The sequence below is a fragment of the Galendromus occidentalis genome, unplaced genomic scaffold (genome assembly GCF_000255335.2).
Source record: "Galendromus occidentalis unplaced genomic scaffold, Mocc_1.1 scf7180000076500, whole genome shotgun sequence".
NCBI lineage: Eukaryota > Metazoa > Arthropoda > Arachnida > Mesostigmata > Phytoseiidae > Galendromus > Galendromus occidentalis.
The window spans coordinates 149,518-215,268 of NW_003804489.1; the positions used below are offsets into that span (position 1 = coordinate 149,518).

At 51.1% G+C, this 65,751-nt stretch overlaps 12 protein-coding genes across 12 annotated transcripts; 7 read left to right on the plus strand and 5 right to left on the minus strand.

The window, feature by feature from the left end:
- Positions 1–85: 85 nt before the first annotated feature.
- On the minus strand, positions 86–855 carry LOC100899114 (T-cell acute lymphocytic leukemia protein 1). Its single transcript, XM_003739347.1, has 2 exons — positions 658–855; positions 86–566 (listed from the first exon to the last, which is right to left on the minus strand). Exons 1-2 carry the CDS (start codon positions 795–797, stop codon positions 86–88), a joined length of 621 nt encoding a protein of 206 aa, XP_003739395.1. The 5' UTR covers positions 798–855.
- Positions 856–4,888: 4,033 nt separating this feature from the next.
- On the plus strand, positions 4,889–6,614 carry PIG-Q (phosphatidylinositol glycan anchor biosynthesis class Q). The gene is made up of 2 exons (XM_003739348.2): positions 4,889–5,115; positions 5,328–6,614. Exons 1-2 carry the CDS (start codon positions 5,113–5,115, stop codon positions 6,612–6,614), a joined length of 1,290 nt encoding a protein of 429 aa, XP_003739396.2. The 5' UTR covers positions 4,889–5,112.
- Positions 6,615–7,073: 459 nt separating this feature from the next.
- Cdc45 (cell division cycle protein 45) lies at positions 7,074–9,087 on the minus strand. Its single transcript, XM_018642069.1, has 2 exons — positions 7,852–9,087; positions 7,074–7,743 (listed from the first exon to the last, which is right to left on the minus strand). The coding sequence occupies exons 1-2, from the start codon at positions 8,972–8,974 to the stop codon at positions 7,211–7,213; spliced, it is 1,656 nt and encodes a 551-aa protein (XP_018497585.1). The 5' UTR covers positions 8,975–9,087; the 3' UTR covers positions 7,074–7,210.
- Positions 9,088–9,518: 431 nt separating this feature from the next.
- Nup107 (nuclear pore complex protein Nup107) lies at positions 9,519–14,297 on the plus strand. The gene is made up of 14 exons (XM_003739349.2): positions 9,519–9,598; positions 10,028–10,152; positions 10,301–10,387; positions 10,539–10,756; positions 10,871–11,055; positions 11,248–11,525; positions 11,673–11,979; positions 12,101–12,342; positions 12,435–12,743; positions 12,841–13,052; positions 13,156–13,269; positions 13,367–13,477; positions 13,577–13,822; positions 13,937–14,297. The coding sequence occupies exons 1-14, from the start codon at positions 9,588–9,590 to the stop codon at positions 14,147–14,149; spliced, it is 2,658 nt and encodes an 885-aa protein (XP_003739397.1). The 5' UTR covers positions 9,519–9,587; the 3' UTR covers positions 14,150–14,297.
- A 3,648-nt stretch (positions 14,298–17,945) lies between these two features.
- On the plus strand, positions 17,946–19,249 carry LOC100906538 (uncharacterized). The gene is made up of 6 exons (XM_003739316.2): positions 17,946–17,976; positions 18,096–18,234; positions 18,354–18,417; positions 18,517–18,695; positions 18,782–18,960; positions 19,047–19,249. Exons 2-6 carry the CDS (start codon positions 18,115–18,117, stop codon positions 19,162–19,164), a joined length of 660 nt encoding a protein of 219 aa, XP_003739364.1. The 5' UTR covers positions 17,946–17,976; positions 18,096–18,114; the 3' UTR covers positions 19,165–19,249.
- Positions 19,250–23,734: 4,485 nt separating this feature from the next.
- On the minus strand, positions 23,735–25,952 carry LOC100906683 (carboxypeptidase B). Its single transcript, XM_003739317.1, has 9 exons — positions 25,833–25,952; positions 25,670–25,745; positions 25,411–25,550; positions 25,115–25,319; positions 24,830–25,033; positions 24,580–24,676; positions 24,339–24,479; positions 24,043–24,189; positions 23,735–23,934 (listed from the first exon to the last, which is right to left on the minus strand). Exons 1-9 carry the CDS (start codon positions 25,931–25,933, stop codon positions 23,747–23,749), a joined length of 1,299 nt encoding a protein of 432 aa, XP_003739365.1. The 5' UTR covers positions 25,934–25,952; the 3' UTR covers positions 23,735–23,746.
- Positions 25,953–29,648: 3,696 nt separating this feature from the next.
- Positions 29,649–36,078, plus strand: LOC100899540 (uncharacterized). Its single transcript, XM_029113262.1, has 22 exons — positions 29,649–29,737; positions 29,847–29,947; positions 30,079–30,206; positions 30,430–30,554; positions 30,638–30,787; positions 30,894–31,017; positions 31,159–31,301; positions 31,396–31,578; positions 31,685–31,847; positions 31,936–32,037; positions 32,742–32,837; positions 33,329–33,515; positions 33,612–33,669; positions 33,776–33,876; positions 33,981–34,111; positions 34,203–34,327; positions 34,416–34,565; positions 34,649–34,772; positions 34,888–35,034; positions 35,105–35,280; positions 35,403–35,565; positions 35,679–36,078. Exons 1-22 carry the CDS (start codon positions 29,686–29,688, stop codon positions 35,779–35,781), a joined length of 2,832 nt encoding a protein of 943 aa, XP_028969095.1. The 5' UTR covers positions 29,649–29,685; the 3' UTR covers positions 35,782–36,078.
- Positions 36,079–36,191: 113 nt separating this feature from the next.
- On the plus strand, positions 36,192–37,317 carry LOC100907122 (uncharacterized). Its single transcript, XM_003739320.2, has 2 exons — positions 36,192–36,772; positions 36,889–37,317. The coding sequence occupies exons 1-2, from the start codon at positions 36,464–36,466 to the stop codon at positions 37,156–37,158; spliced, it is 579 nt and encodes a 192-aa protein (XP_003739368.1). The 5' UTR covers positions 36,192–36,463; the 3' UTR covers positions 37,159–37,317.
- A 2,069-nt stretch (positions 37,318–39,386) lies between these two features.
- On the plus strand, positions 39,387–40,864 carry LOC100907265 (histone H3.v1). The gene is made up of 2 exons (XM_003739321.2): positions 39,387–39,795; positions 39,900–40,864. Exons 1-2 carry the CDS (start codon positions 39,571–39,573, stop codon positions 40,566–40,568), a joined length of 894 nt encoding a protein of 297 aa, XP_003739369.1. The 5' UTR covers positions 39,387–39,570; the 3' UTR covers positions 40,569–40,864.
- Positions 40,865–40,958: 94 nt separating this feature from the next.
- On the minus strand, positions 40,959–43,108 carry sgl (UDP-glucose 6-dehydrogenase sgl). The gene is made up of 7 exons (XM_003739351.1): positions 43,071–43,108; positions 42,689–42,995; positions 42,425–42,575; positions 42,098–42,335; positions 41,731–41,947; positions 41,379–41,640; positions 40,959–41,300 (listed from the first exon to the last, which is right to left on the minus strand). The coding sequence occupies exons 1-7, from the start codon at positions 43,106–43,108 to the stop codon at positions 41,041–41,043; spliced, it is 1,473 nt and encodes a 490-aa protein (XP_003739399.1). The 3' UTR covers positions 40,959–41,040.
- Positions 43,109–45,498: 2,390 nt separating this feature from the next.
- Positions 45,499–46,811, minus strand: LOC100907551 (uncharacterized). The gene is made up of 3 exons (XM_018642047.1): positions 46,630–46,811; positions 46,383–46,497; positions 45,499–46,254 (listed from the first exon to the last, which is right to left on the minus strand). Exons 1-3 carry the CDS (start codon positions 46,809–46,811, stop codon positions 45,814–45,816), a joined length of 738 nt encoding a protein of 245 aa, XP_018497563.1. The 3' UTR covers positions 45,499–45,813.
- A 598-nt stretch (positions 46,812–47,409) lies between these two features.
- On the plus strand, positions 47,410–50,017 carry Snap29 (Synaptosomal-associated protein 29kDa). Its single transcript, XM_003739322.1, has 4 exons — positions 47,410–47,662; positions 48,721–48,852; positions 48,974–49,222; positions 49,373–50,017. The coding sequence occupies exons 1-4, from the start codon at positions 47,567–47,569 to the stop codon at positions 49,721–49,723; spliced, it is 828 nt and encodes a 275-aa protein (XP_003739370.1). The 5' UTR covers positions 47,410–47,566; the 3' UTR covers positions 49,724–50,017.
- Positions 50,018–65,751: the final 15,734 nt, after the last annotated feature.

A 65,751-nucleotide genomic window follows, 5' to 3' on the forward strand; every position in this document is an offset into this window, starting at 1 on the left:
AGCTCCCGGCGTAGTAGCCGTGGAAGCTGCCTCCGAGCTCCGCGGAGCTCGTTCGCTGAAATAGGGCTGTACTCAGGGCGGGTCTTCAAGGCTTCTGTACGTTGACGCCGAAACTCTTCGACTTTTCAAGTATTTCCGAGAATCTAGGGATTTCGAGAGAGGGAAAAAAGACCCGGATCCACTTCCGGCAGAGAAACTGAACGCGCATGGAAAGCACCGATACCTTCTTCAGCGAGTCACTGCTGGGTAGATCCACGGCTTGCTGGTAATCCAGGATGCTCATCAGTAATCGTATGTAGCGAATGGCGAGTCGCAGTATCTCATTCTTGGAGAGCTTCTTGTCCGCAGGGTGCGTTGGAACCAATCGACGCAGCTCTGCGAAGGCTCCATTCACGTTTTGCTGACGCCATCGCTCGCGGTTGTTGGTGAACATCCGTTTGGGCGCCGAGGATTTCCGGGTGTGGACTCCGACAGGGGGTCCTGACAGAATTCGGGGCGGTGTCCTGGCTCTGGAGCTCAGAGTTCTCCCGGGCAGAGCGTATCCCGACGGTGTCTGAGTAGAATTCCTGAAAGCCGTATAGATTCACAGTAGAACGCGCTACACTGTACGTCGGAGAGTAAATCACGGCGATCGTAACGCTCGTGAGTTCTACGGACCTTATAGGAGTGGTGTCGCTCGCCTGATCGGTGACGCTGGAGGTGTGGGTGGAGGTTTCGTCGCCACTGAGACAGTAATTAGAGCTGGACTCGGAGAAGTTCTTCTCCGACTCAGAGTCGGAAACTTCTCCTTTCGACATTGCACTGTTGAATTCCGCCCGAGCGTTGAACGAAAGTTTCCTGGAGAATCGAAATTCGTCCACCTTCACAAAGCTTTCGCCCTGAACATACGAGCCGCACCACCTGAGTCGAATAGGCCCGGAATGTCATCAACTTTTAACATGAGGAAAACAGGAGACTGGTAAGAATGAACGTCCGAGAGTGTGGTGAACTGATCCGAACGCTCGGGCTCCGAGAGAGGACCCGCCTCCTGCATTCCCTCCCGCTCTTCCTCTGGGAGGCAGGCTCCTCCCAGACTCTTATCTCGAACGAACACTCGTCCGCAATAGAGCCGCGTCAACATTCCTCCGCTTAGCCAAGGCTCGACGAAGTGTGTAATTCATCGTTCGCAGCATCATGAGCGACGAATTGAAAACAGACCGAGAAAACGGAGGGATGGGTTTATCCTTCAGGCAAAACCACTGGCTTACCCAGGAAAGAAACTCTGTGAAGATTTGACACTGCCCCCACCCCTTCGGAAGAGGGGCCACCATTGACCTATTGAGCATAGGAGGGACTCTTCGCGCTGCGGGCTCGCTTCAGATGATCGCGAATTCGATCGATTCGATTTCTCTCAAAAAGTGCTGATCGAGTCCAACGAAGGCTCGCGGCCCGAATCTGATCGGAATCAGGAAGACTCCGGAGGAAATGTGGAGTCGCCAAGCAGAGCCTTGCTGAAAATTTCGCGGATTATTTTAGGGACCTGGACATTGACGGGATCTCCTCCGGAGAGCTCAATGCTGAGTGAAGAGAGAAAATAGAGTGTGCAGGGACCGGATTCTCTTCGGAAAGCTTAAGCAGGGCTGGAGAAGACAGTCTCGGGGCTCGATCACAGCAACGAAGCTCCATGGGCGATGAACCTCTCTCATGAAGCCAAGAAAGCACCTTGAGGATTTTCGCGAGTCACGAAATCTTCGCGTCTCAAGATCTCTTCGGTCGTCGGAGACGAAACCGTTTATCGTCGAGAAGAGAAGCCTGCTTCGATGGAAAAATGTTTTGATACGAATCAAAGAGTGGATTTGAATTCATAACACCCTCCATAGAGAGGCTGCTCCTGTGGCACGTGTCAAAATCAATTGACAATTCCCCTAGCTGAAGTTTGCTCTCCGTCTGTCGACAGCCTCATCCGACTGCTCGAGCTGGCCCCGCTTCTCTCGAACTGCTATCACATTGCACGCTCGAAATGATGAGATCCACATTATTTGTTCACAGATCCCCCGTATCGCTCACTTTCGCGCCCCAACACCTTCCTCCTCCCCCTGCGTCCCCCGCCGCCTCACACCCATCCTAACTGGCGCGACATCGTTTCCCGAAGCACTGCGAATAAATGTGGCGTATATGATCTCACACACGCCCATTTTTATTGGCTAACAAGCGATAAACCATTGTGGGTAGGCGAGGAGAGATTCTCACACGTTTCACATATGTATAGAACCTTCTAAAGTCGTCCGAGCGATATGACGCCATGCCAGTCAGACCCGAAAGAAATCTCTGATCGGCAAGTCCGGGCACTATGACGGAGCCTTTCCGAGACGGCATCGTCTGGTCCGCTGTCGCCCTCCCGCCTTCGAGAGTCGATATGGGTTTACATGACGATTGGACGTCGTCGTCGAAGAGACTGGACTCGAGATAAGCGAACATTGAAGAGAAAGAAATCCGCGATCCGACGTTTATGAAAATTCTTTTGGATAACCGAAAAAAACGAGATCTGGGAACACCTCATTTTTCTTGATTATCGACTGGGATGGACGCCGGTCTGCTAGTTCGGCCTTAACTGAATGAGATACTCTCGATTCTGATTTACTGCGTGGAGACATTGGAGATGTTTTTCTTTGAGGAGCGGGCTCAGCGCGAGCGCGGAGTTCAGGCGGGAGTCCCGAAACTCGATTTCGAGACGGACTCCTCGTACGACTCGACGCCAAGGCGAGATTCATCCTGCGTCGATCCTCTGCGGAACACGATCTCCCATGCGGACTTACTTATTTCCGAATCATAACAACCTTCCAATGAATGCGAAATTATCTTCCTTTACCACATGATGCATTTGCGCAACGATATTGTAGGATGGAAGTCCCGAGAAGTCTTATCGTTCTTTTCTTCGCTCCGAAAGCCGTAGTTCGAGATTATTGACTGGAGCGCTGTAAGAAAAATCCGTATGATTCCATTGAGTTTCCCCCAGGCCAACGATCACGCGTGTCGATTCATAAGGGTGTAAACGAGCGCAGAGATTATTTCTTAGCGACACTCCGCTCTGTCGGTGCACTCTCCCGTGAAATTCGCTCTCGCTGACTCCGTTCTCGGTCGAACGATGCGGCTCATTTGGGCCCGGAATGATAGCGATTATTTATTTTAGAAGTCTCGCCGTCTAGTTTATTGGATTTGTTGATTGTCGATGGATGAAGAACATGAGCAACGATAATTCTACGAAGTTGTCGGGAAACCCTCTTGGTTTGCGATGGATGATGACCTTCGGAGGGGCATGAGAGAAAAACCTAGGAATCGCCAATCTTTCAAAAAATGAAACACTGATCAAACGTACCGCTTCCGAAAAATGCCATCGAGAGCTCTTCTGCTCGTCGCGGCGAATGGTTCTTTGTGAATTTTCTCACCGTCACGAGTCGTACGACGAATCAGACTATCAAGACTGGATGAGGACTGCAGGATAGTCCCAGGTAATCGGCTTATAGATCCAACGAGGTTTTGGAGATAGAGAGGAGAGCGCCACCGGACGAGGTGGTGGCGCCTGCGAAGGATATCACCGCGCGAAAAAAGTTATTTAACTTGCTCTGTGAGCCGCTCTCGAATAGAAGACTTTGTTTGCTCATGTTCCATCTCTGCAGTCAAGTTGGCTTGGGGAGTAGAAGGACGTACGTGGGAAATGCTCTCTCACATGGATTTTCTCTCGATAAACAAGCGAACTCGCATTGTACTGGAAGCTACGATTGACAGGGACGTGGGAGCCGATTGATAACAAATGTGGATGTCTAACCTGATAGGCTTCCGCCGATCTTGTGCGGCAATCGTTGCGCACGATAGTTAGTTGGATGGAAGGCCTTACGAAGGATTGGATCCGGCCTCAATCCGGATCAGGACAGCTCACGGGCTCTTGTGGCGCTCGTTTTGAGCATTCGTCCCGTATGCGGTCGTTCGACAGGGGATCAGAAGCCTTTCCTCGAGCTTCTCTGAGTTGGTAGCATTCATTATTTGAGATCGTCGGAAGCTGAAAGAACTACGCTTTCGAGAAGCGAACGACTTCTAAACAGACAATGCCCGGGAGCTCTGGAGACCACCGAATTCCCCCCGACGATTGGGCTTGCATCTTTATTCCTCGAGTCCAGCGATGAAGTCCGAGTGTAATGGACAGCTACATCTCTTTTCCGCGAGTTCTGGGCATTTCTCACGGAGCTGACGACCGGCTGTTCCCATATGGTCGGATATGCGGTCCACAACACAGCGGCTCCTCCTCTCGGACGGGGGCGCTATATACGCTCCCGAAAGATTTCACAAACTTCGTCAGGATCACGCCTTGAGACTTCCGGCCTTCCGAAAAGTTCCCGTAGAAGGAAGCATACCCCGATTTGAACACAGAACCCTCGTCTGCCGGAGAAGGGCGACAAGCGGCTCACCTCACACCTCACAGTCAGTCGAGGTCGCGCGGGCTCGACAACCCATTGTGCGTTGCTCGATATTGCCTGTCTCAATAATGTCTCAAAAGACATCGATAGGTGTGGTATCTTGCATCTTCCCTGCGTTCGGGGATTTCCGCTGTTCGCTTCGCTCTCCCTTTTTCGGGCGTATTCAAATATCGGCGCGCGCGACTCAGTGAGGCAATGTCTCATTACGCGGTTCCTTCGAATCCAACGCGATCCAAGCGGCGCAGAAGCTCGCCGATATGAAGCTCTTGGATCAAAGTTTCTGAAATCGAGTCCAATCGAAGGATTCTCTCCAGGCGTAATTTTCCCGACGCGACGATGTCGTTGGGCCGCTGACGCTATTGCTGCTACAGCTCTTGCGGAACGGAAACAATCAGCTGATCGACCACTGGCAAATATAAACAAACCTGACAAACCGCTATCCGGCTTCATGCAGTCTGGAAACAAGTGTTCCTCGCCCAAGCGTTGAACGCTTGCATCATGCTGCGTGGCGTCTACAGCGAAAAAAAACGAGTGCCCGGTCTCTACGGATAATTTTCGGCCTACGATGAGCTCTCGGACTCGTGAGCTCGGGCCACTCTGGATATTCTGTTCCACACGCTTCATGGTCTCGGCATATTCGTTCGCCATACGCTGAATCGAAATGGTGAGTATTCTCAGGAAGAGAGGAGCTGTCCCCAACCTTAGCGATGTTCCGGGATTTGTTCCCAATGTTTGGTCCGCGGGAGTTTCCCCGCGAAAATCTTGGTGCATTTTGCGCATCATCTGACTCTAAGAGTCAGCTGGAACTTCCAACGGTCATTGGGTCTTTTCCCCTGATTATCTCCATCTTTCAACGACGAGTACTTTTCCCTGCAGCTCTTGATGATCTCCCGCGACGTTCTGGATATCATCGGATCCCCGGACTGTGAGGCTTTCCTCCTGGCGAAACCGACGTACGACGGTCGGAATCTCTCCGTGGACACTATAGACAAGAAGCCCAGACAGAAGGACCCGTCTTCGTTCGTGGGTGTCGAAAGCTACAGAGCAGAACGATACAAATCCTACGACTTCACGATCGATTCGCGCACTCTCGAAGTGAGGAAGTTCTCGAGGTCGTTCCCTTGCGATCAGCTGTTCATCGTCGAGGACGGCACTCTTTTCGAGCAGCTTGTCGGCCAACCGGAACCCCCGTCTGGCACCCAAGGCTTTCCCGAGCCGGAACCGGGGCCCGTAGGCAGAGGAACCGCTACATACTTGGAACATCATTCAGCTCTAGTGAAATTATCTTTGATTTTGAAAAGACTGACGTTCACGAAGAGTTTATTGCTGGTTCTCCTACTGGACACATTGTTGGGGGCGTGTTTCGGTCATAACGTTTGCGAATGGTGGCCGACAGCCGTTGAAGAAGCGGTTCCAAAAGCACGCACAATTGTCGAATGGCTTCGCAAAGGGACGCCGTTGGGTCTGAAATTGAATCCACAAGTGAACCACGCTCTGGCGAATTTCTTCACTATCCACGTAAATATGTGGGACGTCTACGTCGAGGTGATGTTGCCGTCTTTGCGCACGCTGACGAACGCTGTCACACGAGTCGGCTTCGTTCCGCTGACGGTCCAATGTGCGCTGGTCTGCGACATCATAACGCTATCGACGGTTCACGTCTACTGTTTCTACGGTTACATGTGTAAAATTTACGCGCTGTGGTTGAGCGCTCTATTCGCACTCCTGAGAATTTTCCGCGGTCTGAAATTCAATCCCCTGCGGCAGAGGGTCGATACTCTGACAGACTCTGATCCTGTGATTTTGGGACCGATCATCCTGACGATCGTTGTTTTCCTTCTACCCACCCTATTTATTTATTACGTCATGTTCTCCCTTATGAGGTGCTGCGTGCTCCTGGTCAACTTCACTCTGGGTACGCTGATGCACGATCTTTTCGTGACGACTTTCAACGTTGTCACGACTCTATCACTCGAGCGGGACCTGGATATTCGCCGTACGGAAATAACGAGGGTGAACGAGTTCGCCTTGAAAGCCAGACCCAGTTACTCCCGAGGAACCCGCAAAGCCTTAGCCCGCGGCGTCACGAGGGTCTTCCGATTTAGAGAGCTTCTATCTTTCCTACGGGATCTGTGCGCGGGAAGAATAGTATATCCACTTTGAGACCGTCCCAGAGCGTGAGAAGTTACATTAGTACATTTATCGTGCTAGTTCCTTCGTGGATCTCACTCTTGATCTGTATCCGACCGGGAGGGGGCTGGAATCCAGTTTGTATGAGGCTAGGAATCAAAAATGGCGACCCACTCCTAAACTTTACCATAACGAAAAATGTCCTGGGGGGGGTAGAGCCCCATACACCCCGAGGTGGATACGCTACCTGACCGGATTGATATGAATGAAAATATCCTAGAGTCCTGCGTTTGAGGAACCTGCCAACGAAGGAGCTTTCCCCTTAGAGTCTATGAGAGGCAGGTTTCCCCAGTCTCATGGAGTCTGTGGAATGCGGGGGGTTCCTCATACACGGGACTGGTACGGACCATGAGCAAACGTCACAAAGACTCAGTACAAGATTTTCGTGGACTACAATCTATCACTTCCCCGCAAATAAATGATTTTATTTACATGTTGATGCACGAAGATTCGATGACGTACCAGTCTGCGATAAAAAGGACCGAGACTCCGCGGTTTGGGACAAATATGCCGGCCAGGAGACCTACTAATGAGCTCTGATTTAATTTGTTTCTATCATCTCGTTTCCTTCAATCACGACCATCTACCGAGCATAGCAGATCGTAAATAGCTTCGAAGAACTGTCTCGAATGTTCAGATTGGACCAATATCAAATTTTCTTGTAGGTACGCGTCTTTCTGGATGGCACTGCTACAGTGTACCGCGGCCTGATTGAAGACTTGAGCGAAGAGATTGCGCGACGATGTCTCGGCTTGAGGTGGTATGCCGATCACGAGACTGTAGCCCGGGAAGGTGACCGACGGTGCCGCGACGACCATCGGGAAGAGCGGGGAATCTCTCGACTTGCGAGCAACGTACGCAGCTTGGAGGAAATGAGCAAGGTCTTCGAGAGCCCCAGGTTTTCCGAAGAGTTTCGAGTTCGGAGTGCTCTCTTGGAGAACTGCGTAAAGATAACGACCCGTTGAAGCGATCTGCCGCGTTTCGAGGAAGGTTTGGACTTGTTGGAAAATTGAGATCAATTTCGTCTTCGATGCCTCGATACCCTTTTCGAGGATCTCGATTCGCGACCACGAAAGTGCATCCAGAGCCTTGAAGAAGTCACCTAACGGATCGAAAATATATCTCTTGTCTAAGAATGTTGAAGAAATCCGACATCGAGATGCGCGGAAAAATCGATTTGATCAAGTGCGGTGTTATCTAAGTCACAAACCTTGATCCAAGATGGTGTTCACGGCTGTGGCAACGTCCAATGCATTGAATTTGTGTTTGTAGCCCAAATTCGCCGAGAAACAAAACGCTCCGATTTCGTCCAATGAGTACTTATCGGCCAATTTGAAAATCCATTCTTTGATTGAACTCCTGAAAGTGATGTCCATCGATGCGAATATTTGCTTGCACTGACTCAATGGAACGCCGAGCTCCGCGAGGAACTCATAAATTTTCTTCTGCCCTCTGACGGTCCACATCTTGAAACGACAGGCGAAGTGTTGAGTGTGTCGCATGCTCTCTAGGAGAGTCCAGTGTTTGAGGAAGATGAGATTCAATTCCTTGTCGAAAGATAACTTGAGTGAGTTCACATTCGACTCTGAGGAGTTCTGGTCGTATAGTTGATCATGTCGCGTCATGTGTCCCTGGAGGAGACCGCATTCGGTCACGTATTTATCCGACTCGATGCGCCGATGTACGAGCTGATCACTGAGACCAATGATCGCATACCAGAGGATTACTGTCGAGTCGCGGGACATTTTCCAGCAGAGCTCGAACATTGTCAAGGAGGTCGCCTTGCCGAAGTAGTTGAACTGCGTATAATCGAAGAGCAGTCGGTTCCTGTTTTCGATCCAAGCGCGTTTCTGTCGTTTTCGTTCGAGAATTTCATCGAGGTCCCTTCCTTCTTCCTCCTCTTCTTCTGCGTCGGAGTCCATGTCGTCGCGGAAAACATCCTCAAATCCCGGGATGTTCTCGTTCTCAGTCGGGCTCAGAATTCTCACTTGGGAGTTGTTATAGACATTGTACACGTTGAAAGGTCGATGCGCATCGGCAATGAAGAACACCAAGTTTTCGTTCTCGGGTTTGCAGTCCTCGAGTATGTCGAATGTCCCTCCGCAGTTGAGCAGAACGACATAGCGTCCGGTCTCACCGTGCTTCTCGAGAGCTTCGGTTATGTCCTGCTTCCGAGTGACAGGAACCAAAGTGTAGAGGATATTATCGCATTGGAAAAGATATTGCAGGATTTTACATGAAACCAAAGCGTCGACATCTGCACCACACAAAACTAAGACTCGCTGATTCACTAGGACATCGTAGAACTCTGTCTTCAGATCCTGGACGAACATGATGGTATCAGCTGTTCATGCTCCCAACGAAATGCGTTGCTTGCGAGTCGCAGTTTTCTATAAACGCTCGAGTTCTGCGAATTGCTGTCGTCCCGCTCAGGTGGTTGTCGTCGCGGGTCGCGGAGCAGTTTGGCGCCATCAACAAACCGTCAAAACAGAGACGACAAGACGACGACAGTTCCCACACCCGATCGATCGACGACCCTTCCTCGACGAACTCCGCGGCTACCCGTCGATCTGCCGTGCGGTTCGTAGGAGCGTAATGGACACTTATCCAATCCGTGAGGTTGAGTCGAGGAAGCCTCGCCAAGATTAATAGATACGAATCTGCAAGTCCTCCGGAGCGCTACCTCGACGTTTTGGGATCACTTCATCATCGCTTGTTTATTATCGTGGGTTTTTTGAACAGAACCTCGAGATGGCAGTAGAACCGCCGGCTGCTGCAAGGAGCGCGGAATGTTGATACTTCTGCTGCTGACATAGAATCGAAGTTTCCATTCTTCTGCCGGCGCCCAAGTATCGGTCATTTCTTCGCGGCATCCAGCTCATTGGAGCGGTGTCGGCCTGTCTCGTTTGTCATCAGATCTCACAGAGAGATCTCACATCGACGAGGATGATTTCTTCGTAAGTTTCAGGACCTAATGATCGCTACTAACAATCGAAAACTTCGAGAAACCGTGGTCCCAGAAATTCCAAGAGGACATTCATTCCTCTGTATCGGGAACACTGTATTTTCGAGTGCGTCTTCCCTGCTCCTGAGTGCCTGAGGACTGTGGTTCTGAGATGATAGAGCCGGTATGGCCAGGAGGGAGCCGCCTGGAACTAGCCCGGCAACTCTCAACGAGTCGACCTCGAGCGACTTGAAGCTTCCGAATAGAGATTTCCGCGGAATTCGTGGAAGGGAAGGCGGCCCCCTCCGTTCATCGACCTCGTGGAATTGAGGGAATCTCCGAGCGTGAGGGCTCTGTTCCTATCAATTGGACTCAACAGGTAGCAAGGGATCTTGCTCGCTCAATGTCAGAGCTCATTCAGAATCTTGGGTCTCGATTCCAGAACACCGCGGCAGAATAGACGCGCCCAGACACCCGATCATGAAAGGTCGGTATATTCGACGTTATTCCCGACAACACCGACGTCATCGCGAACAAATCGCGGGCCCATCGACAATTCCATTAGCGGTAATTATCAGCATGTTCTCGCTGTTCACCACAAGAAAATCTCGAGGGATATCCGATCCACGATATCATACTTATCAAAGATACATACATGAATGCTCATATATTTCCTAAGGGAGAGCGAGTGCGCTAATTGGGACCCCATTTGCAGAATACACCGTGAATCTGGCCGCTTTGGAGAGCACTGCCCAAACGCTTAACACTTCGATCAAGGATAAGCAGGCCCCGGCATCCCGAGGTACCGAGCTTGTGAATTCATCCCGACTACGTTGAGATTTCTTTCCTAAATTGACCCATAAGCTCATCAACCACTTATGGGAGTGATATTTCCCCCGGTTTCGGCTGATGATTGCCTAATGGTCGATCTTTCTGTTTCTCGATCAAATTAGAGGCCCACAGAGAATTCTGCGACGCCCAGTACGCGATGGGCAGGAACGAGTCTTTCCTGATCGACCCCATACCCCTCATCGAGCGCTACTCCAAGCTTAGCGCAGAAGTTGAGGATAAGCTCCAAGGCAGAGCTCCGGAGATACGAGACCTGAACAAATTTTTCCACAAAGAGAAATACACCTGGACTTTGGCTTGGGCTCTGTTGAACGCGGCACAGGTGCGATGAGGACTTCCGGTTCATTCTCATTCCGTATGAGCGGCTCTATTACCCCCGGGAGGGACCGAACCACGCTTGACCGTTGAGATCTAAATCGTCCTTACGTCTCCGCAGGGTGGAGATACCGATATAGATGTAGATTACCACATGCGGCTTCCTGCGTCTGACGCAGAAGAAATCGAGGATCTTTTCGATTCTTCATGTGCGTTCAGGATGGCTCAGACTCTCGTGGATTGGCTCGAGAAAAGATACGAAGAGGAGAAATGTTCCTCCAATACGGCCTCCCTGCACGCGTTCAAGTAAGAATTGGTCGTCCCGTCGTCGAGAGCTATCGGTGCTACCCACAGGCTAGGCATGTCGAGAGCGCTACTGAATTTCCGCGGGTTGCGGTGGCCTGATCCTCGACATCGCATGCCATTCCCACAGCGTATCAGCCTCTCCTCGACGCGAAGGTGTTCACGACGGAATCAAAACTAATTTTCTGATTCAAGGGAGAGCGGCGGAATGTACGAGGCAACGAGACAGGGTCTGGCAAAAGGCAAAGGATCACCTGGCTCGATCACGGAGCTCGATCCGGATGCTCCTCTACGACAAAATCGGGCCTTCCATGACCAGGACGTAGAAGACGAGCAAAGGCTCTTCAGATGTGTATTTGAACTCGTCCGGGCTGGAAACTTCCCCAAAGCTCAGAAACTAGCCATGGGACAAGGCTATTTCATGCTGGCCGCGGGAATGCAAGGCTGGATGGCCTTCCGAGGGAATATAAGAGGTTGGTTGGCTGCGCGAAAGAAGCTCCCGCTCTCTACGGATACCGGTGAATCGGGAATACACTAACAGGAATTACGTTGCGAATCGAGCGAAAAGATTCCGTCAGATCCATCTTCTAGGCCCTGACATTGAGAGCTTTGCTTTGCAGACGATAGCGGCGCTCTTTTACCTGATGAGGGCAATCCATACCGAGACGTGTGGAAAATCGTCGTTTGGAAGAAGTTGAACGACGAGCGCGTCAGTGTGCCTGAGAGAGCCATCTACGCGGCCCTCTGCGGGAACCTCGAAATGTTGCTCCCGATGTGCCCTACTTGGGAAGATCAACTTTGGGCTCACTTGAAAACACTGGTAGACGTTGCCATCGAGCTTCATCTCCGGAATGCTCGCGGAGCTGATCTGGGACCGCTCCCAGATGACTATCCTAAGGAGAACGAGACACTCCAGCAGATTCTCAGGTGATTCAAAATGAAAGAATTCTCATCCGAGGGAGGAAGTTTGTCCCTTCCGGAACGACCAGGACCGGGAATGGATTTCGCTTTGTTTTGTATTCGATTGACTTTTTGCTCATCTCCTCAGTGGTCTTGAAGCCCGGGTCGAGCTCGAAGGGCAGGATTTCTTCCGTCAAATCCACAAGTTCCTGATGCTTCAAGATGTCGACGGTCTCATAGATTTTATGTATAATTTTTGCGTTGAGATCTCTGATGTCGAAAATCACGGGAGTCTACCGGGTCATCACTTGAGACTCATGGCGAACTTGGCCCTGTTCCTCAAGTACAGCAGGAACCTACAACAAAGCGTCGAGAAGATCGATTTGATTGGTGAGCACCCTATTCCTTGTAATTCGCCTCAGACATAATTTCGAGTCCTGATTTTTGCGTTCTCTAATCGCCCCTTCTTCTCCGTTCCCCAGTGGCATTCTATGTACAGAGATTGATCGATGAAGAGATTTTTGATATAGTCCCCAAATATGTTTTGCACCTCCCCGATGTTCTTCGGGAAACGTGCTATCTGAGGTTATTGACTGTTCTGCAAGATTTGACCGAGAAAGAGCGCTTGGACATAATCCTGGCGGCTCAAAGGCAGGATATAGCCATTTTCAAATACATCATGAAATTCGTATACGATGCCATACACTGCGGGAATGACAATGCCGAAGCACGTGACGAAGTGACTGGGGAAGATCTCGAGAAGAATGATGCATTAAAGTGGCTCTTCGCGCGTGAGTATTCATTTTCAGACAGGAATCGCCCACACTCGTATTCAAGTTCCCTCGCAGGAGCAGATACTGATATTGTCGATTCGCGTTCCTCTTCCAGAGCCGGGCCACTCCCTGTTGGGCATGAAATACGTGAACTCGGCTCTCAGAAACGCGATCATGAAGCAGAGACCGTCCGTGGCACGGAGCATAATCGCCCTGGTGCCACAGGATAGCGTACGAGAACTAGCCGCCATGGCCGTCCAGACCGAGAGGGATTCGATGACCTCCGCGAGGGATGATTCGGTGATGTCCGTCGGGGGGATGATTCAGGTAGGGCGGCTCTCATCCAGCGCATCTACCCGACTCGGAATCTTTGTCGAGCTGTGAGAAAACGCTAGTATTTAGGTAATAAAAATCAAATATATTATTTCAGCCGGATTCTGACGGAGACGAAAACATGGGTTATCCGACACGTACGCCTGTCGACGACGTCGAGGCCAAAACTGGCGAGTACAAGAAGTGTCTGAAAGAGTACTTGTGTGCTCAGGTCAGTAGGCTGGTGGAATCGATTGAGCTTGCTCTTGGAGCTTGGAAAACTCGTGAAATCCTGATACGTGTTCTGACACGAATTTCACCTCCCGCAGGAATATCTGGAGGCCTTGCAGTCATTCAATGAGTGGTTCCAACACTATCACAGAGAGAGACCGGTGGAGAGCGTCGCTGCGAACACGGACGCTTCATCGGCGCGAGGCGCGGTAAGTCTTATAAGGCGCTCGAAGCATACCCAGGGTCTTGAGGGCCAGAGCGCGAATCAATTCGAGAACCCAATAATTCTTTTCTGTTCTCCCCCCCAGCTCTCCAATGAATTCGCGAAACGAGCTCTGGCTTCTAAGATGGAGACTTGGAAAGCTACTTTGGGAGGCTTGTGCGACAGAGCCTCACGCCATCTCAAGTGTATACTCAATTATCCCGACGGGGGCTGGATGTGCGATCCTAGCGACGAAATCGTTGACGATGACATCGAGATGGATGCTAGCCTCGAGTTTGAGTCCCGTCGTCGGAAGGAACTTCAGGCGCTCCGTCGTATCTGCATCCCGCAGGTGATTGCTCACTCTAGTTGATTCTTTCCGAATTCTTCCGGATCATCAACTTCGCGATAAGAATTGCGTTCATCATGGTTCCTCATCAGGTCGAATCATTATTGTGTCTCGCAGGTAACCTCGCTCTTGCAAACTGTGCTGCACGGCACAGGACGCTACGCCGAGTCGATGGCGATCGCGAATCTCATCGCACATGAAGACAGCTGTTTGTACAATGAGTTCTCGAAGGATGACCTTGCCCAGTTCCTCGTGAAAGTTCAAGAAAGCGCAGTGGAGCTGCTTAAAGTCCCCGGTAACATGGATCCTTATGGAATGGGTGAAATCTGAGTCTGTCGCTCCGGGACCATCAATTTCCAGACTCATGTACAAAGAGATTGTTCGCCGCGTTTGGATGACCTTGTCGTTTATAATCACTTACAAGTGTTTCTCAGCGAAAACTTTCTTATCACAAATAATACAGCTCAGATCGAATGTATGTATTCATTTGGGTACATCTTCTCATTACCTTGTTTCATGCCGGATCCATCTCCCACCAGGGAATCGAGTGAATCCCATGCACTCCATTCAGCATCGGTCATGGCTCTGACTCCGAAAAACTCATTCCGTTTTGAAGTTTATCTCTCGAAGCATAACGATGAATCCATAGGAAGTTCGGCTTCGGCCAACCGCCGAAGCATACAGATGGCGAGCGCTTCGCTCACGCGGAATACCGCCGACTATCTTTGTCTTTGAGGAGCGAGAATCAGGATACCTCCGGGCATAAAACTCAAACTTTCGAGGCGAAAATCTTTTTGCGGTGACCCGGGTCTCGCTCGAAGACGCCGCGCGGTCATACCCAGGGGACAGTCCTAGACTCCGATGATGGCTTCTTTCAGATCACTCTATTGTGTTGAGGCGAATGAGGAGCCTCTACACTAGTATTCTGTGCAGAATGTTCTCCTCCTCATCATCAGCTCTGAGGGAGAGGACTTTTACGACTGCAGAATCCCTACATCGGCCCTGAGAGATGTGGCTTCCGAGAGTTTCCCTCAGAACAGACTGATACTTCGCCTGAGCTAACACATGCCGAGGAATATTCCCGCAGGAATCTCGGGAGCGCTACAAGTTCTCTCACTTTTAATATCCTCAATGAAACTTCCCCCGTGAGCCGCTATCGAAAGGCTTAGAACTGAGCAGGATTGTTCTTGCGCTGGAATCAGTCCCCCTCAACTCTTCGCCCCTTCCCCCAGTATATCTAAATCTTAGGTTCCCGAGCTTCAAGATCTCCGCGGGATTTCGAGAAGCATACTCAGTCTCAGAACCCGCGGAGAGCTGCAAATTTTCAGAGCGATGAATGACACTAATCTCTGCTATCGGAGCTCCACCATATCATGATTGGAGCGGCACATCTCCTGATTCCACATCAATAGGGCGGCTAGGACGGCAGAGGCAGGCGAGGGAAGACAGAAATTTCCGTTATCCGGTCAGGTCTGAGGCGGAATCGGCTGCACAAACGGTCTGGGGCGACCCTCTTTCGGCAGAGCTCTCGCACGAATGAACCTCGACCTGAGAATTTTTAGAGCTCCAATGGCAGAGCCATAACAGCGAGAGAATCAGGTGTGGGAATGCTCGGGATAAGAAGTTCGGAAATCGCCGGAGTTATGATCCCAGAGCATAGATCTTCACAAGATGATTCTCGGGCTCCTTTACGAAGATGTTTGAGGCGTCGACCTTCGAAGAAGCTAGGACGTCCAAACTCACCCGACTCAGCTCCTCTTCCAGCACCAGTGACTTCTTGAAACAAGTCAACGACAAGACGGGACTGCAAATTACATCGATCATCACCGAGCAATACAGGGGCGCTTTCAATAGAGTCGCCAGCCGCTATAACATGCCCTAGACCTCAGGTTCATGCTGAATCTCGGCTCATAACGAGGAAGCAAAATCAGGCAACAGGCGACGGACGGAAATCAATAAATCACGACTAACTGGAAATATCTGCTTCGCTGTTGCATACGTCAGGGATCTCCGTCGAGATTGGCAGCCAGCTCTCAAGAGCCACCGGAAGTCCCAAATCCGCCGATCGGAATCTTGAGCGGAGCCATAGAAATAGAAGCGATGCGAGATACTTGATCTTATTGATTCTTACGACCTCGAAGCTAAGTAACGAGTCGTCCTGTAGGTGTGAGACCATAATCCGCTATTTGTCCAATTCACTCGCCCTCAATGGTCTGTGTAGTGGCGTCAGGGGTAATGGAATTTCAAGGCTACGACGACTATCTGGCTGGGGCTTCCGAATTCCGTACAGATGATTTGAGATTCGGCAAAAGCAGGAAACGAGGAATGGAGTGGAACTGACCTGAGTCCGCTCGGATACGCAGGAGAATACAAATAATATACTAACGTACAAAGCGGTGCGATGCTGCGGTTATGTCTCGAACTTCGGAATCCTGATGATCGAGCCACGAACAAAAACATGGTCAGTGAATATGCAATGTAAATATTTCGTGTTTTTGCTCCGCTCCGCATGGACTTCTCGTCACATGTAATGCCCGCACGGGGGCCCTCGAGACTGACCACGGAGAGAGAAAAAGATAAAGGTATGTCAAGACTCCAGTGGCGTACGCAGGATTTCTCTTGGGGAAGAGCCCGTATGTGACTGGAATCCGATATGGCGATTCGCTCCAATACCATAGCACTACGAAGGCATCATCTGATAGGGGCTATAGCCCCCTCGTCCCTCCTGCATGTACGCCCCTGCAAGGCGCCGAGCGATAACCGAGGGGAGGGGCTGATATTGGAGAGCTGAGCTCCTATTGGAGTGTCTCTATTAAATAAAAGTTTCCAATCTCCTCGTGAGTTGACTAAGCGTAAAAGAGCTCGTTACGGGGTGGCGAATTTAGCCATCATGTGCCATTTGAGGGCTCGTGCTGACCTTGGCCGTCGCCCTATAGATGGAAGCAAAAACGCTCCCTCCGATTCCCTCCACATGCAGCGCGTTCTTGAGCTGCATGGAATTCTCGATTAAAATCCCGCAACAGCACCCCGCTATTCTCTGAGGGAGGAATCGCACTTGGCCATGGCCGAGAACCAGCCTTCGTAGAGCAAAAATAGAATCTTCGTCGACATAATGAAGCCACCCGCGACACTGAGGAGAACGGGACTCTCGTTCTCATGTTCGACATCAACACTGCTTTGAATCCCTGAATTCAGAGTCTATTTCCTGTCGACTCGGCCGCTAGATTCATTGCATCGATTTAGTTTTGCCTCCAATCGACGCCACAAGGACAGCTCTCAGGTTTGCGCCGTCGGGAGAAGAGTGAAGTCGGGCTCAACGAAGGGGAGCGGACGCGGCGACGCGACCCACGGCTGCGAGCGCCAATGCTCCTCCCGATTGAAAATCCCGCTATCTGCCGGAATTATCTACTCATTCCCACGAGGACACAATTTCGCATTCGTTTCCAATTTGCTGTGAGTTTCTTGTCGTACATCCCAGGACTCTGCGGGTAAACCCCGGGTATCTCTCCCTCAATATTAGCTTAATCATGCCTGCTTGCAAACGTCGTCGGCTTCGCCTCCGCAAAGTTCGACTCCAGCTCCCAAAAGAGTTCTGTGGTCCATTTCATTCCTCTACAGCGCAGCGGCGTCGTTTCATGGTCCTCCGAAAACCTGTTGGATTCAATCCCAGGAGCCCATGGTCCCAGTCCTAATCATGGCACACCCGCAACCTCCTCACGGACGTTCAAACGTCAAATCGATGTAAAATTCCATAAGGACAGATGAGACCCAGACCAGTCTGGCGTCATGCTTGTGAAAGCTCGATACCTTTGCCCCCATTCACTCGGAATCCAAAGAGCGATAAGAAACACCGAGTTTATCCATGTCTCAACGCATGGTAAAGATTCGGCGTTGAGCTTCCGAAATCTCAGGATATGTAACATCTAAGCTTCGAACAGTGCTCGGAGAGACTCAAAGACAGATCGAGTCTTATCACGAAAACGCAGCCTGTGCTCCCTCCCATGGAGATTAAGAAAGGGCTGGACTCAGCCCTCCGGGGCGATGGGCTCTTAATCCCCGGGTAGATCTTAATCCGGTCATCCTGTAGACACTATAAAGAGCCGGCCCCGAATCAGACCTTTCATCGGAAGCGGAAATAGAAAAGATTCGACTCAGCAGTGAGTGAAACTGCGGGGCAACCTCGCAACTCTCCTCCCCTTCATCACTCTTGTTCGCGAACTCTCGACTTCCTCGTAAGATGAAGAGCTCGGTCTTAATGGATCGTCATATCTTGCAGATCGGAAACTTCCTCAGCGATGGCACGAACCTTCTTGAAAGTAGCCGCCCTGGTGGCTCTAGCCTCCATCTGTCAAGCGGTCCCCACTTTTGATGCAAAGGCCTACATGGATGGGATTCTGGAGGAGATGAGCGTCCAGGTAGGTTTCGACGGCACGAGTTGGAGAGATTGCGAGCAGCAACTGTAGGAGTAGTATGCATGGAGACTATCAGCTGATTTTCCCATGGAATGACCTCACTGACGAGCCCTTTCCCGCAGGCTCGAAGACAGGATCTGGACCCCGTCCCAGCGCATAATTTCCAGGTCCACCTCGAGGCCACTGGTGAGTGTATTGGATGATTGGAATCAATTCGGGGGTAGATTGGCCGGAATATCATGGAGGGATAGCTTAAATCGATGGATTTCGACGAACTATTCACAGGCACGAAGCCCCATGTCGTCGCGAGGTTCCATGAAGGTTCCTTCGAGGGCCTGGGCAGCATTTCCACGGCGGGCCGTTGTAACTTCGCGCGCGTGAACACTGAGGGGACGAAAATGCAGAGGGTCTGGTGTTATGTCTCGCTGGCGAACATCAAGCTCACAATGAGGGCTTTTGTCGAGGTAAATTGACTGGATGAGTTATCGAACTCCCGCAGAAATCGCTCTCGATCAGATCCGTTTCGAATGAGCAAGGTTCGAAATTCCAGGAGATCATGGGTCGCGAGTTGGGAACTATCACGGCAGAAACCCAAACTGGTCCCGAAGTCCTCGGGCTGATCGAAATCGAGAAACTCAATGGAAAAGTCAGTGTCAGAGTCATCGACCCTCCCGATTTCGATCTTACTACCAAGATCGTCCAGGGAGAACTTCCCGTCGACTCTCACAGGTTTGCTTCTATGAACAATACCACAGATTCCGACAAGTCGTCTCTATTCGGTACCGGAAGATCTAATCCCCTTTTCGTCTTCTTAGGTACGCGGATTTCGAAAGACAAGTCGACCAGGAGGTCTCTGAACAGTTATCTCATTTCCTGAAGAATGCATACACGCGCCTCCTGACCACCGTCGTCGAGCGCTCCGATTCATCGTAGGGAAATTGATCGTCCGACGCTTCTGACCTTACTCTTTCAAAATGAAATAAAAGAGGCACGCCTCCCTAATTGCATTGAGAAACATTGTGTCGAATCCATCATTTCCTGACGCTGATAAGGTCCCATGTGGTCAGTCGAATCCAGAGTAGGAAGCAATATTGGCCGAATCGAACGATTCCCTTTGGGCTACTATCACGGTCTGTAGTCTAAGATCCCAGGTCGCCCTCCGACGACGGGGAGAGGAATCTCCTGATTCATCCATATGCGCAGCATGAATGCATCGACTGGATGACTTTCAAACGGAGCCGGCGGTCAACTGACCCGCTTGAGCCTCTTCGTCATAACTTTCGCTTCGAGGAAGGAGGGAGCTCACGCCTGGTCCGAGATGGCCATCAGGGACCCGAACTCGGTTTTGATGAAGCCATCACCTAGGTAGTAGGGATGATTCCAAATGCTCCGGATTCCTTCCGTATACTGTGTGGTCTGGGGGAGAAACGATTGCCGCGGAATTCGTGAGATCGCAAAGCCCTGATCGCACTGCTCACCGCTCTTACCAAGGTCACTGACTTCAGAGCCACGAACTCAGCTCCCTGAGACGGTGATTCGTGCACGCTCTCGATCAGATTTGAGGGTGTTCCCAGTCTCTTCGCGGAGCGCCGCTCCTTCTACGCGCTATGAATACGGCGCCCTTAAACGCGATCTTGAAAAGCCAAAAAGTCGTTGGCGCTGCCAGGACTAGTAGACCGCCAACTTCGTTCTTCGTGCATTCGCCTGTAAGTCTCCTCATGCACCTATATATCACGTACGAGCGTATCAGGCCCCCGTTCTCTCATACCTTCCGTACGGGTCGGAGGTCTGGAGACCGTGGCGTCACTCGAATCTTTCCAGCAACGCTTCACTGGCCGTGTAGCTCGGAAATGCTAGGTCCCCCTCGACTCCATCTGTCTCCCCACCCTGACCCGAATCCTGGACGAAAAAGATCTCGAGGTTGCAAGGAGGCTCCTTCGCGTATCCTCACCCACCCTCCTCTTCCCGACCCGAAAGACCCACATTCGATATCGTCGACTGTTATTCATACCCCGAGCCAGGAGCAATCTTGTAGCCAACAGCTCTCGATGACGCCCAGCCACGAGACTGAATAGAAACTCTTCTCACCCTGCCCTCTCTGGAGTAATGAACAGAGTACCGGAATCCGAACGGAAAGAGGCGCCCATAAGGTCCCCTTCATAGCACATCGGACAAGCTTTTGAAGTGCTAATGAGGCATCGAGTTGACCGTGGACGCCCGACGAAAAGTCAGTCGTCTCCGTACCGGGAGGTTATTGAGCTGACCGAAGTCGCAGAGCGGCTCGATCAAATATAACATCGTCTTAAATCGTGCGAGCTCGTTCAGGTTCCGCCGGTGGATTGTCCGGCGAACGGTTGTCCGGCGTTGGGCTTTCGGTGTTTTGCGGTACAGCATTGTCTTGCCCTCCTCCATGACTACGGAACACGATTCCACCGCATTCGGAATCGCTCTACTCACTGATTCTGGGGCACATTTCCGGAACGGCGACGTACCACCCGAAATATATCCTAAAAAGCAGAGAGACGTTTTCGCGTCACAAACAGACAGATAGGTCTTGTCAACTACGTCCAGAGTATTGCAACATCTACCGGCAATTGTGCCGTTATGTCCATCGCCCCACGTTCCCCAAGATATCCCGAAATAGCTCGTCTCAATAGTCTGAATGAGTTGTGAACAGGGGGTGTTTGGGACCTAATGCACCGAGATCTAGACCAACGGCTCTCAATGTACGTTCCATTGGACCTTAGGGCTCAATCGACGATTCCTCAGGGATTCAGGCTCGGATTCCTGTGGAACCCCCTCCACTCTCGGCTTTCGGAGGCTTGCGTGGGTTTCATAAACTGATCTCGGTTCCAATCCAATTCATGACTTCACATTCCGTCATTTTCCTTCCCGGTGAATTATTAGAACATTATTATTAGACTTTCATATCTTTATGATGATAGGAATATATATATTAGCCGTGGGGGCGCTCGTAATGACATCTCAGTGCGAAGGCTTAACTTGCTTTGAGAAGAAAATAAAAAATCGAATAGGCTCTCCTTGCCGAAAAATACTTGATTGCCTAAAAATGCCGATAACTGGAGAAACACGGGAATGTTGCGGGGAGCATGGGTCTAAGCAGCTCAAAAAATATATATTCACCAGGCTGAGGTGATTGAGCATCTAGAGCAAGTTAGAAATCTGCTCGAAAAGGGCAGGCGTCAAAAACAGGTCCGGTGATAGACAGACGTAGCGATATCACTCCATAGGGAGATTAGAGAGCCATAGAGATTCCATTTCTTCTACGGTTCTACGGTGCGAGCATTCCCATGCCCTTCCGCGAAGCTTCCGGATTAACTCGTGCGACCTTATCGCTAGACATCCGCTATATGTTTACAACTTCCTGAGCATTTGACCGGTGTAAATCGTCCACAGACACAGATTAGACTAAACTAAATCTCGCGTCATACTTGGCATACATGGAGGAATGGCGTCAATCGATGGATCTCGATGAATCATTCACAGGCACGGAGTTCCATGTCGTCGCGAGCTCCCATGATGGTTCCTACGAGTTGGGAACGATTACGGCGGGAACCCAAACTGGTCCAGGAGTCCTTGCTCTGATTGAAATCCAGAAACTCGATGGAATACTCAGCGTCAACGTTGTCGATCCGACCAGTTTCTATCTGTCTACCAAAGTCGTCCAGGGAGAACTTCCCATCGACTCTCTCAGGTTTGCTCCTATGAACAATACCTCAGATTCGGACGTGTCGTCCCTTCCCCTTACCGAAAAATCTAATTCTATTCCCGTCCCCGTAGGTACGCGGAGGTCGAGAACAAGTCGACCAGGAGGTCTCTGAACAGTTATCCCGTTTCTTGAAGAATCCATACACGCGCGTCTTCACCATCGTTGTCGAGCGCACCGATTTCGCTTAGATGGATTCCCGGCTGATCTTCCGACACCTCTGTCCATACTTCCCTCCCTTGGAATAAAAAAGGGACTCGCATTGAGAAACTGGCGACTTTGTTGATTCTATCTTATTCTGTTGCTGATTGTTTCAAACCCCTCCACAGATGGGCTTCTATAGAGAGGGGCTTCGATTAAATTTTCGACCCCTGTACCGGGGGGCTCCTATGAAAAAAGGGCCTCCCTCGATTCTTACCGGCATTTCTCATGAAGGAGGTTCCATGGGAATCGCACAATTGAAGTATACACGGGAGCGTGCAGAGACTCCAGTAAGCAAAATTTGATTCGAATCCTCCCACAGGGGGTCTTCTATCGGAGAGGGGCTTGAGTCGGGATATTCCCAGTAATTTTCATCTGTAGTGAGTCTCTGGGCGGCCTCCGGAGCAAAGCCAAGTCTCATTTGCGTATTGTGAGACTGTTCGGCACACACGAAGCTCAGCGATAAAGGCTGTATCTAGGATCATGACGATGTAGTGAGTCTAAATCCACATGATGTCCATGAATACTCACCACCCTCTATTGTCCGCTCGACTGTCATCATAATTTTCTCTCCACGCCGGAACGCTCCCGGCTCGAAATGGACATTCAAGAAAATACTTTTGGCTCAATGAAGCCCTTTTAAAAAACCGAACAAGGATCATGTTCAACTCCCCGAAGACCGCGACTGATGTCTCATCGGTTATAACCTGCGCCGGAGATTCCCCCTAACATCCACCGTTCTTATGGTCAGACAAACCTTTCATTTCAGACACGAATGTTTACCTCGTGCATGGTCGCGAGTCGCGACACGCTCCCACGCGAAGCGCCTCTCGAAACCCCGCACGAAATGACAGAAATGAGTGGAGGGTTGCTAGCCCCGATCCACAGGGAAGGTCATTAGAGGCGCAGGAAACTGACAAACGGAGCTTCCAGAGCCGGCCGATGCAAATTCGAGACCGCAGCGGGAGCGGCCGGCCGAAGGGTTCGAAAATCCTTGCTTCCGGCGTCTAGTCAAGTCGCCGTCCATCAAAAATCATGTTATCAAGCTCTCTCTACTGCCTTTCCTCGCAAATATCCACCGCAGGGACCTAGCAGCCAAGGCCGAAACATGCGGAATGAAGATAACAGCCAGTCGGGGGGGGGGGGGGAGGTGACAGCATTTCCAATGTGTCGGCGCGCAAAATTCCGCTCCGATCTTATCGGACGTTCGTCTTCATCTTTCAAACTGCGGGAGAGGCTGCACCATGCTGTGGAGAATTAAGCTCGTCGATGATGTGGAGAATGGATGAATGGCCAGCCGGGCGATCACTCTGATCCTCACAGCGTCCCTCCTCGTCCCATCGCTCCTGCTCGTTACACCCTCTGGTTCTCCGGGGCAGGGCTTCGCATCATGATATTACTGTGCAGAACCTTTTGGGCCGATAAATTCGTGAATGAGGGATGATAATTCAGACGCGAAGGGCTTGACCTGCGGGAATTGCGGCTCTTGTGCTGCTCTGAAAATCGCGATTCGCGACACATCTCTCCGGCAGCAGCAGACGCCAAAACATGGACGAAAAAGATGGATCATCCTCATTCCAGCAGACTTTAATCAGATTTGATCATAGCTCGGATTCCATGGAATGTTGATTGGGCTATGGATTGTATCTTGTCAGGCATGACAATGAATCCCATCGCACCTCGGGCCTCGGCTTGGGTCGGAGGGAGCTCGATCACGAATGCATTGCGGGCACCGTGTTCGTATGCCCAGTCCACGGAAGACCCAGTCACAGCATCTGGAAATGTAGCGATCAAGAAGTGGAGTAGAAAGCAATCGCTATTTCTTCATGGGCAGTTCGCTCCCGGCATGTGACCTGTTTCGAAGGGGATCGAGTCGCACTTACACAGAGTTTGCGCTATCGGTCCGACAGTGTAATTTTTCCCAGACATCTCGCGAATGGCTCGAGCCCCGGCAGACGCCTTACGGTGGAATCGTTCGTGATCCTTAGCATCCTCAGTCGTGTATGAGTGAGGGTACATCCATAACTGACCTGTTCGGTGTCGTTGAATTGCTTTCTTTAACTTTTTGTTGGAGTTCTCGCCAATCGCTTGGCCGAGAAGGAATCGCCAGCTAGCCATACCGAACGGATTCTTAGCTCCGGCTTGTCCGTCATGGGCTTCGGCCTCGAGTCTTGCTTACCGTAGGCGTGTAGCGAAATATAGTAATGAAGACGGTCCTGGACTACGAGGATCGCGTTCTTCAATGCATGTGACTCCGGCTCAGAGAACGGGGAATCTCCACAGTATTCCTCATTGCAAGGATCTTGACTCGTTCCGGGTCCTTGAAGGGGAAGATCAGAAATTGTTCATATGCTAGTACACCGGCGAAGTTCCGAGGACGCGACGCCGACGGCTGATCCCTTGATTAGAGTTCTCCTCACCGCAGAATTCACCGACGTCGAAGTTTCTGTTGATGTCTACACCCTTGCATCGCGGATTCTTCTCGCTGGGTCTAAGGTTCCCTCTCCAGAATCGGTGCTGAAAAAAGGCTCGAGATTTCTGACGAGCACTAGCTGAAATCGGCTACAAAGGTGGACGCTCATGGACTTAGTGGACGCAAACACATCCCTTTCGAAGAACGGATTTCCTTCAGGGTCACGGTGATAATTGATAATGAAGCGTGAACTCAACAGTTTTGGTGTATTCGTATCCGTCTGGGTTTGCGGACGGCACGATGCGAACTTCGTAAACGTCGAGAATGTCACGATATTTCGCAGCATTGGAGGAAAACTCGTGGATCATCCATGCACAGGTGGTGATCGAGATCCACTCTCGAGGATGGATTCCGCATTCGAAAAAAATCACGGCCTTGTCTTCGGAGTGTCCCCTATTGAACTGGAAGTCGGAGCTCGGTGCTAAAGACATCAAAAACGCATCCGACGCAGTGCTGTTCGCCGGAATTGTGGTAGAACTCACCCTAACTCCCACGATTGGTCGTCCCTGATAGCTTTCCCCGATTATGAATTTGCTGACGTGCTTGCCGCGTAGCGGATCTTTGACGTAGAAGTCTATGTGTTTTAATATTTGCGCGTACGAGGGATAAGAGATGAGATCGAAAGGTCCATCCTCCAGAAGACCATTGCTGAACATTTGCGGACCACCATTCTCACGAGCGAGCAAGCTGAAATAGAATTCATCCTGGCCGGGATATCACGGGCTCGGATCCACGTCTCCCCTCGAATTGCTGTTGAGACAGTCGATGAGGAACTCACGATTGGAGATCCTCCTCAACCACGTAGAAGGGAATCCCGAGTGCTTGCAACCGCTCGCCCACCATCACCACGTCTTCTTGTAGCACCAGGAAATAAAGGGTCGAAGTCTTCTCCCTCATCAGATCGTTCAAGAAAGCGATCTAAATGAAAAATCGGGAGTGAAGCATCTCCGGGACGCATTCTCCAAAGGATCGCCCGAAGCTCGAGACTCACAGCTCGGACAATGATCAGTGAATATATCTTCGCTTCAAAGAGGAACCTTTCGTTGGCTGCGGAGTTCCAGGAAATCATGATATATCCGGTCGTTGGCAATGACTGAAGAAAAAACTTTCGATCTGGGAAGGATAAGGAGATTCAGACACGCAGCGAAGTGACGGAATTCGCCTCGTCAATTATTGTCGTCTGACATAACTGAGACATACCCTTCATAACCCTGAGCTGACGACAAAGAGGCATCTGATGCATTCTGTTGGCCTCCTACCACGCCAATGAAGAAAACGCCCGTTATTAATAGGCCGAACATGCCGACCGCTGATCCGCCGATATGTGAGATTCTTGCCGTTCCACAGTCTAATATCTCAGCCATACACAATGCCGATTGTGTAAGAAACATGTGTTGCGATTATAGAGCATGCAATCCATATCCGATCGGAAGCATTTTTGGCAGCGGTTTTCTAAGAGGAGTTTGAGAGATTCATGGAATCGGGAGGCGTCACTCTTAGACGGTTCGCCGAGATGAATCTGATCGTACATATGAAACGATAGATCGAGAAGAGCTAATGACATTCGTCGCGCGGAAGGGAAGCTGCGCGATCTCGAGCTGGGAATCTCTCTGGAACGATCCCACGCTGCTGTGCATTGTCGCGGCTGGAGTCCAGCGTTGTCCTTCACAGGGAGGAACGACCTCGGGGCTGAGGGCGGCAGAGAAGGAGCCGATTTCCTTTCACTCGGAAGTCCAGAGATGCTCCCCGGGAGTCCCTTCGAGGAAGTGCGACAGTTTTCCCGAGACGGGCTTCAAAAGGATACGATTCCGACTGAGCAAGTTTTACTCATCCAAAAAAAGCATTCAACCCACCGGGAACCTGGAGTCGCACCGACCGAAGATTCCGGAGCAGCGGAGGAAACAAGAATGACTCCGCTGTGTGCCGTCCATAAGCGCGTGATTAGGAGAAACGCGGCAAGGGCTCGCATTGCGGTGATTCGGAATTCCGTCCTGCTCTTCAGGCGTCCCGATTTTCATCAAAGCGCCGCATTGCGATGGTCTGCTGGGGCTGGATGCGGGAGTTGGTAAAGAGGAATCGATTCCGCCTTCCATTCGATTTCAGTTCCTAATTCCTTAAGATACTGATTCTGGTGGTTCTGGTACGGTGACCGGTGGTGCTTCTTCCCAGTGTCCCTCTGTTCATTGTCATCAATAGTCGGACCCCGCCCATCCTCGTTGAGAGTGTTGGGTAGAAGCCTCAAATCTCCAGGTAGGTCACACAGAACTTCGCGGGAGCTGAGTGCTCCTGGAGATGTTCCATTCGCTCACATCCTGGAATTCCGAGTCCGCTTATATTGATCGTTTGTGGGATATACTCCATCTATCTGCTGCCAACACGGGAGCAGCTCGACTCTCCCGGAGAAACGAATCATGTTCAGTGCCACCGAAGAGGGCGACCGTGCCAATCCCAGTGAGAGAGCAGATGAAACCTAGGTATGCGGGGCAGTGGAAGTTGGAAGGCCTCGGGCTCAAACTCCGTGAGCGACCCCAGTGATATTAAGTCGATCCTCCCAATCACAACCTTTTAAGATTTAGAGCGATCGAGGGGGCTCAAACAGCAAGGCGATCTCTTACCTCTGGGATCCTCTGTCTTCATGGAAGGCTCAATTGGAAGGCCGGAATTTTCACCGGGCCTTTCACCTTGCCTATCGGGTAACGAATCTCCCTAGCTGGTCCCCCTGCTCTTATCATGGGATTGGGTGTCGCATCTATGGAGCATCCGATTGCCTCAGCAAGTGCCAGAACGGCAGCAGCAGGAATCTCTGATTCGGATGACAATGGGTAAGGGTGGCTTTCTGAAGCGGAATCCCTTGCTGCAGCGATTGAGTCAGGGTCGGGACAGACAAACTCGGTATGGCCCGTGGAGACTACCAGAATTTCGAGAGACACCTTGGCATCGCTCGCAACATGGGGAACCCGCTCATCCTTTTCGTGAATGACTCAAGAGTTACACTCTCTTTCCGAATACTTCTGGAGAGACGCTCGAAATCATCTCTGAATCCCCTTCCGATCTCCTGAACGGCGTCCAGCACACCGCAGCCTTTTCACGAAGGGGGAAGATCTCGGTCACTCGGCACGAGCGCCCCGGAAGTTTCTCGCCTCGCGAGCATGGGAGGAACCGAGATGCTTCCGTCTAATTTCATTCGTGACGTGCACTCTGCGGCGGGAAGTCTCTCAGTCCATCCTTTCGTTTCTCCGTCCTGGGGTTCTCGAAACTGCGGAATCGGTCCGAAATCAAACAACACCCACTGCTCCGCCTCATGAAGTCTGAACGCAGGAGGAAGGCTAAAGACGGATCGGGAACGGGGAAGAATAGAAGGATTGCGAACACAGGGATCCTGTATTCCTGCGGAAAAAACTCCATCAGCTGGACCTTCATGGATCTTGTTGCCGCTATCCTCGATTTCGGGGAAATACAGTTCTTTTTTCGGACGGAGAGTTCCGGAACGGGGAAGTAGAATAAAGGTAGAGCGGTCTCTTGATTTACAACTCTCCCAGAGAATCATCCCGGTGACTCTGAAATTCACGGAGATATGTCGTCCCCGATCGCTGCGAGCTGTAGATTCACGGAGATGACAATCGAACGTGTTCTGGACAGAAAAAAACTGTCCGGGACAGTTGCCCAAACGGGCTGAAAATACAGGATCAGCAGGTTAGGTGAGCCAGGGACAGTTCTTTCCGCGAGGGTCTCGGAAACATCTGGAGGCTCCGGAACTTCCGATACGTCTGATAGCGGAGCGCGACCGACTAAGCTGAAGAATATTGTGGGATTTTACAATATTTACACCACTGCAATATTTATTCGCCACACTTGCCGAGCTTGAGTGGACCGGATGGGAGAGAGCTCTCAGTGATTCCGTTTGCCACATGAAAGGAGCCAGTGCGCGTGCGGACTTTCTTCTCTTGACGACGGAATCTGCTTAGGGGAGATGCTTGCTCAGAGAGAACTGTCAGCTGTGTCTATTCGAGAGGGAATTCTGTGGAAGGGAACAGGGAAAAATTCGGTCTCGGTGGATCTACCTCAATCGACTTCCGATTATTTCCCCCATGGAATCAGCTGTCAGCGCATCGATCGCAGAAATCGACTATGATATCATCGAACCTTTCTGATTCTGAATCAGTCGCCCAGCTTCAGCGCTTCAAGACCACGCAGTGCTCATCGGGATGAACACGGCTGAGTCTCGAATGACCGGGGGCCGTCACTGCCCTCGAGACTTCTTTACTCGAGAGTATCTTCGAGGGTGTCCAATTCACACATCCTTACCATGTCTTCAACTACCCCTGATGCTCTGGTCGCCGGCTCAAGTAGAGCAGCCCCACCCGACTTCCATCTAGCGCGGGACTCGCGCTTCAGTCCTCGACTTTGCTCGGGACACCTTTCGGTCGATATTCTTGAAGGCTATATCGATTATGTAGATTGTCACACAGAATCAGAACATGAATATTTTCGTAGACCTTCGGAACCCCTGTTGTAGAGCGATCCGGCGTGTTCCTAAGTAAGAGTTTTCACCAACTAGCGCTCCTAACAAACATGAGGTCGACATTGCTCGCGGCCGTGACGTACCACGACAGGGTGCATTTGCCGGAAGTTTCCCGGGTAGGCAGCCGACACGGGGCATACAATCGGACGCTCACTCTGCTCGCATATTTCGAGTAGTTTGCTCTTATCAGTCAAGTAAAAACAAATCGGAATCAGATGCGACGGGAGCCCCCATTGCTGGCGGATCCCCCCCTTTTTACGCTCGCTGCGCCAACGACGAGCGCTGACTCACTTTTAGCTAGTGCCGGAGAGCTGCAGGAGGCGCGTCATCATTTCCTTGGAGTGCTCGATGAGTCCAAAAGCGCGATGAGTCTACGCTTCTATGTCAACGCAAGCGCAGTCTGACAAGAGCTCGTCGCGAATAATTTTGGGAGAGAACATCCTTGTATGAACAGTCGCATTGCCACCTGAGATTTCAGCTCATAATTTAATCGCGATCGTGGTTGTTCAGAATCAGCTGTTTCATTCCATCATGAGTGACCGGGACTTCGACGTTGTGGTTTTTGGAGCGACGGGTATGGCAGGTAAGCTGATTCATCGATTGCAGTCAGATGATATTCTTCTCGAAGCCTTCGAATAGGTCAATCGACAATTCATCTGCACTCGGCGTTCAAACGGCTGAACATTTGACAGGTCGCTACTGCATTGAGCAGCTGCACAGGAGCTCCGCAGACAACATCAAGTGGGCTATCGCGGGTCGCAACAGAGCGAGACTCGTAGAGGTTCTCGGAGAGGTGCGTTCCGACTGTGGGATTTCAGTATCTCGACCCATATCTCTCAAATCGTACCTGGATGCGGGGAATGTGGTCGGATCCTCAGGCAGAGAAAACTTACCCCATTGAATCTCATAAAATATCCGTCTTAGGTTTCATCATGGGTCGGAACCGACTTGAGCAAAACTGCCATCATCGAAGCGGACGTATACAGAGCCGAAAGTCTGTCAGAGATGGCCAAGAGAACCCAGTGCATCATCAACACCGTCGGACCTTACACGTGAGGAAACACTCATTAGGCTCTTAATCTCCGTTTCCGGAAGTTCCCGATGTGGATTTTCAATAATATCCCCCGGGAAGATATCTCAATGTGTCGATTTCGTCGATTGCCGAACTAAACATCATGTGGTATTGGGCTTATCCAGTTAGCGGTCCAATAGAACCCGCGCGATGTGGCACCCACGACTCGCCTCGTCTGTTCTCACCTTACTCGTCCCCCGCAGACTGTGGGGAGAGGAAGTCGTTCGAGCCTGCCTAGAGCAACGAACTCATCTGCTCGATCTAAGTGGCGAGCTCCAGTACAACGAAGCTATGCGGAATAAATATCACCGGGAAGCAAAGGAGAAAGGTCCGGGTTCGTCCAAATACCTACCACATTCACTCCCTTTATCCCGTTTACCAGGTCTGAAACGGTTGATTTTAAGTTTCTAGGAGTTATCATCCTCCAAACGAGTGGATTCGATTCGGTACCAGGCGAGATGATTCTGCAATTCGCGAGGGAAAACTTCCCCGGGAATCTCAACACGCTTGAGACATTTGTAACGTTCCGGGAGGGTGACCATGGGGCCGCGGTCAACACAGGTAGTGACAACAATCATTCCAAACAGAATGTTACGTGGGGAAGCCCTCGTTCAAGCGGACCCGACAGAGGAGACTCCCGATATCCTCAATCGATTTCCTCTCTCAGGAACCCTCAATTCGGTGCTTCAAATTTGCAAAAATCTCCGAGCTGTGTCCAAGATAAGGCAGGCAGCGTGGGGCACTGTGTTTGAGCAGCCTTGGCAGGCGGTCGATCACCGGAATCCGCTCTGGTGAGCTATCGACTCAATCTTAAGCGGACGCATACCTGCAAGATCATCTCATATATTATTATCATCATTGTCCGCGGGAGCCGGGCATGAACAAATGACGGATTCGCGCAAGTTCTCGGCCTCATATTATATTCCTCGCAGGTTAATGATTTCTTCACGGGCGGAGGTGCCTGGGTACAACATCCCATTCATTGGGGGCGATAAGCCCGTCCTGAATCATTCCGAATTCTTCCGCCGAGAGGTGAACCCCGATCATAAGAGAGTTCAAATTCAAACCCATTTGTGTGAGTTATATGCGATGTTCGAATCGGGAATGTATGTGGGTCTGAAATATCGAGGATTCACGCCAGACCACTGAAAGTATTCTCTTGCCGCCAGATGACGAGTCGCTGCTCAAGATGTTCGGACTGATGTTCATCTTCATGATCGTGGGATTTCTGTCTCAATTCTCTCTTGGTAGAAAGCTCATCGAAAAGTATCCCTCGTATACCACGCTTGGCATGTTCCGAAAAGGGGGACCGACAAGACAACAGGTCTTGACGTGTGGTTTCACAACTCTCGGTGAGCTTCAGCTGGTCAGCGCCTGACAAGGACGGCCGGGAGTCGCTGAAAAAGGGAAAATTGGCGAAAATAAAAAGCATCCTTCTAAAGCAGAGGTCCTATACAGGCATAGCCGAAGGTTGGCTGCGAGACGAGCCGCGAACGACGAAACCGAAACACAAAATTGTGGTCAGAGTGGACGGACCGGAGGTTGGCTATATGACCACTTCTATCTGCATGGTCCAAACCGCGATCTGTTTGCTGACAGAGAAAGAGTGTCTTCCAATGAAGTGAGTTTTTCGGATTAATCGTCTATGTATCATACGAGTCGGGAGCGAGCCCGTCACATAAGTCGACACTAACTCGCTAATCTTCCAGGGGGGGATACCTGACGCCAGGCTTCGCCCTCGAGAAGTCGACGTTGCTCAAGCGGCTCACCAACAACGGCTTCAAGTTCAGCGTTGTTGAGAAGAATTTCGAGTAGCAGAAATCGCTCGGAGTACTCTCCAGCCCTTGACCTCTTGTTTGGAGGAGGAATGTCTCGTCGGGGATCGCTTTGCGCGTCATCCCATGAAAAAACGCGAACGACGCGACGTCATGAAAATATAATATATATAAAATATGATGAGCATTGATATCGATCGATGTTGATTTCCCCGAATCCAAATATGTAATTCACTCATTCTCACGAAAGATCAGGCTGAATGATTCGCCATCGAGAGACATCTTGACAGTGATCACTATCGATTAAAAGGTGAAAGATCTGACTCAGAAGTGTTCCGTCCCGAAGAGCTCCTCTTCCCCGTCTCAGATGGCTTTTCTCGGAGAGCTTTGCGAGAAATTCTCGGGGTAATGCTCACTAGTTTCCGCCACGCACATTGGGGAACATCAGAGAATATTCTCTGGTCGTGACAGGTGAGAACTCATCATACGAGAGACTCGGCAATCGAAAGGAGTCGATCGCGGCGGCTGATCCAGGCAGGACCCAGTCCCGCGCGCCATGGCCCACGGCTCATCGGAACAAGTCGAGTCTTGTTCGCGTAGATGACAACGCCTCATAATGGTACATACTGCTCTCGGAAGAGCGCCGACGAGTGAAGGGCACGAAGCCCTCAGGGAAAATAAAACTTATTCCGAAGCGTGACTTCTCTCGCCTCGGAGGTTCGGTGTTTTCAAACGTGAAGTTTCTGTCAAATGAAGTCTGTCTCTGCCTTTCTGTGGCTTCCATGCCGGTCCGAGGCTCTGCTCCGGTCTTTGCCTCTCACCAAGAGCGTCGCCAGGTGAGAAAGAGCAGTCTCGGAGCGATTTGTCGAATTCCTGATCTGGCATCAATTCAGATCATGTCACCCATGCTGCTGACCCGCTATCGCGCGCGCCTCAATAGACGACCAATCCTGTTCTCCGTGACTGTGATCATATGATTCTCGGTAGTCCGTCACTTCGGGATCTGAGCACTTCGAGATAGTGCTCTTTGGGATGCGAGAAGGGTTCTATGGACTTCCTATGACCCCAACCTTATCTGACCCCTCGAAGAGGACCCTGCGCCTAATTCCCGGGCGCTCAGAATTCAGAATGGCCCTTGATTTCTTCGTATCGCGATAAACTGCTTCAAGTTATGTACGCGCAGGGTCCCTTGGATGCCTCCTGTTTCCATTGTTTCCGGACGTCCATTCCGAAAGAAGTCGGCCCGACGCCGGAAATCCCCTTTCTCATGTTCAGAAGAGTTCCGAATATATGGAGATCAGAACTAAAGGTTCGCATTGCCTCACAGGAACCAAAGTGTCAGTAGCTATAATGGTTTGATCGGATGCGCATCGTCGGTGTCCGATGGAAAACGCGATGGCATCCTCGGGAGGAGTCCTTCCGGCCGGAACGGCGAGCCGCATGATTATTCCCCGCGGACGTTTGTACGCCGTCAATCGACGGTTGCAGATACGAAACCCGCTGCCGATTCGAAGGTTTGTATAAAGCTCCATCGAGAGCACTACCCAGAGAGCGTATATACTATGAACACCCGGTATGAGATGGGTATCATCACGAGATGCCTCTTTTAGCCCAACGCAGACGATCGAGAGTTCGACATCGTGGTTTTCGGTGCAACCGGTCTAGCTGGTGAGCGGGAGTTCGGCAGTCCGGCAGTCGTCGATTGTATCGCTGTGAAGCTATGAGATGTGTCCTTTTCTTCACGTCATCCAGGGATCCCCATTTCTATTTCCAGGTCGTTACTGTGTCGAACAGCTCCACAAGAGCTCCGCCGATAACATCAAATGGGCTGTAGCGGGTCGCAACAAGTCGAGAATCAACGGGGTCCTGGAAGAGGTCAGTGGCGAAAACGCGGGATCACCTTCTCTGGAGTTCATTTCCCGTCGAACGGCATCCGTTTTGCAGAAATAACTTGAAGGTTACATCTGCTTTACTCGTAGGTCTCGTCATGGGTGGGAAGCGACTTGAACGGGTCAACGGCCGTCATCGGAGCGAACATCGAGAACAATGAATCCCTCGCGGAAATGGCCAAAAGAACCCGGTGCATCATCAACACCGTCGGACCCTACACGTGAGCGTATGGTCGGATACTCCAGTGACTGAGCCTCATTTCCACGGCGTAGAGCGTCGACCCTCCATGAAAACGCTTCCCTTCATTCCAGACCTCATGGGGAGCAAGTGGTCAAAGCTTGTCTAGATCATGGAACTCATTTGCTCGATCTCAGCGGCGAATTACATTACAACGAGAGCATGCGGAACAAATACCACAATGAAGCGAGGGACAAAGGTTTGCTTCGCATGTCCTCATTCCATTCGGGAGACCATCAGCCGCGAGGGCTGGGATGAGATCACCGGTCTGATATCGGAGATTTCAGGGATCGTTCTGCTGCAATCCGCTGGGTTTGGTTCGGTCGCTGGCGAACTTCTCCTCCTATACGCTAAAGAGAACTTCCCGGGACACCTTAACACCCTCGAAACGTTCGCATGTTTCCGGGAAGGCGAACACGGATTCGTGGGTGGGACAGGTAGTTGAAGAACGGAATCCTCGACCATATGGAGAACTCAAAACTCCCCCGTGCTTCATTCTCATTGAGCTCGATGATTCCAGGTACCTTGAACTCCGTGACGCATATCGTCAGAAATCTCACCAAGATGCCCGGTATCCGCAAGCAAGCCTGGAAAAGCGTCTTCAAGCAGCCGTGGCAGCCAGTGAAGTTCCGGAACGGCTTCGGGTGCGTGACGAGGGCTACTCGAAAGCATTTTTAACATTATATTCGATGCATTGGCTGAAATAGATTTCGGTCGGGGCGAGTGGGCTGCATTTCATTCACGGAACGCTCGTTCCAGACTGCCAATAAGCAAGCGGAAGGAGATACCGGGATTGAGCGTGCTCGTGGTGGGGACTGATAAGCCCGTCATGAATCACTCGGAGTTCTTCCGCCGGGAAATAGACCCAAATTACCAGAGAACCCAAATCCAAAATCACTTGTGTACGTATCTGGACGCACATGAAGAACTTCGCCTGAATTATCGCTGATGATTGCTTCCGCATTTCAGATGATGAATCGATAGTCAAGGCGGCCAGACTTGCTGCAGTCCCTGCCGCTGTGGGTGCCCTGTCTCTACTCCCCTTCGGTCGCCGAGAACTTCTGGAGCGTCCGTCCCTCTATACGTTCGGAATGATCGCGGAGGGAGGACCATCTCGTAAACAAGTTCTGACATGCGGCTTCACCATGCTCGGTGAGTACCTACTAGTATCGCTCACTTCAGGCTTTGTAGCAACATGAGTGGCTGAACCCCAACGTGAGGTTGTTCATCTTTTTGAGACAGCTCCAGCACTTGAGTTTCCTGTTCTCTTCCAGGCATTGGTCGAGGATGGCTCCCTAACGAGTCCCGCGACAAAGAACCGACCCATCAAATTGTTGTGAGGCTTGATGGGCCGGAAGTGGGCTACATGAGCACCTCGACATGCTTGGTGCAGAGCGCAATATGTGTCGTCAAAGAGAAGGACTGCATACCGATGGAGTGAGTGACCTAGACCTTAGATCACCTGGCTGATCATGGATGTCGCTCTTCTTTGAGAGGGAGCTTAATTAATTTTCACGTCGGACTCCCATGACACGATCCCTTATCTGCAGGGGAGGTTACCTCACGCCTGGATTCGCCCTGGAGAAGTCCTCGTTGGCGAAGCGAGTCCGTGAGAGAGGCTTCAGATTCAGCGTGGTCGAGAAAACTTTCTGAGAGATCGCAATCAGGCACTTTCACGATGCGAGGATCAAGTCTGTTCGAGAAATCTTCGAACCTAGAAGCAACGTACGAAGGGAAGGTTGAGAGCATCTACCACAAGAGAGAGAAATATTTTTCCGGATCTCGGAGAGCCCGCCGATGAGTTTGATTTTGGCTTGAATTTCGCGAATGAGTCATTATATGGGATACTTAGTGTTTCATGAGCTATGGAGAGCTCTGTGAAATGAACTTAGATATATCTATCCGGAGGAGTTTTGGGCTAATCCGATAATGGAATAAATTGCCAGATCTACGATATATCCCGGGCGCGCTTTCGTGTTTCAATCACTTCGCTCCTGATACCACGTGTGTGTGGGAGAGAAGAGAGAGGGTAAGGGTTGGGAGAGGGCTCGAGACTGTTTTGTTCGAAAAAATACTTCAAGCTTCGGGAACGATCTGGATCAACTTCTTGTTCGCAGCCGGCAGCAAATCATAGAATTTGACCGTAAATTAGCCTCTCTTTCAATACGCTGATGGCGCGATTGTCGCGACCAACTTCATCCCCGTGAGATAGGAGCCTGCCTGCCGAGTGAGGAGAAGTTCTCAACATTGTGATCTGTGTTCGAAGATCCGAGCAAGCGAGGCGAGTCATTAGATTTTAAAGAGTTCTTGTGCCATCGGATCGAATATTTTCACCATGAACACGTTCGGCGCCCTGAAGTATCTCGAAGCGGAGCAGGCAGTCGTAGAAGAAATCGCTCTAAGCCTCAAAGACCAATTGAACAAATTGAAAGTAGAAGAGTTGGCTATCCGTGCGGCAATTCGACGGAAGATGAAGGAAAGCCAGCAGATTCTGACCGACCAGGTACATCAAAGCGGTATTGGTCAGCCGCTGCGAGCCGGTTTTCCGGAACCCTCATTCAATGTAGAGCCGCAGCGGTCCACCAGGCCACCGACTGAAGGGCCGGCTCCATCAATTCTCGACGGTCCTGGATTCTCAGCGCAGGTGAGCTCGCAATATGTATTCCGGAATCAAGTTCTCAAAAGCTCCGGGATCGCAGATCTCAGGACTACTCCCACTGGAAAACCACCGTAATGTCGAACCGATTATCTCAATTTCAGAGCATACCGACGTCGAAGCCTATAGAAGTCTCAATAAACGAGGCACTGGATATGATCAAACGGTATCGTGAGGGCGATCCACTCTCGCGATTGGAAGAAGAAACGATGGACACGTTCGGTGGAGAATCGACAGATCTCGAGGACGCAGAGCTGGAGGCTGAAATCGACGAGGAAACGGAAATGGAGGAGCCAACCACCAACGTAGTGAATCCCGACTTGGAGTTCCTCGATCTACGCCAAGCCGAAACAGATGAGGTCGAAGAATTTTGATGGGAATTTTCGCTACAAATCCCAGTGGAAAGTTCGGAAATGAGATCGTCGGAATCTGTGATATTAGACTGCGCTTCCATATTTGTCGATGTCAGAGGGATTCGCATGCTTCCTGAGTGAAATGGTATGTTTTTGGGGACATGGTTCGTTGCTGGAGCAGCGGTTCAAACCTGAGGAAATAAATAAGGAACTAGAGAAATGGTACATGAAGGACCCATCAATAAATTTCATCCGCCCCAGAATGTCACGAGGAGGGCTCAACCTCTAACTCAGTCGAGGATTATTGCTCTCCGAACGGGTCAAGTCTGCGAGTACCATTGCTAGGAGGAGTCTCTGAAACCTGATTTTTTGTCACTTAATCGGGTCGAAACGAAATCGACATCGATCCCTTAATTTACTGACTTTACATGAGAGATTAGTCCCATATCACCCCTCACTCTTCGGGTACCTCTACGAAGTTGGATCAAGTCTCTTGAAATGACTCGACCGCCTTCCCGGACCTTCATCATACGGACGTGAAGCGGTCCTTGAGAGTGCCGTTTCGCGGCCCATGGTCGCCGCTATTAATTTCTGAGGGTGCTTTATGAAATATTGGGGAGCATTCATCGCAGGTAGGGAGAACTACTATATCAATAGTTCATCGCAGGTAGGAAGGACTACCATATCAATAGTTCGTTTACCTGTTTCAATATCGTGTCATATTGTGACACTGCTCCCGGGAACCGGGAATATCTCTGTTCATCTACAGTTCAACAGGGAATCTTCCATGTCGGAAGAGCACGAAAATCCGAATTCCGGTCGGGATTTCGCTTCATTCTCGTGTTCCGGACCGTAGGAGTAAAGTTATTGTTCTTCTCGCAAGTCCGGAACCGTCTGATAACTCATTCGGGAACGAGGAAGGACAGGTCGAAACGGAATGTCCCACTCTGAGTGCGTAATGTTTGACCATGGACGATCGTCAACCATTTTTGATGGGCTTCCCGTGTGGCATACCTTACTCATCGTCAGTCTGATAGCGAGGCACCCGGAACTCTCTTTTCGGAGCTCCCAGACTTCCGTCATCAAGATCGGTAGGGGCCGAGATTCGGAGAGCTTCCACGTGAGATTCGAAAGACATTCTCAGCCAATATCGGCTAAATTTTGGAGGGCCTCGTTCTGAAATTTGTGGCACGTTCCATGAGAATCAATGCTATACTCATTCCCCACTTTGAGCTGCTCATTCCATGCGTTCGGTCAACATCAGCATCCGATGGCCATCGGACCGTGGGTAAGGGGTTCTGAAGAAGGTATCCGATATAATTGTGGATGATTCAGTTCTTCTCATTCTATCGGAGTTCAATATTCATGGTCTAGACCAGGGGTGTCAGACTTAAATTTTAGGCGGGCCACGTTCGAGCGCTGCAGGTTCCCGCGGGCCACATTAGGAATTTACTTTCGTATAAAATGAGAATATATGCCTATCGTCCATGAAAGAATGCTTTCCCAGCCCCCGGGAATAGAGGGAAAACTCCTTTGTTCGGTTGTACGGAGGTATTCATTCCACCGATCTCATTCAATTCCCAAGCACTCATCCGAAACAGTCGGCTTCGAGTATGTGGGGCAAGAGTGGCGGGCCACAAGAAAAGACCTCGCGGGCCACCTGTGGCCCGAGGGCAACGGATTTGCAGCCCTTGTCTAGACTCTCGATCAAAGCGATCATGATAGCGAAAAAACGAGGGGATGGATCGACTCCATTCCAGGGCGACATACGAAGTCTGAGACCTTCAATCGGACACCCCTCGGAATTCGGGAATCAGGATACTCTCTGGTAATGGGTACGCTTAGATTCCTATTTATGGAGAATTGACTGTACTTCTATAATCTGGAGAGCGGTGTATGAAAGCGGAGCTGCTTGGAATTTCCCCGGACTAATAGAGCCGCCTTTCCCTCCCCCCTCCGCACAATCTCCGAGAACAATCTCGGAATTCGGAAGGCGACTCTAGCCCCGAGTAATACTTCTGGATCCGAGCATCGCGGAAGGGTCGCTTCTGGACTGTCGTCGCGAGAGCAGCCCTCTCAAGACCGAGTCGGAATGATGTATGCCCTCATGACAAGATCCCTGAGCCGCGAATCCTGTCCCGCGATCTCTCGATTTGAGGAGCTCCATGCTTCAGTTCTCGGCGTGCAGGTCACAATGCCACGTGCCAGAGCTGCGTGCCAGAGCTGCGTGCCTCGTCCAAGTCGAACGTGCGCTTCTTCCCCCACACTCACAGCGCAACCTCGCTGATTCGCTCCATTATTGTCAGTCCTCAATCCGATGCCACAGCTCTCCGGTTGAAACGCGACCAGGGGATATCGAACCAGGATTAGGAGCCTTTTGAGGGGCTGATTCAAGTTTTTGTGCTCAGACTCGCCGACCCCGAGAGTTTCATCATGATTACCTTGTCGAGAAAGCTGAAAATTCTTGCCGTCGGAGGCGCCGCTTGGTACCTGTCAGACAGTGATCGTCGGTCCGAACTCCTCTCAAAAGTCCTCCGACGGGACTCGTCGAATCGACAGGAGCAGGCGCAGAACCCGATTGCCGAGCGGAGACTTTCGGGAAGAGCCCACGGAGAATCCACAGGATTTACCATCGAACGCAGCGGAGTATCTGAATCGGTAGGTTTGCCGATTATTTGCTAATATGTTCTTTCCCAACAGAGAAGGTGAAGATTGAACGTCGGGTATATGAACTGATTGGAATCCTTGTCCTGGTTCCTCAGCACGACCTCCCGTCTTGGCAAAAAATCCTAGCTAGCCGGCTCGTTCTCGCGGTCCAGCAGCATAAGCCCGGACCGAGCCCTCCCGGCGGAGAAAAAGATACTCCCAAGAATGGCGTACCCGCCGCTCATGCCGAGGATGACGACGACGACGATGATGATGAGGAGGATGAAGAGGAAGAGGAGGGTGAGGAGGATGAAGAGGAGAATGACGAAGAGGGTCCCCATGAACCGAACGCACCCCCCCTGGAAGCATACGACGATGTCGATACTGATATTGATGACGACTACGACAACGTGTTCGATTTTCCGCGCTTCGAGAATAACCCGGGTGCTTCCGGACCGCCTGTAGACCGCCCACCGGGCACCGGCATATCGCCGAAGAGAGAAAGCTCGAGTGATGAACTATCATCTCTCGACGATGAATCCCAGGGCCGCGCCGCTAAAGCTGGTGACGCCGAAGCGGCGGGGCCAAGCGACACTTCGGCTTCCCCACCCGCTCGTCGAGTTAGTTTCAAGGATCCCGCTCCGGAACAAACTGTACCGGCCCATCTACGTCGGCCCTTGCTTGTCGGGGGGCATGCAGGAGCAGGCAGCTCTAGCGAACCACAACGGAGTCCGGAAAGCAAGGGCAAGGAGTCGACTAGTAAGGTTGAGAAAGAAGAAGAGTAAATTTAGAAAAAACTTCCGATGAAACTTTTGTGGATGCGGCACGGCAAACCGAGGCGATGTCGGCCGAGACTGTCGAGGAGGCTGCTCGTGTGAAATGATGATTTAAGCTTAAAAAAATGACGCACATTGAATGCGATCCATATTTGATGTATTCAGACAGGTTTATAGATGATGAATTTTCGATTGAAATGAAAGAAATGCTCGGATGAGCAAAATTTGACGCAACTCCGAGAGACACCAAACGACTCCATTATGAATTGAGCATTAATAAATCTCTAGATGCTAACAAACAAAACCTCGATTGTAGCCCTGATTTCTTCCCGGTGCTCAAGCGATCCCGTGTGACGAAGGAAGAGTGAGACGGGCGAATAGAAAAACGAGAGAGTTCGTTTATTATACCGAAAAGCGGTGATGTCCTTTTCCTTCTTTTTACAAAATCGAACTCTCTGATGATCTGATGACTCATCATTCATCAGTGTCCATTACTTAAATGTACGGAATGTCCTGCAGATCTCTGACCTATGACTTCAACGTTGAAGCCGATCTGGCGCAGGTGCTTATCGTCCAGTATACGTCGACCGTCAAATATGAAAGGGGGTTTCAGCATCTCAGAGTAAATTTTCTCGTAGTCGAGATCTCGGAATAAGTCCCACTCGGTACACAAAGCGATTGCGTGCGTCTGCTTCGCAGCTTCGTAAGGACATGACAGGATCTCGACTTGCCGCAGGAGCGCTGAAATAAGACAAAGGATGAATTCGTCAGTTCAGATTCAGCCTTGATGGTCCCTCGATTTCAAGATCGCCCACTCACATGTGCTCGGAGCCGAGAAATCATCGCTGAGATCTAGGAGAATTTGCTCTTTTTTCACTTTAGGATCAAAAATTTTCAGGTGAGCTCCTTCTTCAATCAATTGTTTGCAGATGTGAATGGCAGCGCTCTCTCGAGTGTCAGCTGTGTTTTTCTTGAATGCAAAACCGAATATGGCGATTTTCTTCCCGGCAACCGTATTGAACATGCCCTGCGTTATCCTCCTGGCGAAGCGCGTTCTTTGGAAATCGTTTATCTCGATCACCTGTAGGAGGTTCGCAATCAGATTCCGAGAAATATGTACGGACCTCGGGAGCGAGTGTTTATTTCTCGTAGCTAGAAGACGACAACTGACCTGGTACCAATAGTTCGCGACTTCGGGGAGATTCAACGACTCACTGATGTAGACAAGGTTCAGAACATCTTTTTGGAAACAGCTTCCACCAAAACCGACCGACGCCTGCAGGAATTTCGAACCTATCCGCGAATCAGAACCGATCGCGTGGGAAACTTCTTGCACATCGGCGCCAGTGGCTTCACAAATAGCGCTCATGGCGTTGATCGAGCTGATTCTGCATAGGAGAGAAACGATTGGAGGACTTCGATCGACGAGTATGGAGTACTGATTGATCGATTTGAGCAGTCTTTCCGGGGAAGTTCCTCCGAGCGATTGATATGAATATCGTCATGATTCAATCGCTATAGAGGGACAATGTCTTTACCTCTGGGCAAGGAATGCATTGGCCGCGAGCTTGGAGAGCTCCGAGGACCACGTATTCATGGTGATGATCTTCTCTCTCGGTACCCAATTCTCATACACTCGACAGAGGCTCTCGATCGCGGACAGACCCTCCGGACTCTGTTCCCCTCCAATGAGGATACGATCCGGTCGGAAGAGATCGGACACTGCCGTTCCCTCAGCCAAGAATTCCGGGTTGGAGAGAACTTGGAACTTCGCCTCTATAACGAAAGTTCAGATGATAACCTCTCATATCCCTCACAGATCTCCAAGATGCCGCGCATCTCCAGAGCACCATCGAAAAGCTCACCGTGTTTGATGTTGGCCCTAAGGATCTTTGTAATACTTTCAGCCGCTGAGACGGGCACCGTAGATTTTTCCACGACAATTTTGTAAGTTCGTGCATGTTCTGCTATCGATCGTGCCGCGCTCTCGACGAATCGCAAATCAGCAGCTCTGCCCTGAAATGGAGGGAGAAGGCTGTCAGACGAATCGATCAGTGATCAACAAGGTTCTATGGTTTTCTTCGCTCGATGGCTGAAGTCAAAAACGAAAACTTCAGTAGTCTCCCTACTTTTCCGAAGCCGTAAGTCTTTGTTGGGGTGTTCACCGAGATGAATATGAGATCAGCCTCTTGGATGGACTTCGCGAGATCAGTGGTGAAGAACAGATTCCGTCCCCTACATTTCGTCACAATTTCATCCAAATCCGGCTCATATATGGGTAATTTGTCAGAATTCCATCGGGCTATTCGTTCCTCATCCGGATCAGCGACGGTAACTACGATATGTGGACACTTCAAGGCCAACACGGAACAAGTCGGACCTCCGACATATCCAGCTCCTAAACAGCATAGTCGTTTCACGTCGATGGGCTGGGTTCTGTGGAAGAGGCACCTCATCATCAAAGGAAAGAGCGGAGGTTCATCATAACGGAAAAGGAGGAGAATAACTTACGTTGCGCTATATTCGTTCTCGTTAGATATGTTACCCATACTTGGAGCGCTGCAAAGCACAATGAGAAACTTTCAGTAAGTGACAGCTCACGTGCTGACTCTGCGTCTCGCTCTCAAGCGAGTGCCCTCAGTCGCTGGCGGAAGCGTCGACGTCTGACTTCAAGCAGCTTTATGTTTGATCGACGTTCAAGATTTCGGGACTTGGAGAAAACGAGCTTCGGAGCAAGAGCCTCATGTAAAATTGGAATGAAACTAAACCTCGTGGATTCGTTTGAATCAATCACTCGTCGGAGGAGCCTTTTGCCGTCTTTCGATCCGACTTGAGGTTCGGTAGGACAGAAACTCAAATCGAATCTAGAACTTGTCGAAGAAAAGGAAAGTAGGGGATTCGGAGCACGGTACGGTCCGATTACCACGGGGGCTGGCCGTTCGCGAGATGGCGACCGCCGAGAAACTCTCTGGGAAGCGAGCAATGGAGCAGGACTGGCTGCTAATATTCCAATCAGGCCTCGAATGAGAAAAACTAAAGAGTGATGAAAGTGGATTCCGGTCTGAATGAACGAGGAGACAATGTCGGATAGAGCCTACGGATGGCCCTGCCCAGATCCGGATTTCTTCGGCAAGAGGAGGGAAACTGCTCTTTTAGCCGATGTGGGCCGCGGAAAGCAAATGATTCCTTTACACTCTGAGCGCCTCACGATAGGGACCGGATGCTTCGGAAAGGTTATACCCGTTATCAGAGGAAGCGTGAGGCCCAGTACCAAAGCTTCCGTCGAGTTCAGAAATACTGTCAGGCGGGAGTTCGATTTATTGCTCGGGAATCGCACAGAAGTTCCGCGGCTCGTAATCAGAGGTGAGAAAAGGATCCATCATTCCACATCCGAAACGATTCGATACACCTATGGAACGCCTCTGATGCCTCGAGAAAGGTCGCAAAAAATGCTCAAAAACTCCCTATCCTCGAGCCGATACCTCATCCCAGGAGTAAAGCAGGGCCTCTTAGCCATGTGTTCTCCGAACAAGTGGTCAGAAGCCGTTCTCCTCGATCTGATCGAATGTGGAATTCCAATGGAATTCCAGTCTGCTGGCCAAGCATATTCAAACTCGGTTGATTGAATCGGAGCACACTCTCCGCGCAAATCACTCTCTCACTCAGACGGGGCAGAACAGAGGGATCATTCCTTAACGGTTCACGGGAAGACTACAATTGTGCAGACCCAAACTAATCCGAAACGAAACCAATCCACAACATGATCTCCATACGGAACCAATGAATTCCAGAATCTATCGATAAGTTGATCGAGCAGTATGGCGATCCGGGCGGCCCGCTCATTCAGTTTGAAATCGCGATTTGGAGCCTGGTCGAGGATAGGTACAGCCGAGTCTGTCACGTCACGGGGAGCTCATGTGAGCGGAACTCCCCTCGAGCTCAGCGACCTGAGCGCATGCCGGCGTTCAGTGAACGAATCCATTGCATCGTTCGTGCACTCAGCCGGTGCGTTTCCATGCACCTGTACAGAGGAAGAGTTTCCATCCGGCGGCATTTTCAAGCCTAGATATAGAGGGGCGAGATACGGAGTGGGCTCAGGACATCACTTGTTTGATTCTGCGATCAAGCCGAAACCACGGAACGAGCAGCCAACAGTTCTACCACAAGCTATCAGAAGCCACTAGGGAGCCGGAGGCCCTCCCTGGAGTCGAGAGACGGAGCTCCGTTCCATTTCCGTAATTCTAAATTCCTAACCTGTGTTTGACGCGTGGGGTAATGGCCAGAATCGGCGCTCGGAGGCTCTGTGAGTGCACAAACCTACATCTGACAGCGTCAATCAGCGGCAGTGGAGCAAGGCACTAATCCGGTGGTTTACCCAGTCCGGTCAGACCTTCGCAGTGAAATACTCACGATCGCCAATCCTTGCACCGGAGAATGATCCAGTGCGCCCTCTCCCCATAATGATGACGTGATCTCTGGCACCTCCTCTCAGGACGTCTGACTGATGCTGCCGTCGGAACACCCCCGCCCGATAGCCATGCGACCGAGTGCTAGAGTTCGGCGAGGACCAAGTTTTCAAAAGACTGAGGCACGGATCGATCGGCATCTTCCCCGACAGAGATTCCGTCTGCTCAACGCGCTCTATCGGATTCCGAGTTTCTCCTGAGAAACCGGGCGATCACGGAGACTCGTTCGACCGGAGGGAGATTTGATCGCCCACAATGGCCTTTACAGTCTTATCCTGATAATTCGGGGCGTCCGTGAGCCTGTGAAGAGCTCGAGCTCGATGCGTTCTCAATTAAAGGTCCCGATTGTTCTCGGGGCGATACTTTCGCCAGTCGGCGTCAATTCCACTCTGGCCGAGTACGCAGGTGTGTCCAGAGATGAATCCTGGATGCATCACTCATTGGGGGAAATCATTTATTATAATCATGTGTCATCATCACCTCCGTCCTCGTCCACTAGGTACTGATCACAAAAATACATAAGGTACACGGAGTTCCGAGCTGCATTGTAAGCTTCACAGTCGAAACGCGACAAGACGCTCCACAAGGTTTCTCGCAGATCCAATAGACGTCTACAATGGCGAGCGAGCAACATACATCAGTTTGGAACTCATGCAGCCATCAATGCATAATTACAAAACTGGCGATTCTTTGCTTTGAGATCAATGCCGCGTGCGCTCCTCGTATGAGCCTTTCCTATGTCTTCCGACGATCCGAATTCGACACCTGGTTTTGAGCCGTAGCCGTGATCACGACGATGAGATCGAAACAGAGGGCAAATTCTGAGCGAGTTGATACCAAACGCCGGCTGGAGAATCACTCTGTTCGTTGTCGGTTTCGGCTCCGCTCTCGTCCTTCGGAATTTCGGTCGACTGACACAAATTGAATATTGTCCGGCATTTTGCGCGGCTCGGGGGCAAGGTCGGTCGTATCTCGAAGCCCTCGATCGACGTCGCCTCCGAGGAGCACTGAGAGACGACTTTCACGAACAGAAAGCACTTCGCCGAGCGAGGGCCGTTCGTCGGCGCGAGGATGTCGTCGACAGAAGCGACAGCTCGAAATAAGTTGAGTTTGGAAAGTTTCAGAGCGTCCTGATGGCGATTCGTGTTGTCATTCCATCGGGCGGCTTGCAATCTGATGTGCGTTACGTATTGGGCCAGCGAAATTGTCGAGCCCTGCACCAGGACGACCTGCAAGATGGCATAATGATGCTTTATCATCTGTCCCTTTCCTGCATCGATATCTCTTATCGGTCGAAGTACATTCTGTATGCCGCTTTCGGGCGGTCACACGATCGTTTTCTCGCAATCAGACTCACCTCAGCCAAGGTTCCGGAGGAGGCGAGTCGCTCGATCGATTCCAGGACTTTCTCTAGACGCTCGAATTGAGCTCTGTTCCGCGGGGTCAATTTTTCTCTCAAGATGTCCAGACGCCTGCAAGTCACTGAGCTTAATGTCGGGAATTTTCGCGAGCGCAGAAGCAGGGTATCCCTATCCGAGGTGGAGCCGCACCGGAAGTCTATTTCCTGCCGGAGGATATTCTAGAGAGGCGGAGTCGTTCTTCACCTGACAGGTTGCTCGATGTGTGACGTCCTGTATAGAAGATCTTCGAGAAGACTTGTGACAGCACGGCCGAATTCATCAAAACACAGCCCATCGTCCAATTTCACAACCAGTTCGCGAGGTTCCGGCGGGAGCTGTGTTTTCTGTGGTTGCCGTTTCTTCTGGGCTTCGATTAGTCCGAACATGGTTCCGAGGTATCGTCCGAGATTCGAACGTTGTGAGAATCACTTGCTTAGGATCGGAGAACGAAGGGTCGGAACAAACAATATTCTCTCGACGACTTTGTTCGAGACTAACGGAACTTCAATTGTTTCGTTGCGCCGCTACTCTCGCCCGCTCCTCGCACCCGCGACGAGAGTAACAACAGAGGATTTGTCGTTGTTCCCGCTCGGTAGGCTCGAGCTCAGATGCAGAACATACACGAGTGGTGAAAAAGCCCGCCTTCAGCCTTCTTTCGTTCGAAACACCACCCGATCGGACATGACAGTAGCCGTGAGCGCGGGACTTCCCAAAAAACTCGGTATGCCTCCGGCGGGTCGAGCGAGGGGAACGTCGAACGTGACAGATATCCGAACAGAAGACCTCGGAGATCTACTGCTCATCTCTGTTACCGGACAAGCGCCGGAGAGCCGCAAACGACACGGATGATTCATTGTCAGGTGGAACTTCTTGGTTCTTTTGTGATACACGGACGTCCTCCTCGCGGCTGCCTAGATCGAGAGTCGTGTGGTACGGAATCGGAAGGTGGTGGCGAGAACTGCTGGTGATGGTGGCTTCGAGGAGGAAAAAGAAGGAGGAGGAGGCGTGTCGCAAACTCACCAGCAGTTGATTCAAGACATAGAAGCAGTTGGAGTAGTCTAGACGAATCAGTCCGTGTTTTCGACTCATCGCCACCAGTGGTTCCTCAGTAACGCTTCGCGAAGCTCGACGTAGGCGGAAGATGTCGATCAAAAGTCCAACAGTCAACAAGAATCCGTTCTACGACCCAGACGACGATGATGTTGACGACGACACTTTCGTCAATTACAGAGCCAGGGTATGTTCGATTCTTCCCTAGATTTGCCAACCGTATCAGTTTTCTGGGCCCGACTCCAAGTCGCTTGCGAATCGGTATTGAACTACAATCGTGCTTTGTACCGCGATACACTCGATCTTACGCTTCCTACGATCGCTGCTCCCTCGATCCTCGGCCGCATGACAAGTCAACTTCTTATTCGATTCATTCATTGGCGAAGCTCACTCGTCGGGAAATAGAAGACGAGCGTCGACACTGCAGGATTGTGGTGGACTTCCGAAATTCCCAGCTCTGTCTCGGGTGCTAGTTTCAGGACGGCCTGAAAAATCCTCGACTTCCACGTCGATTCGGATTCGAGCCTCCCTCGACCTTGCAATCTAGGGAGGGAATGGAATCCTCCGCTTCCGTCCGATATTCTATCGCCGTATCTTCGAGCAAAAATGGCAAAGTCATAAATATTCCGTGCGGCGAGTTTAACTTGGTGCGGGGGGTCGATCCCAGCGTAGAGCAAAGTTATACAGGACGGGTATTTCCCATCTTGTGTCATCCGTCATCCCTCCATGATTCTGTGATCGTCACAGAGCTGGAGGCATATGCCGTTCACGTAGCGGCGCTCTCTCATTGTTTTCTCCTGAAGTTCGCTTGCAAGTGTCCCGCATATGAGTCACCCTTGCATGTTCGGCGGATTGTGAATTTTCATGCGAACAACCGAGTCCACGAGCGATAACGGATGTCGGTCGACGGCCGATGACCTCTCCTAGCGAGCGTTTCGCAGATCTAATAAATCGCATGGCTGAAGTTCTGGAAAATCTCAATATGATCCCGTTGCGCTCTATCATCTTGGACCCCGCGAAGTCCTCGATCCTTTCTCCGAACATCTTCATCAGTGATACGAAATCTGAGGCGGCCCGGGAGGCTCTAACTGGAGCTGTATGCGAGACAATCGGGAGGATCAATGATAATTTACTCGACAAGCGGCACGGCGCGAACCGCAGAAATTCTGATCTCGTCGCGTCGATCCACCGATTTCTATTCTTGTGTTGGCCTGTTGTCAAGCATCATTCGATCTTTGTTTCCAGGCCTATGATAATGCAGAGCACCGAATGTACGAAGAGAAGCGCCAGCAGCTCCTCGAGGAGCGTCGGGAAGTCGAGGATCGGATGCTCCAGAGCTCGAGCTCCGCCGTTCGAGCGCTCTATGAAACAGAGCAGGTGAGTGCTGACAGTTCTGAGATTGTTCCCAGGAGCCATGGTTGAGGCTCACTCCCCCTAGATTTCGAGCAGAAATTTTGGGAAGCATGACCTCGAAACTGATGTGCAACAAAAATTTCAGATCGGAATCGAAACAGCTGATGAGTTAGTTCGCCAGGGTGAGCAACTCAAGAAAGTCGATCGGAATCTCGATGACATACACAACGTGACCAAGACAACTCAGAAGCACCTGACGGCTATGAAGAGCGTCTTCAGTGGTTTCAAAAACTACTTTGGCAGGTCGAACAACACAGAGAATTCGACTAGCCAAATGAAGTCTTCGACGCCCGAGGAGCAGCCGTCTAGTGCTCTCGCCGCAGCTGCAAAGAAGGTTTGTATAGAGCGACGATCCCGATGCGTCAATCGGAACAAATTCCCGCCCTGGGAGTGGATTTGGATCTCTTCTGTATCCCATTAGTTGAGCCTACATCAAGTCCACATCTTCGCTCAATTATCGAGTTATTGAATCGATGCTTCACAGGTGAGAGGTGACGCTGAAAGCGCTAGACAGAAGAATCATCCGGCTCTCAGGAGTCGTTTCGATACCTCCGGTTTCGGGGCAGCGGATGACGACGATGATGCCGCCGTGGGGAACGACAAAGCTTACAAAAATCGACCCATGACTCGATCTGAAATGGTCGAGCATAAGTTGAACAAGGATCTCACTGAACTCAGCTCCGGGATGAGTCGCCTGAAAACGTTGGCCCAAGGTCTGAGCTCCGAGCTGGACGAACAATGCGACCTGATAAGTACTATTGATAACAAAGTTGACACGGCCGACGTCATAATCAGCTCCCAAACGAAGCAAATGAACCGACTGCTTAAGAAATAGGTCGCCATTCCGAAAATGAATCTGTCCGCGAATCCTCCCCTGTAAGATTTACATTGTTTGTTAGAACCTCTTCAGTGCTGTTCATTTTACTTAGGGCACTTTGAAAGAGAAATCGTTTTTTCCGTTTTACTTGATATCTCCTCATGATATCGAAGGTTGTTGATACAGCGCAATGCGTGTTGGTGTACATACGGATACCCATTGAAATCTATCGTTGAAGTACGAATCGACGAAAGCATGAAACATGATTATTATAGCTGAGAATAAATGAAGAATACTAAGGAACGAAGATAAGGGGAGACTCCTGGCTCTTCCGTGGGACGCACTCGGAGGTATTCTTTATGAGTTCACGAGAGCTACATCGGATTGAAATCTTGGCTGGAAGCGGTGCGGTCGATAGATATTTCATGGACAACTCAGTCGGGTGATTAGAGTATCGGCCAGGGAATTTGGCAAAAATGAAATCCGCCTAGGGAATCTCATTAATCGCGAGCTTTCGGGGAACCCGAGTAAGTGGAGAGGGGCCCGGAATCGACCGCGAGACGAATAACTAATGTGTGGACTTATCTGGATTTATTCCGCGCTCCCATCACGCTATCTACCTCCTTTGGGATTCCATCGAAGAAGGATTCCGAAATCGAAGCAAGATTCCTCCTCATCTCGCTCGAACCTATGTTGTCTACGATGCGGTTGCGTGAAATCGCTGCTGGTCTCATATTCGTGAGTCATTTCGGGAAAGGAAATTCCTGTTTTCCTGTCACCGCTTGGGATATTGATTCTAGAAGCGCCTTCTCGCATGTAGGAAGATGCCGCGAGAAATCAAGCTCATACTCCGGATGACGCTGCTCAGGCAAAGAGGTGTTTATCGATCGGCACTCCCTGGGAACTCCTCCGGTTCTGCATCGAGCTCGCCCCCTTAGGTGATGCCGAGAAGGCCGAAGCGAATTCAAATCATCGATAAGTAGGCTCAGTGTTGTAAGAAACCGAATATCGTAGGTGAACGGAATCGTCACATTCTCTTGTCACGTCGGCGCCGTCGCCGAAGAGAGTTTCATCTGCCACAAAATACATCATTCGCTTGCCAGCCTCGGTCAGTGAACACAGCGAAGATTTTCAAGCTCTCGCTACGAGTGACATGTCACATAGATCGCTTCGGTGTCCTCACACCAAGTTCAAAATCTGATCGAAGAGAATTGTGTCCTCCCTCCGCAAATCGGCATCATTGAATCCACGCAGCCGACGGAATCTATCTCCTGTGTTCCCCAATCCCGACATCCGCCTTCCTTCTCCCAGCCCGTGAACTGAGGTTAAAAACGGAAATCGACCATCGAGATGTGCTTGCCAAGCGGAAGTAGCCGTACCAATCAATCGACCTGTTTTGTGCTATGTGTGTGTCTGATCCAAAACTGTCTGTTCACCCAGTGGACGTTCCTGTTCATCTCGCAATCTCGTCCAAGAAAATCAGCTCAGCTCGGAATTTCTACCAGGGCTGTTCCCTCGTCGCTCGGTCGGAGTCTTCTCGGAAGTTTCATTCGCTCCCGCCCTCTCAATTGTCGAGCTACTAGTTTTTGAGGCTAGATCCGCGTCGGAAATCACAACTCCTTGATTCTATCGAACATATTACCCCTGATCCTATATTTTCGAGCGGCCGGCATACGTAGGACCCCACAGGGTGACGCGGTCCTAACCGCAAGGGGAAGCCGGGCTATTCATGGCGGAGAATGCTCACGAGAACACAAGGAGCCTCGCTTTTGTCGAGCGAACGCGTCATCTTACGCTGAGGTCGCTTTTCTTTCCCTGGAACGGGAGAGGCGGCATCTTTAATACGTTGCGTTGATGAGATTTCCGTCAGAAAGGATTCGATCCTCGCAAGGGGCGGAACTCGCAGGTCTTTGTCTGAATACTCCACGGCACTTCAGCGCTCCGGATTGAGAAATACTTTGACTGGTGTGCGGAGATCTCGGAGTCTCTGTGAGTTCCAGCCCGAAAATTCTCACCTAACCAATCAAGCGTCAGTTTCATGGCTCAGAAACTGATTCTGTTACTGAGCGAGTCCCATGACTTCTACCCGGATAACAGAGTATACTCCGATCGATGGGCGAATTGCACTCCACTGGAGCTAGAGGCCGTGGCAAGATGTCCGTGACCGGGGGTTCCTAGTTGCAGCCACCCATGTTTGAGTAATGACGCGATCGATTCCGCTCGCACCTTGAGTTCTCAGACGGAGCCGTCCGAGTGGAGTCTGGAGCATGGGCTGGCCATTCAGAGAGCGCCCGCTGTCCAACGAAGATTTCGCGAAGAGCTTCCGCTCTCTCGTAATGGGACGAGGAGAATTTAATTGTGAGAGCCTTCGACTCCCTACCCTGTCGTGGAATTCACTTTTCGATATTCGCAGTGACGAAGTCTATGGCCCGAGCGCGGGACCGCGGTTAGTCCCGTATCCGGCACCATCCGGGCAAAATTCCGCGACACGTTCGACTTTCGATCGGAGAGCATGGCGTCTCGGCTTGTCGAAAATGGCTCCCGAGCTGTGTCTTGATCATGACCGGTCGGCTATGATGATCCGCCAGAAATGCCAACACGGAGCAGTACAGAAAGAAGTTCATCAGGAGTTGCTAAACGATGCTCTGCAGGATCATCTCTCGTCTCTCGGCACCTCGAACCCGATCGATATTCGGTGACTGCTCTGAACTCTCACGCCTTGGAGCCGGTAGAGTTTGGTTCAGCCTCACCGTCAGACCGTTCATTTTCGCACGGCCGGTGAAGCTACGGCAAAATAGTCCCGCAGCGACTCGCTGGATTAATTTTTACAGCGCACGTCACGACCGCGAACATAGCTCCGCTATCACGAGACTCCGGAAGGGAAGGCAGACCAGAATACGGGGGCATTGCGCACAACTGAGAACCATACTATTTCAGGCTCCCTGAACTTTTTGTTAGTCTCCCGTCTAGGAGCTAGTCAAAGGGGAGAAGCTTGTTCTTCTTGCCTCCTATCCATCTATCCAACGGCTGCCTGGCGTCGGTTTCGACTAATTCATTCGATTTTCACGACGGAGTTCCACGATGCGATATTACGCGTTCTAGAAGAGGAGATCTCTCGATAGCGCAGACACGACGAGTCTGCGGAATGGGTTGCCGACAGTGTTGTTGTCTCTGGCGGCAGAGGCGCGTCAGTAATTTACTCATTGAAGACTTTCGGTGGCGAATTTTCTGTTTCAAAATGATAAGTGCATGATTCGACCCATGATGTCATGCAGACCGCTCCCTGTTGCTGCGTCCAAACGAGCATAGCTCCGAGCGACTTCCAAACCCACTTCAAGCGTGTCTTCTACCCCAGAGTTTCCTCTCGAGTCGACTGTCCACTCAATATCACCCAGGAAAAGGCGTGCACGATAAGGAAAGGGATATAAAGTCAGTGGAGGCATTTCCCGTTCCTCCACACGATGATGCCGATTGGCCCTTCATTTGTACTTGTGAACTGCATCAGATGCCCTTTAGAGCGAGCGCAAGCACCTGTTCAAACTCCGGTCTCTCCAGCAGAGATATTGACATTTCTCAAGCTCGCAGGCCAAGGGCATCGGTGAAAGCCGCACCTATTCAAGAGTTCGGCGTTCAGCTCCGAACCGAGCGCTTTCATTCAGAATTGGTCAAGGCTACTGCGAATTGGTTTGCTGAAGAGATCGTAATTCAATGGATGGGATCGGGAATCCCTCTTGTTCGAATATCATCTGCCACGGCGGCTGACGTAGAGGCTCTCTCCGGGGGTCTGGATCGCCGTCGTCTTCGTCTGTACGTGAGATATAGCGAAGTCCATGTCCTCCGACCTACGAGAAAACCAACCCGGGGGCCGAAGCGGCTAATCTCCGTCTAGTCGCAGATTCAATCAGGAGGATTCCGAGCGAGCGCCTAATCCACCTGGGGACCCCGGCACGAGTCAGCGGCTGCAGTCATTGGCTGATCTTGGGAGAATCGAGAAGAACTGAGAGGGTCTTCTGCATTCAAGAGATCATGGTCATCACATTCGGAAGTTACTGCCGAACCAATGAAATGGTAAGGTGGGGGCTAGGAATGACGGGTCTTCTCAATCGGAAATATTTTCAGTCTTAATTTCATGAAGCAGCCTACAGAAATAGTCAATGCGAAATTTTAATGTGCGATTTAGCCTTCGGCCCTTCAGAATTCAGTTGTGACCGTGAGCTCGTTTCCTGATTTTTCGCATGTTTTACACGGGAAGGAATCCGATGTAGAAGACGATTCTTCCCTCTCAGCTCCCTGGTTCTCCTCGGCATTCCGTCTTTCTCCGAGATCGTTGTTCATATTTCCCCCATCGAGCCTACCTAGTGGCATCGAGAAAGAATTATTATCGAGACAATCTACTGACGGTTTCGAATCGTACCATCGTACGCTCATACGTACACTCATGCAGTCCCAAACCCTTGGTGTGGTGATTTCCAATTGATGAGTCAGCGGTGAGCTCCTCGATTTTCTGAAAAAGTTTCCCTTGCCGGTTTTTTCCAAGGCCCCCTCTCCTCCCGCCGAAAAGAGCGCGCACCTGCTAGATCCATGGCGACATTTCTGCTCCACTCATTTGTTACGAGTCTTCCTGTTTGAGTTGACGATGATGCCGAGATTTACCGTTGGAAGTTGAAGAATCTCCGTGGATTCTCGTGTTCATCGAGAGTTCGGTCGGAGTGCGGTGTGACTCCACGAATCTTCAAGCAGCCTGAAATTAGAGGAAGAGATTAATCCAGTGCAGGAGTGACAAGCATCCACAGCTCATCATGATAGGGGTGAGTTCGGGGGAAAAATTGATTCAGACGGGCAGATGAGAGAGCCTTGACCCAGAATTCGACCCCGCACTGCCAATCGGATACCTAGTTGGATCAGATGCAGTTTCTGATAGATTCGAGAAGGTCCTCATCGGAGCGGCTTTACCGTCTAAACACCTGTTACCGCTCTATCAGAGATCTCATTAAGATAATTGGATTCTTCGCTTAACGAAGCGGAGGAGGAGACAGCGAAAGAGGACCGAGAAGCCGCGCACGACGAAATCTTATTTATTGTCCAATATTATAATCGAGCCCAGACGCGAAAGTTGAACTTACCCGACGTTAGCCGCCGACATCGAATGCTTTCGTTTGCGCAAAGCGGCGAAGTCATACCTTCCGGTGCTATCAAAGGAGAATAGCTCGAAGCTCCGTTCGCCTGGCGACTGAGAATGTCAAACGGGAATTCTCAGTGAAATGGAGAAAAACGGTGCGCCCGGATAAGCGCCGAATCGAATTGCTGATAACGGCTCGTCACAATGTTCTGTGAGCCCGACACTAAGTCCCGAGACCTTGCCATTTAGCTCTGGGCATCGTTTTCACAGAGCCACCCGACTTGTCTGCTACCGGTTCGTACGGTGACTATGCTCGATAGGCCGTCAGACGACCGCCATTGATTTGTAGATCACATGCAGGTGGGGAATGAGTCATCGAAATCAGAATCGTCGCAAAGCTCAGGCTGGGCAGATTGATTCCGGCAGTCGAGACGCGTTGTATGTATACCCATATCTCTAGTTTCCGATCGATCCGATTGTTTGAGCGTCCACTCCGAAGTCCTATAAAAATGAGTTTCTGTTCCGAATTCAATACCCACACAGAACACCACATGGCGGAAATAGTATTTTCAAGAAATTCGTGTGCGGACGCGCTTGGATTGTTCCCTGGAAATTTTCCTCTGATTGGTTCTGAATCGCTGCCAAATCTTTTTTTTTTTTGAGATCCGCTCGAATTCTGGGCCCCGATCGGCGTGTCGCGGCCCCTGTGGAGCTAAACTCCCGAAAGGGTTTAGACATTTGTCGCTGTGACTCGTCGAGACAATTGTCAGAACATCAGAAACCCTTGGACGCACGAAATTTCGACCATGAGACGACGAACATTTCAAACGTCATGCTGGCGCGCTCTCCGGGATCCTTCCTCTCCTCGTCAGCGGTGCGCCGACTCGTTCGTGAATTCTCTATCGATGGTATAACATTCTGGTGGGCATTCTGGATCGATATCAAATAATATGAAAGTATCGTTCAAATAAGAGCCGGCCAGCCTAATTCGCTCCTGTCGCTACCATGGCTGTCAGTAGCATGCGCCAGTGATTAGATTTGAATAATTGCAAGAGAAGTGGTCAGCATAGACAACCTTGACAACAAAAGCGTCCACAAAAAGAAACGTCGCTTCCACAGAAAATGCCTCACCTAATTTTAGCTTTTCGGGTCCGTGATTCCTGTTTCGTGACTAGAGAGGATCCGAGAGGCTCAAGGTACACTGCGGTCGACACTGGGTGCTCGATGGCCGCGCGAGAGTCGTTCCAAATCATTGATTGTTCTGCGAATTTAACAGACCCGATCGAATATGAGAAGAAATTGTCGGCATGAATGGAATCCGGTGAGCGTTCACTACCGATATTCTCCACGGAGATTACGCTCATAGTTTCTATCTCGCCACCACGCTGCAGTCAGGGGAGCACTAGGTTTCGATAGTTCACCCTTTCAAGGACTCCACACTCGAGCCCACTGTTTATTCACAATCCGTTTTCAATTCGAAATGCACATACCCGCGTTTGATTGAAACTCCGGAACCTGCAAACGATTGCCTCCATGGCCGTGATGTCTTCGAGGGATGCCGCGAGAAACATCCAAGAATATATCCAAGCATCCGTCGATGGTAATGGCCTTCGTTAAAACGGACCACGAAGTCGGATCGTCTGACCAATTATTATTGAACGTGGAATTCGAGAACTAATTCCCGAATCACATCCAGAATTCAGCGAAGTTTGGCTCAGCGGCGATGTCTTGCAGAATCGATGAAGAGACGAGAATTTTCTTCATATTCTTCTCTGCCTACGACGAGAGTTTTTCCGAAACTTCCCGCGGGGTCTTCGACGGCCGGGACAGATTCGTTGTATCGGAGCCTCCCGAAGCTCGACGGGAAAAATGAGCAGAATATAGAGGAGACGCAACCTCTGCGATGATTTTCAATTTAAGCCGACTGTAGTCGCCGTCTCTTTGTCGGTCAGTCAGTCACTTGAAGAAGAGTCGAAGACAGAATATCACGCACAAAAAATGAAGCCGTGGAAAAACGAAAATAGAAATAAACGCTTCGAAAATCCTTCACCCCAAAGCATTGTTTCATATGAAGCCGCCGAGTGAAATTCTAGAACCGGAAGGAACCTTGGGTTTGCAACAGCGATGAATTGCGATATCTACAATACCATGCACGCGGAGCTTGGTATGCATCAGATAAATTCGAAGCGTCCTCAGAGCTGTGTGTCGTGTTGCCAGATAGGGATCGTTCGAATTCTCTACTCAGGGCGAAGAACTGAGAGATTGGGCAGAAACACAGCCAACTACATCCCTTCTTGACACGACGATCGAAAGGTTTGCGTTTTTTGTTCTGTGCAAATGCAATACACGTACGACTGTCAGATAAATCAACCACCCGTCCGAGCGCTTGCCGGAGGTGTATCGGAGCACATGAACTCGGAAGTTCCGAGTCATTTCGATGCGTTATGCGGCTCCTTGAAACTTTCACACAACACCTTCGCGACCGGAGCGTAAACCACACCGTCCGCGTCGGTCGGTCGTCGCTTGCGGGGGCGATGTCAGCAGAGGAGAATATTCCCGATAATCGTCTCCAGGCATGAAAAAAGTTACTGAATCGATTTAGTTTAGGTTTAATGAGGGCCCACCACGTTCACGTTCCCTCGGCAGACCGATAGTCGCGGGATAATTAGAGTCCAGTACCGCCTTAATGGTCACTAAGTGGTCGGCCGACGCCACCGCAGCCATCGGGCGAAAGGAACGAAAGACAGGCGAGCCCGACAGCCAAGACATCGGCACGGAGAGGTGCGAATCCGGTGTGCGAACACGACAAGAATATGATCGAGGGCATCACACTCAGCTCTTCCTCGATAGGTGGGAGCGCTCTGACCGATGAGCTGAATCTCGGTACACCGAAGAATCAGGAGAATCGGCATCGGATTTGGCCTTGACATTCTCGAGCGTGATGAGTGTGTCATCGAGATAACTTTCGCGGAGGGAAAACCAGACTATGTTTTCTTTAAATGTCTTATCTATATTTCATCGGAATCCATGACATCAGACCTACGCGAAAAACACTATGAATCAGCGCAGTGGCAGTTTCTGGGGAATGTGCCGCCCGGGGACCGTCTTCACTCCGGCTCTCGGAGCGAGTTCAATCAATATGGATGGCCAAACTGAATTTCGGGAAGATTAGGGCTGAGCTTATCACAGATGGCAAGCTCCGAGCGAATGCCTGGCAGACTGGAAGACTTCCGGCTCCGGCCCCGTGCCTACCAATGGGACAACGTATGCCATGAAACCATGAATGATTTCAGTTCGAGTTTCTTTCGTCGCCGAAATCCAGCTGAGCGCTTCAAAGATAGAGGTGCGGTTGCTCCGGGACGGGAAATGCTAGAAAGCGATGGAATCCTCGGAGTCGTGTTGGACTCGAAATGTGGCATAGCTAGGAGTGTGTCTGACATGAGCCTCAGTCAGCGTTTTCCGTATGGAGAGATACGTTGGCTATACTCCCTCAGATCGTCGAGAATCTCGAAAACCATGATAGGTGGATGCCTGGCGGCGACGAAGAAGCCGCCGTCTTCAGTGTGACTCGTGGAATGAGACCCGAAAGAGGAGGTACTTTTTTCTTTGGCAAAAAAACTGAAGCAGATCGCACAGCCCTGCATTTGACTGACCTGAAATATCTACTGCGAGCGAACTTCTGCTCGAAAACTTCCCACTTTTCTGCCTGAAGAGAAGTACCGGTCGAATTGGGTGCTTTTGCAAGAAACTGTTCCACCGACGAGGAACGCAACAACTTCCCGCTCTTGTGCGAGTTCGCCGATCAATTGCCAGTGAAGGAAAGCTCGTTCGCTTGGTGAAGATTATTTCCGGCACGTTTGATTGAAGAAGTGGCCATAGATCTCTTTCATTTTCCTTTGCTCGCGAGTCCTTTTCGTCGTCTATTCTCGCTCCGATTTCCACCCCGTGTCGACGTTGCTGTCATCGAGTTCCGACACGAGGCGCCCGCGACTGATTCTATCGGGTCATTCACATATTGTAACAACGCGATGAAGGGGGTCGTGTAATCGAAGCGTAGGCGAAAAAGCACAGCTCGGAGACGTTGATACTAGCACCAAGAAATGAGACCAGAAAGCGAGAGCGATTGAAGCGCTGGCCAGGTCGAAAAGGCAATTTCAATGCCCACGTCCTTGACGACGACTCCCAACCCCTTCGCAGCTCAACCGAGTGAATATGGAAACACGCCTCCCATACTGAAGCGCATCGGGCACGGCTCAGGATCAGGAAGAAAATTGACAGCAGCGACAACAAAAGGGAAAAGAGGAAACTCTTTTTCGACGGATTGAGCGGGCGGGCGTCTCCATCAAGTGAAGGGTCCATTGACGTGAGGGAGTCAGCATCGAATGCTGTTCGTTCGTTGCTCGGCTCACGGCTTCGGCCGAGGGGCCGTAGTCAGGCTTTTCGGCTGACTGCTTCCAAGACTGACGCCCTGGAAAACGCTGTAACGCGGACTCGCTGCAGCCGGGCCAGCGGATTACGTCTATTAATCATGAGACGCTGATCGATGAAAGCGAAAATCGGATAGAGCGACCCACCAGCCTGCCTGCCGGCCGACCATTGATTCGCTCCTCTAATGAAATCTCCATGCCGCTCTGAGCGAGTATTCAAAGGCGGGCATGTTTGGAGAAAGAGTCCGGGGAATGCGGAGCCGCGGATCAATGAATTTCGTCGTCGCCATCACATTCCACCGCTCGCTCCGGGGCGCTGCCGTGCACAGGAGATCAAGTAGAATCCCTTTTATATTTCCATCCAGGAAACTGTAAGAATTTCCCGATTCGGACCCGGGTACCGCGCCCTCCGAGAAATTATTTGGCGGGTTTCAAGGCTGAAACTCACAGGTGGACACCGCGAAGACATGGACTGGATTCGTCGACTCCACCTCCTCCCCTGCAGAAGAATCCTCACCAGCGTCAAAATCGCTGATCATGTTCGGAAGCAGCCGAAAGTCATCAGGCCGATAATCCTCATGTCTCTCCATCAAATCCGGTAGAAACATTGGTCAAGGTGTATCAATAATGAACAGTGCCTGGTCGAGGAGATTCGATTTGCGCGGAAATCCGGATTTGTCCTCGGCTGTCATAGCTCTGGATTTAGCTTCGAGAGAAGAAAACTTTCGATGTGATCGCGATTGAGAGCTCTGATGAGACGGTCGAGCGCTGAAGGCGTCAAGCCGGCTGGGTGCAAAATGTGTACCCTTGTCAGGTTCGATACTCTCACGATATCCTCGCCCTCTGATCACGGATCCGCTATGCGCAAGAACGACGACTCCCCGAGCAAATGATGAGTCGGGCCCTGGAGTTTGGCGCGGGGAAATATGAATTCTATCGATTCCGCGCAGCGAAAACTCAGTGCCGATCCAGGTGTCTTCCGCCCGCTGGAGAAGGTTCCACGCGTTTGGAAATCGAGGCTCGCTCCGGAGGATCCGTCGGACTCGGGAGCTGCTCTCTGAAGTAAAGCGGGGTGAGGCGGAGGATTTTCGAGAGCCTTTTGCTCCACCGTGGTCTCCAATGGATTCTCTTCCGCTTCTCAGGGTTAGCCGACGTCACGCCAGATATCCGGATACCTCGTACCGCACGATTTTCTGACACCATTTACCCCTGATCTCAGTCAGGAGGAAAGCTCTGACGTCCCGAATCCTTCTTCTATCTGAAGGTTTCAGTCTCCGATGATTCGTCGCGTATCGGATGCGAACTGTCAGTCGCTCGCAGAACATAGCTCCGGTTGAATGGCCGTTGGCACACCTTCAATGAGCGTAGCTCGGTCCATTCATAGACCGGACCCAGCAAAGAGATGACACTGACTGATGGCTCGACCCGTACAGGTTATGGCTTCTAGCCCTTGCGAGACAGCGAATCAGATGCCTCGATGATGACCATCGTAGATTCGCCGGCTTTTTCCCCGTGGCAAATCTCTGAGTGGACAGATTCGACAAGCGGAATTCTCCGAAACATTTCTCGCAGGTTCGCGTGACCGGGAACGGCTATACCTGATCTGCCGCTCTCCCGCTGAGAGCGGCTGCGGAAAAATGCGCGTTTCCCGAATGGCGATCATGAATAGTTAGTACGCGGATTTTCGCTGATTCCGAGAAATGACTTCTCTCAAGCTTCGTTGACTCTCAGAGCGACATTTCCTCTCGCCAGAGAGGCTAATGAAATAAATATGGCGAACCCGCTCGGACGCATACGGGCGCGATCTCGGTGCTCCGCTGGAAGAAGTTTCCCGCAGTGATAACAGATGATCACGGGCTGAAAGCACGCTCAGAATCGTGAGTACGAGACCAGGTCCTTGCGTTGACGTTCGGACTTAGGATGGCTCCCATGCACGGCGGCATCCGATTGAGGGCAGCCACGAGACGGGATCGTGACATGGCTCATCATCATCGGCTAGAACAGGATGCTTCCGATGAAATACGCCGATCGCTGCTCGAAGGCGGAAGGGACGCAGCTTGCGTTAAAGCAGTGCTCCATTGGCTAGGCGTTCTACCGGCATGCCGGCCTATGCGCGCACGAAGTCTTACCGTGGTCGGTGGCATGGATGACCGCTGCAGCGCCCGCTCGCCGATTTGGCGGAAGCTCTGGCTTAACATAGTAAACACAAAGAATGAACACGGTCGTGTTTGGCGTATGTTTCACAATAATTCTAGTTTGCGATGCGCACAATAATGCTGTTTATAAATTGGGTGGCTCGCCCACATCCACGCCGGACAGTGTTCATTGAATAATTTCCTAGCAGATGAAAGTCTCGCGTTTCGCTTCTTGTGACTGGAACAGACATCTGCAGAGGCTTGCATGGCAGTCGAGTATATTTTGCGAGTTCCTACGCCGAAATTGATCCACCCTGACGAACCTCAACGATGGGACTCGGTTACCCATTGCTCCCTGCCGCGCGGACCCGTGGGAATCGCCCTGGGACAAAGATTCGAAGCTGGAGAACAATCCGCAGCGGATGGGGGCCCGTGAGAGTGGCAGGAGAGGGAGGGGGAAAGAATTGATTTTCCTCGAATCGGTGAACTGTTCCGAGGCGGAGCTCATTGCAGGCTAGGCCAGACTATGATCGGAAAGAATGTGAGTCTTGAATCTGGGAATTTACTCCCGACCGCTCGTTTTCCACAGCTGCTCGGAGAAAGCATTTGCTGGCTTCCTCCCGGGAGGTGTTCGAGCCTCGCAGCTGAGTGAGATTTGCTTATCTTTAGGCCCTTCTGACTTCTTTGACGACCCGATTCCGGTGCCTACTGCCCTCTCCAATCGCTGACCGAGTTCCCCACTGACCGCTGGCGCCTTTTCAATTCACGCGGAGAAGGAATTCGCGGCAGGGGATTCGCTCGATTTACACGTATCGCGCCGTAAGTTTTAGACAGAACTTGGAATCGCCACCTCAAAAACATCCAATGTCTCATGTTTGTCAGTCGCTGGAAAGTCATCTTTTCAGTGAGTGAGGGAAGGGAACATCGTTCCGATTGGAGGCTTGTTCATTAGCAGCATCGCAACGACGGACGTCCAGCTTCCACGAGTCTGCTATCACGCTGGGTTCCTCGGCGAGGCGAAAGAATGGAGTTCGATCATCGTCCGGTCGTTAGTCTCACAGTCTGAGAAAGTGGGCCTCGCCTTGCAAGTTTGCGACTTTTCCATTCTCACGCTCTCCGAATAGCGTCTCTCGGATTGAGGAGGATCGTCCGTCTTACGGTCGTTCATCTCAAGGAATCATTGTTCGCTCTTCCCATAAATAAGAATATGATGGCGAGTCGGAAGCCGTCAACAGTCTTTTCGGCAAGGCTGGACACGCTGACGGTCACGGAACCGGTTCAATTCGAAGCATCGAGACGGATGAATGAGCGGTGCGCTCGAACGCCGATACGTGCGCGAAGCGTGCTTCACACGTATCTCGAGCGGAAGGGCTACGAATATTTTGCAGCTTGGCTGCTCCTTTGGCGCCGAAACCCAGGATCGAGCGATCTGGACCTGAGAAGATCCATTCGTGGCTGAGTCGAACTCGCGTTGAGAGTGTAGAATTCTATCGGAAATCGGGCTATTCTCGCAGCATTTACCCCAATCCGTGAAGGGAATAGACTCGGAAGGGAAATCAGCGGGTCAGAGTCTGCATGGGAATATTATCCCGATTTTTCCCATAGAACGATCGCCGATATCTCGAGCATCAGGAACCGGAGTCCCACAATCAGTCATCGAGTTTTCCGGCTGAGTCCTCTCCAACATAAAATCGGCGACGCCACCCCTGGGAGCGCTCGAGCTCGTTTGGATCCCATGGGTCCTCTTTCTCTACTGTGGTCGAAGTTCGTCTACTAAAAGGTCTCCATTCCTCCCGAAGCTTCTCGGGATCCCTCTACCACGAATCCTCTCTTTCGAAACCGTTTTTCTCCTACTCAGCCACCTTTACGCGGGGGCTCACTCCAGTCCCCGAGAGCCCCCCGTTAGACCCCAACCCCTCGTCGGACCCGCCCCATGCTCCCGCGTCCCTATTCCCTCCTCGAACGCCCGCTTCCCTCCTTCCTAAGTCCGCCGACAGCGCCGACCGCGGATTCCCAGCGAACTAGAGCTTCTCGTCGGCGCACACTATCTCAATTGCCTTCTCCGAGTTCGAAGTGAAGGACGGTAGCGGATCTATGGGGAGAGTTGCCGATGAGTTATTTGAATTGTTGAAATCGCATCGTTGTTTCGTTTGGAGCAATCGTCAGTTTAATTTCGATCGGTGAAATCAAATACCTGAGGTGCGATTCGGCGACTCTTCATCAAGCACAAGCGCCGCGTCCGACAACATCGACGAGCACAATAAAACCATGTGCAGTTTTAACATGTGAGTGGAGAATCTTTACGTAGTCACCAGTCCATAGTAGCTGCGTTTTACGTCTCGACGCTCGAGCCGTCGACGTCTCGAGAGTCGAGAGAAGCTCACTCCGTCGCGGGTCACAAAAAGGACACCGAAGACGATCGTCGACGGCTGTATTGCAAATGTCACGAAAATCGTGTTCAAGAACCCGAGGTGCCTCTGTCAAAGCCACACCGAGTACTCCCTCGTTTCACTCCATGGGAACGACGTGATTGACGTTGGGATAATTACGTCGTTGACTGCGCGGCCGCCTAGGCTTCCAATAAACGCGAGCGCTCACTGTCATCGTCGGAATGATTGATTTTCCCCGGTAAGACCCCCTCACCGTCCTGCGGGAGAGTTGGCTCCGAACGATGTCGAGCGCGCGCGAGTCTCAGCCACTCATGAGTTGGTCTCATTCTCGAGTCTATTCCGTCTTCCGACAATAGGGCAGCCCGGCACGCGCTGACCGATGTTGATGATGATATCAAGGGGTCAGGAGCTCGAGGAAATTCCAAATGTCACCACCATTGCTCCTGCTGAGTGAGGCTCAGCGCCCTCGGAAGGTCCGCGCCGCGCCGCCGACTAAAGATCAGGGCCTCGGACTATTGCTCCGGGCGCTGCCGTTGTTGATCTCGCATCAGATGTCTCTGTCAATTAAGGCGCTTGTCAGTGCCGTCGAACAAATGATTCCCTGACGAGTGGAACGGAACGAAGTCCCTGTGAATTGTCCACGGTCGCGAGGCTTAGGGCAGCTCGTCGCAGGTCAGCGATTCGGACCGAGATTTCGCAGCTTTGATTTATCCCTCGCGAAGAAACTCCCGGTGCCCGCCGAATCCATCGATGCCTCGCAAATTGATATCTTCGTGTTCTATGAAAACTGTGACGGTTCCGTCCTCTCCATCCGACTTTCTCCAAACCAGTGGGTCTCGGACTTCGTCGATTCGAGAGAATCTCAAGGTGAGGCCCGAGCTCCCGATGTCTCCGCAAGGCTCACCGAGACGAAGACTTGAGAACGTTCCACGTGTAAAAACTACTCAGCGTTTAATTGAGTTCCCCAACCGGTCGCTAAGAAGCGGCAGAGCCCCCACAGAGAGAAACACACGCATCATCCGAGTGCCGCTGAAATCGTGTCGATGCGTTGAACATCACATAAATAAACCCTCCAACGTCCTTCCTCTACCGGCCCCCCACACTGCCCCGATCCCCGCGTCCCCGGGGGCTACTCGGCACGTAACTTCCGTGTGCGGTTCGTTCAGTGGAGCAGGATCCGGATTTGTGTCAGTTCTCGCGCGTGTGTATCTCTGTGCAAAGCGGTCCTAGTTTGGAGTACGACGACGAACCCGCATGTAGGCTTGTGCCATTCGATCCATTTGTTTCGAGTTCGAAGTTGTTTCGAGGGCCAGAATGAACAACTTCCAGGGATTGGCCTCGAGAATCCTCATCGAGAACGTAAGAAACTCCTTCCCGGTCGAGTTCGCTTTCCCACTGTTGTGTTTCCGACTGATTGTATCGACAGGCGACACGCGATGCTGCGCTAATACGAAGGGAGCTGCTCCCATGGCTACTGCCGAGAAGTGTTCCCACAGCGCAGTCCCACGCATCCTTGCCGTCACCGTAGCCGAGGAGAGAGGTCTCGCACCTTGTGAGCCGGAACCGCTGCGGGATCCGACCCGTTCTCGTATTTCGGCGAAAATGACGAAATTACGCCGAAGCGAAAAAGGTTAAATGAGGAACCTGCGAGAGAATGTTTGCGTGGGAGGTTCAATGCATTTTCTGCTATCGAGCTCCGACCCATCGACTTGATCATCTTGATCGTTATCACCTCAGGCAACGTTGCAGAACAGAATGAAAGACTCACAGGATAGGCAAAGCGTTTCGTAGAACGTCATTCTAATATGTACATTAATTATCATTATTATAGCAAGTCCTGGAAGATGCCTCGCAATTCTGGGTGAATTTTCGATAGTGCTCGTGATCGTACTGACCGCGTACACGATGCGGAAGTGATGACGAAGTAGACACGTTGCTTGAATAATTACTCTCAAGCATACATCACGAGCTGGGA

What these genes read in the sequence shown, in the direction of transcription:
- LOC100899114 (XM_003739347.1), bottom strand. Translation starts at nt 797, where the DNA reads ATGTCGAAAGGAGAAGTTTCCGACTCTGAGTCGGAGAAGAACTTCTCC. An exon ending in AGCGACACCACTCCTATAAG is followed by an intron (nt 567 to 657) that starts GTCCGTAGAACT and finishes TACGGCTTTCAG; the next exon opens with GAATTCTACTCAGACACCGT.
- Cdc45 (XM_018642069.1), bottom strand. Translation starts at nt 8,974, where the DNA reads ATGTTCGTCCAGGATCTGAAGACAGAGTTCTACGATGTCCTAGTGAAT. An exon ending in GAACACCATCTTGGATCAAG is followed by an intron (nt 7,744 to 7,851) that starts GTTTGTGACTTA and finishes TCGATCCGTTAG; the next exon opens with GTGACTTCTTCAAGGCTCTG.
- Nup107 (XM_003739349.2), top strand. An exon ending in CTTCCGAGGGAATATAAGAG is followed by an intron (nt 11,526 to 11,672) that starts GTTGGTTGGCTG and finishes TTTGCTTTGCAG; the next exon opens with ACGATAGCGGCGCTCTTTTA. An exon ending in CCGTCGGGGGGATGATTCAG is followed by an intron (nt 13,053 to 13,155) that starts GTAGGGCGGCTC and finishes ATATTATTTCAG; the next exon opens with CCGGATTCTGACGGAGACGA.
- LOC100906538 (XM_003739316.2), top strand. Translation starts at nt 18,115, where the DNA reads ATGGCACGAACCTTCTTGAAAGTAGCCGCCCTGGTGGCTCTAGCCTCC. An exon ending in GGTCCACCTCGAGGCCACTG is followed by an intron (nt 18,418 to 18,516) that starts GTGAGTGTATTG and finishes AACTATTCACAG; the next exon opens with GCACGAAGCCCCATGTCGTC. An exon ending in CAATGAGGGCTTTTGTCGAG is followed by an intron (nt 18,696 to 18,781) that starts GTAAATTGACTG and finishes TCGAAATTCCAG; the next exon opens with GAGATCATGGGTCGCGAGTT.
- LOC100906683 (XM_003739317.1), bottom strand. Translation starts at nt 25,933, where the DNA reads ATGTTCGGCCTATTAATAACGGGCGTTTTCTTCATTGGCGTGGTAGGA. An exon ending in TCAGCTCAGGGTTATGAAGG is followed by an intron (nt 25,746 to 25,832) that starts GTATGTCTCAGT and finishes TATCCTTCCCAG; the next exon opens with ATCGAAAGTTTTTTCTTCAG. An exon ending in ACCGATAGCGCAAACTCTGT is followed by an intron (nt 23,935 to 24,042) that starts GTAAGTGCGACT and finishes CTACATTTCCAG; the next exon opens with ATGCTGTGACTGGGTCTTCC.
- LOC100899540 (XM_029113262.1), top strand. Translation starts at nt 29,686, where the DNA reads ATGAGTGACCGGGACTTCGACGTTGTGGTTTTTGGAGCGACGGGTATG. An exon ending in AACACCGTCGGACCCTACAC is followed by an intron (nt 34,112 to 34,202) that starts GTGAGCGTATGG and finishes CCTTCATTCCAG; the next exon opens with ACCTCATGGGGAGCAAGTGG. An exon ending in ATCCAAAATCACTTGTGTAC is followed by an intron (nt 35,035 to 35,104) that starts GTATCTGGACGC and finishes TTCAGATGATGA; the next exon opens with ATCGATAGTCAAGGCGGCCA.
- LOC100907122 (XM_003739320.2), top strand. Translation starts at nt 36,464, where the DNA reads ATGAACACGTTCGGCGCCCTGAAGTATCTCGAAGCGGAGCAGGCAGTC. An exon ending in GTCCTGGATTCTCAGCGCAG is followed by an intron (nt 36,773 to 36,888) that starts GTGAGCTCGCAA and finishes TCTCAATTTCAG; the next exon opens with AGCATACCGACGTCGAAGCC.
- LOC100907265 (XM_003739321.2), top strand. Translation starts at nt 39,571, where the DNA reads ATGATTACCTTGTCGAGAAAGCTGAAAATTCTTGCCGTCGGAGGCGCC. An exon ending in GCAGCGGAGTATCTGAATCG is followed by an intron (nt 39,796 to 39,899) that starts GTAGGTTTGCCG and finishes CTGGTTCCTCAG; the next exon opens with CACGACCTCCCGTCTTGGCA.
- sgl (XM_003739351.1), bottom strand. Translation starts at nt 43,108, where the DNA reads ATGGGTAACATATCTAACGAGAACGAATATAGCGCAAC. An exon ending in GAGAACGAATATAGCGCAAC is followed by an intron (nt 42,996 to 43,070) that starts GTAAGTTATTCT and finishes CCTCTTCCACAG; the next exon opens with AACCCAGCCCATCGACGTGA. An exon ending in AATGCATTCCTTGCCCAGAG is followed by an intron (nt 41,948 to 42,097) that starts GTAAAGACATTG and finishes TCTCCTATGCAG; the next exon opens with AATCAGCTCGATCAACGCCA.
- LOC100907551 (XM_018642047.1), bottom strand. Translation starts at nt 46,811, where the DNA reads ATGTTCGGACTAATCGAAGCCCAGAAGAAACGGCAACCACAGAAAACA. An exon ending in CACATCGAGCAACCTGTCAG is followed by an intron (nt 46,498 to 46,629) that starts GTGAAGAACGAC and finishes AGTGACTTGCAG; the next exon opens with GCGTCTGGACATCTTGAGAG. An exon ending in CCTCCGGAACCTTGGCTGAG is followed by an intron (nt 46,255 to 46,382) that starts GTGAGTCTGATT and finishes GCCATCTTGCAG; the next exon opens with GTCGTCCTGGTGCAGGGCTC.
- Snap29 (XM_003739322.1), top strand. Translation starts at nt 47,567, where the DNA reads ATGTCGATCAAAAGTCCAACAGTCAACAAGAATCCGTTCTACGACCCA. An exon ending in CGCTCTATGAAACAGAGCAG is followed by an intron (nt 48,853 to 48,973) that starts GTGAGTGCTGAC and finishes CAAAAATTTCAG; the next exon opens with ATCGGAATCGAAACAGCTGA. An exon ending in TCGCCGCAGCTGCAAAGAAG is followed by an intron (nt 49,223 to 49,372) that starts GTTTGTATAGAG and finishes GATGCTTCACAG; the next exon opens with GTGAGAGGTGACGCTGAAAG.